This window comes from Euleptes europaea, chromosome 2, assembly GCF_029931775.1.
Source record: "Euleptes europaea isolate rEulEur1 chromosome 2, rEulEur1.hap1, whole genome shotgun sequence".
NCBI classification, from domain to species: Eukaryota; Metazoa; Chordata; class Lepidosauria; order Squamata; family Sphaerodactylidae; genus Euleptes; species Euleptes europaea.
The window spans coordinates 75,075,757-75,147,553 of NC_079313.1; the positions used below are offsets into that span (position 1 = coordinate 75,075,757).

Genomic DNA, 71,797 nt, shown 5'->3' on the forward strand with positions numbered 1-71,797 from the left:
GAGTTGCACTGTGAGTGTGCTTGCTTTATATTCACTTTATGATCAGTTTGTATGCAGAAGGTCCCAAGTGGAAGATACCAGGAGTGTTACCATGCAATAGTCACGTGACTCTATAGTAACCACAATGAGCAATTTTGTTCACTCTGAAGAATCTCCATGTGGCTTCTACATGCAGCATCTACACAGAAAACTGGCCCTGATAAAATGACAGGAGCAATCCTAAGCAAGTCTATGCAGAATCCTACTCAGGTCTATTCAGTGGGACTATCAGGAAATTGTTTTTATAATTGTATTGTATGACACAGACATTGATTCATAGGGTTGCCATGAGTTGGAGGCAACTTGATGGCATTTAACACATACACACTGTGTATACACCCAACTCCATGATCTGGTTGGTTTTTTTAACCTATATTCATTTATTTATTTTCCATACTTCTAACCCGCCCTCCCCTGGCCAGGCCGGGCTCAGGGTGGGTGACAACATTAAAATTTACAACCTTAACAATGAAACATATAAAACCATTCCTCAATTATTAAAAAAGATGGTCGCCATATGCATATAGTGCCTACTGTAGCAAAAGTTGTCAAACCCAAAACAAACCAGCTTGAAACTGGGTCAGCCATCCACCCCCAGTAAGTCTATTATAAAATAAAAGGGTGTGGGGGGTAGGGAGGCCAACATTCATCTCACCTGCGGCTGTCCTCAGTTACAGGCCTGGTGGAATAGCTCTGTCTTACAGGCCCTGCAGAACTCTCAGGTCCCCCAGGACCCTGATAGGCAGAGCATTCCACCAGGCCGGAGCCAGGGATGCGGTACCCCACACAACAGAGGGAGCTGCTGTGAAACCTTCTCCCTGAGTGCTACTCATTGTCCCCAATCCTGTAGGAAGGAATGCAGCCATTGGCAGACTGCGCCCTTGAGTTTAAACTGAGCTGCCTTAAAACACACACACACAGCCTGATGAAGAGTTCTGAAGAACAAAAATGCTTGCAGTTTTGTCATTTTGGTTAATAAGTATTAAGTGTCTTTTGTTCTTTGATTGTACTCAGCCAGGATAGCTCTCTAATTAATATGCATACTCATTTGATTAACTGGAGTTAGCAAAATGGATACATGAAAACTTGCAAACGTTGGATTGCTTAAAAGGACCAAGTAAGTGCAAGTGGTAATCTTTGTTTATAGACTCGCTCATTGTCATACATTAATCCCAAATTAAGATAATAATACTAACTATAAGTAGCTGAGTATGTGGCATTACTATTTTTATTACAGCATTTGGGGCCATGAAAAACGCTTTCATGCTCTACAGCAAACCAGACTGTCGTTATAACTATGGTCTTGCTTGGTCCCATAAAGTATGTGTTTTTGACGTTAAACAACCATTACATTAGGCTACAGTACTTAAGATTATTTAAGATTTAATTCTACGCATTTTGTGGCTAGCCTTGTTTTCAGCCAATTCCGTGTTTACTGAAACATCAGAAATAAACAAAGGCTAGTCTTGTTTGGCCTTTCAAGTCTAAATGAACCGGTTTTCCGCTAACTGGCTGTTACCGCCCTTGTATTCCCACCGATGTATTAAGAGTTTGAAAACGTTATAAAAAATACTGTTCGCACTTTGTTTGGCCCTTTGAGCTGTGAAGACGTCTTCCAACCATTGATAAGCCGCGGTATCCAAAAACCCTTTTAAAGCCATGTTTTTTTATACAATTTTCAAACTTTTAATACACCGCTGGGAATACAAAGTGCGGTCACCCATAGGCAGTTTCCACAACAGAGGCGCCCAAGGATAGAGCGGCCCTATAAAGACTCCTAGCCAATGGCGGGTTTCACGCTAGCGGAAGTTCAGGGGACAGGCTATTGTGGGCTTTTTTTTCTTCTTCAGTTTTTCTGGTTCAAAACCCGCGACCTCTGACCAAGTCACCTAAGCCGGAAGCCAGTTATTGTTCTGTGCCCCGCGAGGAGCCAACAATACCAATCAGGGCTCTGGGAGACAAGGCGGAAGTTCTTCCGTCCAATGAGAGCAGCTGACAGTGGTAGGTGAACCGCGAGGAGAAACCACGCTGCCGCCCGGCTTCCTTAGCGCTTCCATCCAATGAGAGCGGCCCGTGCTGACAGGTGGGCGGGCGCGCGGGCGGGCGAGTGCCGAGCGGGGTGAAGGCGAAGCTGGGTTCCCTGCGCTGCCATGGCTGCGGCGGGTCCGGCGGCCGGTAGGGACCCCGAGCGGCGCCAGCCCCGCCGTCTGAGGGCGCCGCGCCGGCCGCTTTGAGCTTGCAGGGCGGACCGAGACGCCCAAGCTGGCGAGGCGGCCTCCAGCGCTGGGAGCTTCTCCCGGGTTGCGAAGCTCGAGCCCAGCCCAGCCCAAGAGGATGAAGAAGCGCAAGGAGCTCAACGCCCTCATCGGGCTGGGCGGCGGCAGCGGCGAGCGGGGCAGCGGCAGCGGCGGCGGCGGCGGCGGCCGCAAGAAGAAGCACCCGCGGAAGGGCTCCGCCTCGGGCCACCGGCTCCTGCGCACCGAGTCCGCCGAGAGCAGCAGCAGCAGCTCTTCGGACCTGGGTGACGGTGACGGCTTCGGGCTGCCGGGCAGCCGCTCGCGCTTCGCCAAGTGAGAACCCGGGAAGGGGTCGGGGGGGAGTCGGGATCGTGAACAGGCCAGCGTCCCTTGGAGGGTGGCGGGAGACGAAGGCCTCTGATGCACGGGAGGGTTTGCCGCCTTGAGTTTGCCGCTCTCGAGATGCCGTTTTCCCCATCCAGATTCTCAAAACTTTGCATGGGGGCTGATGGTTGAGTTTTGAGGATTCGGATGGGAGCAATGTGCGTCTGTGTGTGTGTGAAGTGCCGTCAAGTCGCTTCCGACTCATGGCGACCCTATGAATGAAAGTCCTCCAAAAGGTCCTATCTTTGACAGCCTTTCTCAGATCTTGCAAATTGAAGGCCGTGGCTTCCTTGATTGAGTCAATCCACCTCTTGTTGGGTCTTCCTCTTTTCCTGCTGCCCTCCACTTTTCCTAGTATGACTGTCTTTTCTAGTGACTCCTGTCTTCTCATAATGTGACCAAAATACGACAGCCTCAGTTTAGGCATTTTAGCTTCTAGGGTCAGTTCAGCCTTGATTTGATCTATAACCCACTGATTTGTTTTTTTGGCAGTCCAAAATTGGCCTTAGAGAGCAGAAACGCTGGGATTCCTAGTTCATTTTGAGGAGGCGGTTTGTATCAGGGGGTTTGGCTGAAGCTGGGAAGGCATGAAGGTGTGGCTGTGATCCGGGGGATACCTGTGCAGGGATTTATACGGGACCGATGAGGAAATGGGGGTGAGAACAAGATCAGGGTTTAAAGTGGTGTCCGATGGTTTGAGGAGGTCGAGGCTGGGGTGAGATATTATGACTAGGAATAGTTTTGGAATCTGTGGCATCTGAGAGTGGAGGTTCTGTGGATGGTAGCTAAAATGACAGTGCTGAGGAGTGGGTATAGATTCCCAGCCCAAACATGAATTTTTGTTCTGGGAAAATCATATTGGGCAAATGGGTGTGCTTCTGCTATAACTTGCTAGGGCACTTAAACTAAGCTGGGCTGGCTTAATGTAGGTGTAGTGTATTAGAGTGGCATTGTTGTTTTGCAAGGACCATAGAATTCTGCTAAACGCTGCTGTTTTCTTACTACAACTTTTTAGCTTCATGCATGTGCAGCTACACAAAAATGCATGCCCTTGTTTAAATGGGGTCCCATACGTTTACAGGTAATTTGGATTAGGATTTCAGAATATGTTTGAGGTATAAATTCCTTCTTCATGTTAGATTATACCCTAATTTAATGTAATATTTACAAGAGGGCTATTCTTATACAAGCTTTACTGGATGTGGTGAATTGTTTAGATTTAATGGTTTTAAAATGTGGTTTTATTATGTATGTTTTAATTTGCTCGCCACCTTGGGGCCTTTGTGATGGCAGAAAGTGGGATGCAAATTTTGTAAAGCATAAAATAAAATATACAGACCTTGTCTTCAGGAAGCTTTATTTCCAAAAGGTTGCTAATGTAGTGAATTGTTGCTTACAATCTTAAATAAGGAAGTTGTTTAATGTAACATACAATTCATAAAATAACCTGTGGAAGTCATTGTAATTATATGTTGATAACACAGCACAGGATTGCTGTGAAATGCAATCTTGTACTTTTGGCACCCTAAACTGGTTAGCAGTGAATCAACGGAATATAAAGATAGTGCTGCTAACACTTCCTTCTTTGGAGTAAGTATTTGAAACGCAGGTAGCCCATTACTAAGGGGGGGGGTAGATCCACAGTGGCTGGGAGCAGCGCAGCTGTGCCACCTCTATAAAAGGCTTCCCGACCTCACAAAGCAAATAAAAGGAATTTTAAAAAGTAAAATGGGAAAATGCCCCCATAGAACAAAGTGAGCCTACGCCACCAAAAAAGGTGGTGCAGCAACGCCATGACATGAGGGGGCGATCGAAGAATGAAAGGGGTTAGGAAGCTGCCTTAAGGCAGCTCTGCCAACCCGCTGGCATGGGTTTTCCCTTCCAGGAATTCCCTGCCGGCTTGGTTGTATTGGTGGCGGGAGGGGGGGGCAGCACAGCTTCCCGGCTCCCCAACACCGGCGTGTTTGCCCCTGGGATGGTGTAAGTGCACATTATCCCAGGTTAAATGGGCACTTAACGCTGGTGCGGGGTCATGCTGGCTCCTAAGGAGCTTCAGCCCCCCCTTCAGGATCGCAGCCTTAATGTTGGACAGTATTGCTAGTGAAATTCTGTTACTCTTCCTTTTTCTATTTTTTAAGTAATTTGTTTCTTTTACAGATCTAAAGTTGTTTGGTATTGTTTCAGCTGGACTAGGAATTCGGAATTTGGAGAAAGTAGCTATAGTATAGTAACTATAGTATTGTAAATTTAAGTTGGATTCAATGTGTTAAATTTTTTTTAGATGGAATGGATAAAGCCCTGGAAGAAATTATTTATTAGTATTACATAGAATAAGAGAAGAGCAAGACTCTAAGCTTGTGTTACAGTTCATCTGTATAAAAGAGTGGTTTAATCATGAAGACACTGTCTGTTACTTTTCTGAGAAATCTGTTTTCTAAATTATTGGAATATTAGGAGAAGTGAAGCGGGTTGTTAACACTAATGCTTTAGAAAACAGTGTTTCCAGAATAATGTCCTTAATTTTGTTGCTATGGATTTTTTTGCTAATGCAATAAATGCTTGAAGATAAACGTCCTTAATTTGTTTAGCTGTTGTTCATTAATTCTGAAGTATTTTCAGGAGTCATTTTGCATGAGCACTCATTACAGTAACAACATGCTATATTGTGTACAGTATACTGAATCTAGTTGTACCAGTTTTATGAAATACTGAAGAATGAAGTTGAGCAAATGAAGAGTCCTTTTTTCTTTTTCTTTTTTAATTTAGGGGTGACTACCTGCGATGCTGCAAGTTTTGCTACCCATTATGTGCTTTTGTTATTCTGGCTGCTTGTGTGGTAGCTTGTGTTGGTTTGGTATGGATGCAGGTGGCTCTCAAGGAAGATCTGGATGCTTTAAAGGAAAGGTTTCGGACGAGTAAGTACTAACTTCAAATGTCTGCCTTCTTTATATAGAGGAAAGTCGACATATTTGTTTATAGCTAGTGTAAGCTAGCGAGGTTGAGGGCTCCTGTCCAAAGTTGGCAGCCTTTTAAAAGGAAAGTTATTTGTATCGTCCTTAAGCAAAGAAAGCACATACTTTTCTATCCAATATTACCCCTCCAAACTGTTCATTCACCTAGGTTTTAAGCTGCAATTCCCTGGAAGTACATAGCTGTAAGGAAAACAAATACTTGTATGTTTTCAAGGCAGAAGTTCCATTTGCCTGCATGAATCTGATTGCATATGTTTTTATTTATGAATTATTGTAAGGAAATACTTGGAGATTTTGGGGATGGTCCCTCGAGAGGGCAGGGTTTGAGGAGGGGAGGGACCTCAACAGGGTATAATGGCATAGAATCCTCTTTCCAAAGCAGCTATTTTTTCCAGGGGAACTGATCTTGATCATCAGAGATGAATTGTAATAACAGGAGATCTCCAGGGGCTACCTGGAGACTGGTAACCCTCTGTATTCAGGCCAAAACTCCCAGCTTCCTCCTGTTGCCCCCCCCCCCTGGGTGGGTGGGATCCCACTAGGCTTAAAATGAAGCCTATGCCTTGACGTTGTTGGCATAATGATGTAACTTCCGGAAGTGATGTCATCACACAGGTGACAACAGGAGAGATGCTCTGGTATTTGAGCAAACACTCTGTGGTATAATCTGTTTTTACAATAGAGTTTTGCCCAAATACCAGATCATCTCCCCTGTCGTCTCCTGTGTGATTATGTGATGTCATCACGCTGGCAACGTTGAGGCTTAGGCCTCATTTTAAGCCTGGTAAGAACCCAGCCAGCTGGATGGTGGTGGGGAGAGAGGGGTCAAAAGTGGGGTATCTCTTGCCCCCAGCGGGGGGCCGGCAACCCTATCTGTACTTAGGTTACTTTAATGCATGCTGATTGTCATTATGAAAGTGAAGGATATCGTTTTTTGCATAGTCTGGATCATAGCTGCATTCAGAGAATACTTTTGTCTGCATTGGGGAAGAGAAACTATGATACTAGAAACTGATTTTTCTAAAACAAAAGACATTAGAACTAGACTTAAAAGTGCATTTATTTCTTGAAGGTTTGAATAGTCCACCACCAGAAGTTAGAATCATATTTGTTTCATTATACAGTTTGATTGCATTTTATATAAGTCTGTACTTTCTAGATTAAGTCTGGAGGGAGCTATTCTAAAGTAAACAGTTGCAAGTAAGTGGATAAAAGAGTAATGGCACTGCTGCTCTAGGAAAAGTATATACAGTATGTAGTACTTTAGAACTTAGAATGTAAACATCTTATGCCTATCATGCTTGGATTTCCCCCCACTAACTCTCATTTCACTGAATTAAATTGATACTTAGGCATTTTTGCAAACCCAGCAATGGATTTTAGTCAATAGCTGACTTTTGCAGAATTTTCTGAAGTATGATTAACAGTTTTAGAAGCAAGTTATTTTTCGAAAGTAGGTAGTATGAATGTTCTGCTATATTGACAGGAGCTGCCATATTCTGCTTAGTCATATTTGTGTTTCCTTATTGTGTATGAGATAGAACAATGTACATTTCATGTAGAACTAGTTTGGTAATTTTGTATCAGAGGATATATGACGTGGCATAACAGTGATTGAACAAAGGTGAAATTCCTCAGACTGCTATCATCTCAGTGCTAGCATTAGCATATTATAGTCAGTTCATTAAAGTAATTCTGATATTTACGCTGCCTTCAGACTTTTTCCTTAAAAGGAATAAGATGCCTAATATAATCTGTGCCAAAAGCTGGAATGTAGGAAGGTTCTATAAAATATTTTATAGTATTTTCTGCATCTGCCATGTGTCACTGCCTAACACTTGGCTCCAACTCCCTATGTTTTTGTGTTAAGTACCATCAAGCTGCTTCTGACTTACTGTATATACTCGTGTATAAGCCGAGTTTTTCAGCCCAAAAAAAGGGCTGAAAAAGCCGGCCTCGGCTTATACACGGGTCAATACGGTAGAAGGGGGAAGGAGGGAGGGGGGAACTTGCCGCCGAGCCACCGCCATTTTCTCCTGCCGGGAGGGGTCTTGGGCAGCCTCTCTGCAGCCGCAGAGAGACTGCCCTGGCCCCCCCGGCCCCCGCCGCCATTTTCCCCCGCCGGGAGGGGCCCTGGGCAGCCTCTCTGCAGCCGCAGAGAGACTGCCCTGGCCCCCCCAGGCCCCCGCCGCCATTTTCCCCCGCCGGGAGGGGCCCTGGGCAGCCTCTCTGCAGCCGCAGGGAAGCTGCACTGGCCCCCCCGGCCCCCGCCGCCATTTCCCCCCGCCGGGAGGGGCCATGGGCAGCCTCTCTGCAGCCGCAGAGACTGCCCTGGCCCCCCCAGGCCCCCGCCGCCATTTTCCCCCGCCGGGAGGGGCCCTGGGCAGCCTCTCTGCAGCCGCAGGGAAGCTGCCCTGCCCCCCCCGGCCCCTGCCGCCATTTCCCCCCGCCGGGAGGGGCCATGGGCAGCCTCTCTGCAGGCGCAGGGAAGCTGCCCTGCCCCCCCCGGCCCCCGCTGCCATTTTCCCCCGCCGGGAGGGGCCCTGGGCAGCCTCTCTGCAGTTGCAGGAAGGCTGCCCCGGCCCTCCCCGGCCCCCGCCGCATTTTCCCCGCCGGGAGGGGCCATGGGAGGCCCCTGCCCGTCGTGCCGCTACCGCCCACGTGCCTGGGCGCCTTCCTCCGGCCGGCAGCGGCCTGGAGGGGCCTCCTGCCGGCCCAGGAAGGACGCGCCGCCGCCGCTTTGCCGCCTCTCCAGGTAAGTAGGGGGTTCAGGGGCTTTTCCCCCTCCCCCCCTTGGATGGCACTGGGGACGGGGTTGGTCGGGAGGGCCTGGGAGGGGGCGGGAGGGCAACCTGGGGCAGGGGCCCTGCGCTCTAAAATGGCGGCCGCCATTTTAGAGCGCAGCATTGCGGGAAAGGAAATTTCTTATTGCCCCTCAGCTTATACGCGGGTCAATAAGAAATTCCCTTTTCTGGCCTCTAATTTGGGGGGTCGGCTTATACTCGGGTCGGCTTATACCCTGTGAATTAATGACCTCCAAAATGGCCTATCATTAAAGCCTTGCTCAAGTCTTGCAAACTGAGGGCCGTGGCTTCCTTTATTGATTCAATCCATCTCATGTTGGGTCTTCTTTTCCTGCTTTTCCTGCTGCCTTCAACTTTTCCCAGCATTGTTGTTTTTTACAGTGACTCTTGTCTTCATAATGTGGCCAAAGTATAAGGTATTTGGGAATCTGTCTTACTGGGAAAAATCAAACATTGTTAAAAGACAATTATCAAAAAACGTGGCTGACAATACAGAATGACTTAGAAAGATGGACTAAGTTGAGTCAGTCATGGACAGGCAGAATAGCAGTAATAAAGATGAATTTGTTACCGAGATTGACTTTTCTCTTCCAAATGCTTCCAATACAAATAGAAGAAAAAACACTGACTGAATGGCAAAGACAAATTAATAAATTGGTGTGGGCGGGTAAAAAACCAAGGATTAATTTTAAAGTCATTCAAGTTGAGAAGAAAAGAGGAGGACTGGCATTACCGAATATCAAATTATATCATCAAGCGGCAGGATTGTCTTGGATTGCCGAATGGATCAGAGACCCAAATCAAAAAATGTTGAAGATAGAAAAGGGAACATGGGATCATGGTCTTCGTTATTATCTGTGGAAAGCAAAAAAATCAGAGATATTTGCACAGAAGCACATTATAAAAGATGGACTGATGAAGACATGGATCAGGAACAAAAATAGATTAAGTCCTTTACCACCTTTAATGATGTCTCCTACAGATACATACTTAAGTAAGGGAGAGAGAAAACGTACAGATTTTATAAGATATCAGGACATGTTAAATGGACAAGAGGAAATAAAATCTTGGGATGAGATGAAGCGGAGTAAAAAAGTAGATTGGCTAACCTACAATCAAATGATTATGAAATTATGACAAGACTGTTACCAACAGGCTAAACTAAAAAAAAATACAGAATTTGAAAAACTAGTCAGTAAAGAGACAGAACATATTTTGGGAAAATCTACAAATTATTGCTTAAATTTGAAACAGAACGAGAGCAAGTTAAAGTATGCATGAATAAGTGGATGGAAAATTTTAAGAAAGAGATAACAATGCAGCAATGGGAAAGACTATGGACTAAGTCAATTAAATTTACTGCCAGTAATAATCAGTGAGAAAACTGGTATAAACAATTCTTCAGATGGTATATAACACCAATGGATATTAAAAAGATAGACAAAACATATGATTGCCGCTGCTGGAAATGCAAAGCTAAAGACAGAACCTATTTTCATTTGTGGTGGACTTGTAAAAAGGTAAAAAGAAAATATTGGATACAGATTCATCAAGAAATGCAAAAGATTCTTAAGATCAAATTTTCAATGAATCCAGAAATTATGTTACTGGGGATAGAACCAGAGAATTCGGAAAACAATCATAGAGAACTTTTTGGATATCTCACGACTGCGGTAAGGATAGTATTGGCAGCATCATGGAAACAAGAGTTCCAGACTTAGAAAAGAGGCAACAAAAAATGGAAGAATTTGTGGTGATGGCCAGACTAACCAACATCCTGAAAGAAAGAACGGTTGATGACTCACAGAAGAAATGGGAATGCTATTTTGAATATGCTAACTGGAAAGTGTAGAATAAAAATTTAACAGCGATAGAAAATAATAGTAATATATTTTGAACAAGTTATAGATAAAGATAAATTTAGAGCATAAACATAGATAAGTTCAGTAATGTTTAAGTAAATATCATAACAATAGAACAATGTTTATGTAAACTGATTCCTGAAGTAAGCACAAAATGTATGAATGGAAGTGTATGTATATGTTTGTTTGTTATCTTTTCTTTTGAAAAATGTTAATAAAATATCTTTTTTAAAAAATAATGTGGCCAAAGTATGATAGCGTCAGTTTAGCTTCTAGGAGGAGTTCAGGCTTGATTTGATCTAGAACCCATTTATATGTGTTTTTGGTAGTCTACAGTATGTAAAAACTCTTCTCTAAAGCCATACATCAAATAAATCAACTTGCATCCTTATAGCTTTCTTCATTGTCCAACTTTCACATCCCTGCATAGTAATTGGTAATCCTATGGTATAAATTATCTTGATCTTCGTTACCAGTGACACATCATTACACTTAAGAATCTTTTCTAGTTCCTTAATGGCTGCTCTTCAATCTCCTTCTTAAAGTTGTGTAATTCCCCAGTAGACATTATTTTTGTCTTTTTGATGTTCACCTGATGTTCAGCTACTTTGGCACAATCTACTTTAACCTTCATTGGTAATCATTTCAAGTCTTCATTATTTTCTGCCAATAATTTGGTGTCATGTGCATATCTCAAATTGTTAATGTTCCTTCCACTGATTTTCATGTCACCTTCATCGAAATCTAATCCAGCTTTCCTTATGATATGTTCTGCATATAGATTGAACAGATAGGGAGATAAAAAGCATCCTTGTCTGACACCTTTGTCTATGTTTAGGAACTTTTTTATTTTTCCACTAATGACAGTCTCTTCTGCTAGCACAGTATGACATATTTAACAGAACAGAATCATAGTGTGCACACATAATGTGTTTTGGGGGAAACATATTATCGGCTCAAAAGCTTTTGAAGAAGCTGATAAACTTCAATAAGAATAGTAATAAACTTTCAAACATCACAAGCAGTCAGAATAGTTAAGAAAAATAAAGCCAGTGGCAAGAAAGACTCAATAAAAAATGAAGGATCAATATTTTTTTCATCTGGAGTTATCAAATCTATGTACTTGGAGAACAGCGGTGGGCAGTAGTTAGGAAGACCATCACTGAGGCAGCCCTTTATCTGGCTATTTCGTTTCTAAAGATGTCAGCGCACACTGTAGGGCCTGTGTTGAAAATTGTAGTTGGCAATCGGGTACATGTGGGAGCAAGGTTTAATTACTTCGATGCAATGCTTCAACAATCAAATGTAAGATTGAACTCCGGTTATGAAAACAGTGTACATACACGTGCAAGAAACAGGCACTGTATGTGTTTCCAAATGTTAGTGTTGGTGACTAACTAGTGCCTTTGTATTCTAGTGGAATCTAATCAAAAATCATCAATCCAAGAAATCCCTAGATTGTCTGAAGATCTGCTCAGTAAACAAAAGCACCTGGAAAAGATTGAAACTGGAGATAAGGGGTTAAACAAAATATGGGTAAACATCACTGAAATAAGCAAACAGGTAAAGTGAGTGAACACCTGTTCAGGGGAAGTTGTGTGAGAAACAATTGTAAAATGAACTACGGTTGTTTCATGTAACCAGCTACTATTAATAGTAAAACCATAGGTATTAATGCTATCAGATTACTGCTTCCCTGTGTAATAAGGCAAGCTTATGTTTAATGAAATTCTTGAGGCATGTTCTTAAATTAACTAAGTATAAGGTTGAATGTTACCATGCACAAGTGAAACAAGTTTGCTCAAGCAAAATTTCCCTAGCTTTGTATACCCTGAAAAACTTCTGTTAATGGGACCCTCCTGAACAGAATACAGATTTGTCCCCTCTCCCTTCCTGCTGAGCCAGTGGAGCAATAGAGCAAGGGTGGATGATGTCTAATTCTCCCTTATTGCAGTCTATTGTGGTGCAGAGACTATTTGTTGTTGTTTTGTTGTGAGTTGTTGCTGCTGTAAATTATCTCAGTAGCATATAGTTCTGAGTATGCAGGATATAAATAGCTTAATTACAAAGTTTTAATAGGCAATATATAGTCTTGCTCAATTTAATAATCTCTTTATTCCTCTTAAATCAGATTTATTTATTCATTCGATGTGTCTTTATTTTTATAGTCACATTTCTATCCCATCTAGGAAAGTCAAAGTATCCTACATGGTTTTTCCTGCGTGCCCCCTTCCCCTGACTTTATCCTTGCCAACCCCTGTGAAGTAGGCTAGGGTGAGAAATAACTACTTGCCCAAGTTTACTGAATGAGCTCCATGGCAAAGCAGGGATTTAAATATAAATCTTGCCAATCTGAATCCATGACACTAACCATTGCACCACACTGGCCAGGATGCAATTGTCCCCCACAAAATATCTGCTTCATTTCTTCTGTGGTGCCTTCAGAATTGGGCTGTACTAGGTAAATCCATGCATGTGGCCCTAGTGCCACAGCTGTCTCAAACAGCTTAATTTTCCTGAGGGATGTTGGGTGCTAGTCTTTATTTAGCCCTGGGTTATATTAATGAGTATAAGACCAGGAGAACTTCTTCATCACATCTGTTTCTTTCAGGTTAAATAAATATGTAGGAACTTATAGTGGTCATTGAACTGACCTAAGAGCTTATACCAGCAGAATATGCTAGGAAATTGCAAACTGCAATGCACTACTTTTTCGATTGCATAAATAGCCTATTTTTATCCTTATTGGACTAGTTCACCCTGTTAACAATGTATGAAGTAACTACTGATGTCATTAATCAACTACTGATGTCATTGATCAATGTGAAACCGTGCAGACTTTGTAATAGGAAGTTCACAGATGGTCTGGGCATTCACCATAATCAGAACCAAATCTAAGGACTTAACACTGTGTTGTGTAGTTAAAGTAATGCTCTACTATTTAAAACAGTATTTTGAAATGCAATTATTGGGTGGGAGCTTCTTATTAAATGGTAGCTATATAATTTGGTACTGTCTAAAAATCTCAATACATAAAACTATTTTTGTTAGTTACTTTAAAATAGCAGTGTTTAAAAAAACTGAGCCTGGTAGGGATAAGTGTACCCTCCAGAAGCTAACTTACCACTTTACTACAAGCAACATATGTTTAAATATGTGTATCCACAGCATCCACTGAGAAATGGTGAATTAAAAGCATCCTTATGGTCATTAATATGTGTGTTCCTTTGTGGTTTCAGATATCTTTCTTGGTTTCAGCAGTAAATCATCTCAAAGCAAACATTAAATCTGCTTCTGATTTGATTAATCTTCCTGTCACAGTAGAAGAGCTTCAGAAAGTATGTACTATATTTGTCTTGTTAATCTAAAGTAAAGACTCTTAAAGCCATAGTTAACAGGCAAGAAATGAGGGGCATGTATGACAGATTCTGTTGCATGGCTTTGGTTTCAGATGTCAATAGGCTACTTCCAGTACGTGTCTGCGTTCCACAATGTAGTGAGAAATATATAAATGCGCACCTTCCAGTAGCATAAGCCACTTGTAGGGAAGCATGAGTGGTGGTGCAATGCAGGGCTCAGTTATGTTTCACAATGTGTATAACTGGTTAGCAAAAGTGAGTACATCTGAACTGATTGATTTAGTCTTCCCCCCACCTCAGTGTGATACTGTGAGGCTGCATGGCAATGCAAATCGTATTGTAGCCACAGTGGCATCAGACCACTGTGGCTGAAAATTCCCATGCTCTGTAATGCTTCATACAAAAAATTCTTGTTACTGAAGTATTTTCAGGAATTTAGTAACTTGACCAGGAATTTTATCTGTATTATTTTAAAGATAGTCTAGGTGTGCATTCTGCTTTTAGTTTAAAATCTACTTCCTCTGGTATTACTTGGAGAACATTATTATTAATACTTTCAGCCTTTAATTTGCTGTACTTGCAAGGGAACTTCTAATTCATATCAAATGAAATGGAACAAAATCAGAAGATGGGGATCTATAATCTAGTCTGCAAACTAGTCTATCTGCTGTCCCAATAAAGTAGATGGTTGGCTGGATCCAGCCAGTTTTTCTCACTTGGTCTCACCTAACTCTGCTCCTTACAATAGCCCCCATCCCACATGGCTTTTGTCCATGCAGGTCCCATGATCCCCAGCATAGCCTTTTTTGGCGGTCAAAGGGGACCCCTCCCGCTTTCACCAGCGGATGACCTGGTTGGAACCAAGTATGCATCTCTAAGGACTACTTATATTGCATCTTGGCAAGTATGCATCTCTAAGGGCTACTTTCATGTGCAGCAGTTTGAATACTTTTATGTGGAAATTTGTATACAGCAGAGCATGTGTCTCATGGCACACTTATGTGTGGAGAGATAATGTAGTTGATTCTTAATTATCCTACTTCTGTGACAAAACAATGCATGTGTGCTCTTGCATGTGATTGTGTAAATACAGTATACATGCGGCTTTTCCTATAGCAGTTCTGACTGAGTTGATTGTGGATCTCATATACAGAAAATGTGACTGTCTTTGTACATTATCAGGACCTCACATTTGATAATAGCACATTGTTACTTCTGATTAAATAGATCCTTGCCAACAAAAGCTCTCACAAAAATGTAGTTTAAATTGCTACAGTGCATTAATATAGCATCTGTTCTGGAATTAACACAATATTTGAATATCACATTCTTGAATTTTTGCCATTATGTGTCTGGAGCGACAAAAGTACTATTTGATTGTTTTTTTTCCTAGAGTGTTGCTACTATAGGTAGCACTGTAACCAGTGTTCATCACGATGTTGAGACTCTGCAGGCAGCAATTGAAGAACATAAGAAAATCATAGGAACACTTCAAAGTGATATGGTAAGGACATGTACAGAGAGAATATATACTGAGCAGCAGACTTCAGGTGCAATCAGGTTTATAGTAAGGAGTCCTGAAAGTTTCCCTTAATGATAAACTGTTATCAGGAAGGGGGAAAATATTTCAGTTTCTAACCCTTAAAGTATTAGTTATTTTAAGATGAATGGTATATGCTGAGACCTTTTTGTAGGTAGTTACCTAGGTAACTAATTTTATAAAAAGTGTTGCATTCTGCTGCTGAATGGACTGTGGGCTGTAATAAAAACTGAACTGATATTTCGAATCCCAATACACTAATCAAAAGGTTAAGATAACCGCCTGTAATGGTACAAAAATTAGTCAAAGTCAAGAGTTTTTTTCTCCTGTTGGGCAGATGGGTGTCCAGGCATTTGGGATTTTTCTAACTTTTCTTAATATAGAATGAAAACTCACTATGCAAGGTTCAGGAAAGTCTTTAACACTAATACTAAAAATCAAGCGAGGCAATTACATATGACTTTCATTAAAGTATAAATTTCTTCAATATTTATCATTGAGGGAACAATAGGTATATAGTATGTGACTACATTATGGTTATACATATGGGTATACATATTGGCTGCATTCAGACATGAAAAAGCCCTGCTTTTTGTATTACAAACTTACATAGTTTATCCTTGGGCTCGTGCACTCCTTCCTTTTTTCATGTGTGCAGGTGAGATTGAAGATTTCCTGGTTTAAAAGAAATTGCAGTTTATTATAATGTCTAAATTGAAGGAGTAAACAAAGACTACTTTGTGTCTGGGCTGCAAACCACACTTTTGAACTATAGCCCAAGCCTGAATGCATTCAGACATCATAGGCTGTGGTTTGTAGAAACTGTAGACAGTCTATCAGATATAAGCAACAAGATCCTATTTTCTTCCCTATATTCCTGTTTCTATAGCCACATGGTAAGGAGGGGCAGTGCAATTCACCAAAGTTTGGTTTGTCAATTCAGACTTTGCAACAAACCACAAGTAGTATAGGCTGGTTAAGAAATGTGCTATAACTATAGCTTGACATTTTTGTATGGTTTGTTGATTGGCATTCAGATGTATTTATTTATTTTATTTAACTTATACCCTGCACCCTCTCCCCACAGGGGACTCGGGGCAGCTCACAGCATTTAAAAATACAATAAACAGATACAATATGAATACAAACAAATAAAACCCGTTAAAACATCAACTTAATAACAAACCACTCTGAAGAATCAAAACGACTGCCCAGCTCCCCGGTTCGTAATGCTAACCAAAAGGCCACGTGAAACAAAGCACATGCAGAAAGCTGGGCTCTATCAAGTGCAGGTAAAGCAAGCCACCCCTGAGTCCTGGACCTGCACAACCACATGATCTCTTTTTGAAGGATTTAACTTCAGCCAGCTCTCACCTAACAAGTCCATTATGGCTTCCAGGCAAAGGCCAGGGCCAAGATCTTGGCAGCCTGCTGCTTTTCAAGCAGGAGGTAGAGCTGGGTGTCATAAGCATATTGGTGGCACCCAACTCCAGACCTCTTGACGATCTCCGCCAGAGGGCACATATTGATACTAAACAACATTGGGGGAAGATCAACCCCTGCGGGACCCCACAGGTTACAGCCCAGAGAACCAACCTCTCTCCGCCAACAAATTGGATCCATAAATCTTCGCACATTGCCCCTGCAGGAGGGAGGGGAAAACTCAAACCAACCTTCACAAGGAAGTGATGTGACCGTGGCACTGGTTCACAAAGAGCCCCGGAACTCAGATCAAAGCCTGCACAAAAGATCACATCTGGCATGGGGGCCAAAACAACCTGGGAGAGTCTCAATGTTGCCATGGCAGCCATGAAGTTCTGAGGCAGCCCCTGATGAGGTGGATTCCACATGGACATTGAAATCCCCCAAGATTAATAGCCTGGAAAAGCTCGATGCCCACCTAGCTGCCATCTCTGTAAGCCTCAGCAGGGTGTCAGACATCACAATTAAATGGGAACTGATTGACCATGGTTTATCGTGATGTCCATATGCAGCATGCTGAAGAATCCCAGTTTCTAGATAAACTGGTTTCATTCTTAAGTGCCCCAGTTTAGATGTCAGTCAACTGCCATTTATTTCAGGCTGGAAATTCTTCAATTTCAGCTCTGTTAAGAGTAATGGGGAAGGAGCTCCCAATCCAATTATTGAAGGAACAGGGGAAAAGGTTTCAGTCCAAGAACAAACTAAATCATTCTCTCACAAACAAATCGGAGTTTGATATTAGAATACAGGGACTGCTACTTTTTTGTGCCATTAACAAAGAGAACTAATACATTGATTTGTCAAATTCTGCTTGGCTTTAGTTGTCGTCTTAGGTGAGTGTATTTGAACGCTTAATCACAGTGCTCCAAGATGAATAATCAGTGTGAAAAGTATGTTAACTTTTTTCAGAGTGAAAACGCAAAAGGTGTTAGAGGAAAGCAGATACCTTCAGCTTCCACTTCTTTTGCTCCTCAAATAAGTGAAAAGAATCTGACAGACAGCTGTAAACAGGTACTTCTTGCTTACCAATTTGAAATGCATTTAAGAGGTATTGATTTTTTTAAAAAAATACTTCAACCAATGAGTGTGTGTGTGTGCGCAAAGTGCCTTCAAGTCAGAGCCGACTTATGGCGACCCCTTTTTTGGGGGGGTTTCATGGCAAAAGTCTAACAGAGGTGGTTTGCCAGTGCCTTCCTCTGCACAGCAACCCTGGTATTCCTTGGTGGTCTCCCATCCAAATACTAACCAGGGCTGACCCTGCTTAGCTTCTGAGATCTGACGCCATCAGGCTAGCCTGGCCCATCCAGGTCAGCACTGAAAAACCTTCATAGTTAATGTTACTACTTGGAATATAGAGGTGTTCAATAAGAGTGAAAGTTAGTTTAGATGTGTTCAAACCAGTAAGTGTCAGTGTTTGAAAGTAGACATAGCAAGGAAATAGTTAAATTTTAACACAGAAAGAATTAATGTTCACTGTGTTCTGAATTGTAATATATATCTTGAATGTTTCAATGGTAAAGTCCATGGCAGTACCCTAAGTAGCTCTTATATTTTATTGCATGAGTGAATAATTATTCATTCCAAGATAGTAACTTATCAGACTGTTGTAAAGCTCCTGGGTATAGGCATATAAGATAGAAAATTATTTTGTATCATCTGCAAACGAAGTATTCTCTGAAGGTAGTCTGCATTAATAATTGTGCTTTAAATTAGCCTTTACATTCATTCTTAGCATAGTACATTTGTTGAAACCTTAGTTCAAATTTCAAGCAATTAGAATTAACCTTCTTATAATATAAGATGTTGTTGGGCAATTTGGCCGTAGATATAAGCCATCTATCTCATGCTGCATGGAAATAAGCCATACTGGTCTCAATAAACTTATTTCTGTGTAAACTTAGATAGGATCAGAGATCAGTGGAATGAAATGTACCTACGGTAATGAAGATGCTTTCTCCAAGTGCTAATTGTTCTTCTTGATGTTTCACTGCTTCCACAGTTGAGCAATGAAAACTGATTTTTTTGTTTAAACAGGATAACCAGTATCTGCATACCTCTCTAGAGGAGGTAAACTCAACTTTAATATTATACCAGAAACAGAATGATTTAAAACTTTTCAGTATGGATTCCACAGTCAACAATTTAAGCTGGAGAGTTGCTTCGTTAGAAAATCATATGAAGGGTTTGAGTAAACTGGAGAAAAAAGAAAACCTGACCCTCGCTGTGGTAAGTGTCAAGCAATTATTACACCAAGCAGCGGGGTCTCCTTTTATTGGGGGGAATTAGCTGGAGACTGGTAGAGCTTTGCAAGAGGTTTGCGTGGGGAATCTTTAAAACCAATTTTTACGCAGATGAGACCACCGGTGGAAAAGGACCCTAATAAAGTGTTTTGTGAATTTTAAGGTTTTTTTAAAATGGTCAAATTTGTTACACATACAGAGCTAAGAAAGTAATGGTATGAGAGGGTGGACACAAGGATTGAAGATTCACAGGGGAAATTATATTTACCTTCTGGGGAGTGAGGCAGCTGCTTGGAGACAAGTAACGACCAGTTATACTCACGAGGAAAGAAAATGATACACGCATCTACCGTGGCTCATGCTTTGGATCCAGGAAAAGTGCTAGCAATTTGCTATGGTGAATGAAGATATATTTATACCCAGGTTAGGAGTAGGAGTTAGGGTCTCACCACAGTTGGCAATGTTTGGGAATGGCTTGACATTGCCAGTGACAAAGGCTTGATTGCTCTAGATTGGATTAAGAATAGGAAGGAGAATAGAATCCGGAGGTGAGGCAGATCAGAAACAATATCTCGGTAGTTGTGGCTAAGTATCTGAGCACTGGGCTATAGAATTGGAAATGAAGGGAGGTTTGGAAAGGTTCTAGTAGGGTGAGTCAGAGGGTTTGGCGAGCAACTTGATGAGATTAATCATTTCCATCCTGGATTCTCTTAATGGAGTTTTGCTGTTGTTGAGATTTAGCAAGGTGTGTTTTAATCTGCTGCAGGAGAACTAAATAAATGCTAAAGAGGCTTGTCTTCATTTCTTTTGTCTGCAAGGAACAGGAGATGTTCTCCCAAGGGGAAGAAGGGTAAACAAGTCTGAACTTTGCCCAGTCGGCTTCTGTACCATGGCACAAACAAGATGGATGCCAGGAGACCCCTGTTTGCCTCTGGCTAGACAGCAGTGTTCCATCCTTGCACACTCGCTCCTGTCCTGAACACCTTGCCTGGGTGTACCAGGGTAGCCTAGGGCTATTATCATACCACAACACAATAGAGTTCTTGAGAGATGAATCTTTCCAAAACCATGACTCCTGTCACAGGCTTAATATACAAGTTTTGCTATACAAATATGAACAAACATTTAAAAAGCCACTTTCTGAAAGAAGTTAAAAGGTACATCTTTCTTGGCATGTGAAACTCTTAAAAAAAATAGCCAGAATTTTTATTACCTGGAGATCTCTCTACTGTTAATGGTTGCACTTGGAATTAATGAACTTATGCAACAACTAGATCTGTCACGCAATAGACTGCTGTTGCCTCACCCTGAATTGTACAGTAATCTCCGATGTCTCACTTGAGCTTTTTAGGGTTATGATAATTATAGGGAGGTGTACTTTGAACGTCCATGAAGCTGTACTGCAATTTTAACAAGTAACTAAGCTGTAATACCGCATGAGGACAAAGTAATGATCATGTTGGAAAGAAGCTTCATTAGTGAATTTGTGCAGCTTCTGACCTGAATACATAAAGATCCTGCATCTAGAAAAACCTACAGAGTCGGTTGCTAGTGTGAGATTTATTCAAAGTCAGTTTCTATCTGTTTTATCTTTTTTCAGTTGGAGACTTCTTTTCCTGACACTTTGTTTGTTCTTGGGCATTTGAGGATTGAAAGCAAGAGACGAGTAAACCTTAGGCTAGAATGGAGGTTTGCATGGCCACTACACCCACAAGAATAAGGATCCATTTCATGTTTGTTTTTTAATTTAACATGGCAATGATCGGACTTCAGAGAAAAACAAAGGAGACACTGAGTATGGTTGCTATGGCAGGAAGAAATCTTAGTTATATAGACATCTATATGGTAACCTGTGTATCTAGCTGTAATTCTTAGCTAAACCTATTAAACTTTCATTACACTTTAAAAATTGTTAGGCTTTGCCTAATCTTAAAGTGCTGCAGGACTCTTGTTGTTTTTAAGTATTTGTTCCCCATGTTCAGTCTTGTTTCTCCCTTCACAACATTGTAAAAATTGGCTGCTTCCTCTCTTCCATCATCACATACTGTAGTTCACGCTAGTCATCTATTTCAGCCTCCCCTCCGGGCTTCCATTATCACATATTGGACCTGTTGTGCCTGTTCAGAATTCTGCCATCAGAATAATTCACTTTTGTCTTTTTGATGATGTGATGTCTTTTTGATTAACGTTAAATAAGTCGTAGTAGAACTTTTACTATTAGGATCCCATATGTATACAGACGACAAAGCATTTGTGGTCTTATTGGCATGGCTACATTGTGTTCTTGCCAGAATTTGGCATACACAATTCTTGTGTTGTAGGCAACCCAGAAATTATGGAATAGGGGAATGCAGAGTCATTCTCAGATGAGAAGAAAGTGAGTGAGGCAGAACCAGGGGTGCAAGTACCAATGAGCACTCCACCAGAGGAGGTAGGCCCTTCGAACTCAGAAGGAGACCTCCAGCCCAAGGCTGAAGTACCACTGGTGGAGCCCTTGGGTTTGAGATCAACAGCTGAAGAAAGGCAACAGGTAGCATCACTTCTGTCTTCACCAGACCCTGCAGAACGCCAGAGGAACTGGGTTCAGAGGAATGTACAGGCCAGGTGCCAGAGTGCCCGGCTGGCAGCTTGACGACATGCAATTCCAGCTAATACAGACGAGTTGTCACAGGATCCAGACTAGGGAGTAAGTGGTCAGTCAGGTACTGGGTGTGCAATCATGGGTTGCACCTGGAGCAAGATGACTCAGCAAAGGCTGTGGATTGTAAAAGGGATATAAGCAACAGACAAGGGGCAGGTGGGTGTGGAAGCAACGCGACTGTTTGTCTGCTGCGTACACCATTGCTGTGCCAACCAGTCTGCTGTCAACTCCATGATTCCTTTGACTTATTTATTTTAATTTATTTTATTTATACCTTGGCCTTTCCCAACCAAGCCAGGCTCAGGGTAGCTTCCAACAGTGTTACATTACAATATAAAATATAATAGAAGAAGAAGAGTTGGTTTTTATATGCCAGCTTTCTCTACCACTTAAGGAAGAATCAAACCGGCTTACAATCACATTCCCTTCCCCTCCCCACAACAGACACTCTGTGAGGTAGGTGGGGCTGAGAGAGTGACTAGCCCAAGGTCACCCATCTGGCTTCATGTGTAGGAGTGGGGAAACAAATCCAGTTCACTAGATTAGCATCCACCACTCGTGGAGGAGTGGAGAATCAAACCCGGTTCTCCAGATCAGAGTCCACCACTCCAAACCACTGCTCTTAACCACTACACCACGCTGGCTCCCACACAATTTAAAACTATAAATATCAGTTTAGCTTAAAAGATGGCTTATTATGTCTGTGACCTCTGGACTGCGTCTGGACTTGGTCATTACTCTCCTGTGATTTATTATGACTGTCTGCTCCCCGGTGAACTCTGAACTGTATCTGGACTTGCTGCTTACTCTGTTGGAATGTGCTGCCAAGCTGGACTAAAGTAAACTGCTTAACATTGGATTGTAGTCTGCCTCTCATTGAATAAGCCCTTGCAGAGACGCCTGGCGTGCTCTGTGGGGAAGTTGGCATGCCAGCCAGAATTGAACACCCTGCTCCCTGGTGGTACCTCTTATTTTTATTACTACCGTTGCAGTGATTTGAATGCTATGCCTTTGTGTTTATATGCTGTTTAAGATCTGGCACAACATAGCCTACTTGTAGTGGCATTAATCTCCAGCCTGTCTTCATTTCCTCTGATCAATTAAATGTCCAACTTGTCTGCTGCTGCTGCTCAGAGCTTCCTGTGGGCTGCCAGTAATCTCAGGATGCTCAAAGAAGCCTCTGTGCTATTATCTGCTTTCTTCAATGTAGATTTTTGTATTAGTTTTTGGAAAAGTTTGCTCTTGCAAGTACAAGGAATACAAAATACCTAGTACTTAAAGTGCATTTTAATGTTTATGAAATTGGATCTGTCTTATTAGGATTTCTGTAATCTTTGAAGAATAAAAACTGTTCAGTAACCGTTTACACACTAGAACTTTCATGTGTCTTTCAGGTGGGTGACTTAACTACCTCTGTGAATGCAGAAAATGAACCAAGAAATGAAACTACTACTGAAAATGTACAAAATATAGAGGTAACTCTAAGAAAACTAGTTTCTTAAATAAGTTCCCGTTGTATTAAGAAATGTTTTGAAAATTTGGTACTGTATTTGCCCCCAACCAGCTCAAATTGAGGAGAGACAGTAGGGAATCACATTATTGAAGTACTTAATCTCTGTCATCTGCACTTTGTCATTGCTACATGAACTCTAGATTAATCTTACCTGGGTTTTTGCAACAGAAAGATATGTGGGGTAGTTTAGAGAGCCTTCAATGAGAAACCTCTGACTAATGGATATAAAACCTTTCATGTATAACTTTACATCAGAGGATATATAGCTTTTTGATAGCAAACACAGTGTGTATTTTACATGTTACTACTTCTCTAGCTGAAAAGAGTTTGTTGGAGTGGTATTTCTCACAAATCAGCACTTGTACAGTAATACTATTGAATATGGATTCCTGAAACAGTGTAACACCTTCCCATGGTAGACTTTGGGAAACTGAGCTGTGATGAGTTTTTACACTTCTATATTCTTTCTCCTGCAACAGGGTCCTCTTTTTGTATAGCTAATTCAGTAGATTCAGTAATTCAGAGCCCTGACCTGGATGGCCCAGGCTAGCCTGATCTCGTCAAATCTCAGAAGCTAAGCAGGGTCAGCCCTGGTTAGTATTTGGATGGGAGACCGCCAAGGAATACCAGGGTTGCTGTGTAGAGGAAGGCACTGGCAAACCACCTCTGTTAGTCTCTTGCCATGAAAACCCCATAAGGGGTCGCCATAAGTCGGCTGCGACTTGAAGGCACTTTACACACACACAACTCAGTAGAACAGTAAATTGAAGCTGTTTTAGCCACCTTAGTATTATAAAACAAACATTTTGTATGATAATACATAGGCAGTATAATCGGAGGCAGGCAATGGCAAACCACCTCTCAATATTGCCTTGAAAACCCTACGGGGTCGCCATAAGTCAGCTGTGACTTGATGGGCTCTTTCCACCATCACGTAATCTCTATGTGCATAAGGTACTTTGATGTAGGATTTTTGAAATATATTTTGAAGAAGTTGTGCAGCTCATTTATGGTAAAAGAAGCAGGAGTTGTTAATGAAAGTTTCTGGTGGTGGTATACAGAAAATAGAAAATGGTGAATCCCAGGTATCCAAACTGAGAGAGAAGCTGCAGCTGATCAATGCTCTGACAAGCAAGCCTGAGAGTGACACATCTGAAGCCACTAAAAAAGGTAATTTATTCCATATGAACTGTATGTTAAATCATGAGATGCTAGATTACTTGATACCTACTACTTCTAACCCAGAATAGTAATTTTAGACTCTTGGACCAAGACGGTGTAGGAAATAGTAGGAATACATCTGGTAGCTTTTCTTCACAGTGCAGGCAAATGTCTTAAGCTTTCTTAGGGTTCAGTCTTCATTGAAACAGACAGGCAAGAAGCCTGCAAGTGTTGTAAAGTCCAGCTCATAAGGTCGTGATGGATAGCCTAATGAAAACATCAGCTCAGTCTTCATTCATAAGAGGCATGTTCTGTGGAAAAATTTTCAGAATGCCTTTATATACATCTGTGCTGTGACTGCATTTCAAATATTGTGCACAATTCTGTCCATCTCAAAAAGAACATTATAGAACTGGAAGAGGTGCAGGAAAGGGCAGTCAGAATAAGGAGGTCACATCCTTATGAGGAGCTGTTTCCCCCAGCGGCCAACAACATACTCTAGGGAAGGGGGGGAGGGAGCTCTACCACTGACCCATGGCCTTTTTCCGGGGATTTGGGAACCATTGTGGACCAGCTGGTGGCTACAGTAAGGAGGAAGCAGTTGAAATTGCCCATGTTGCACCAGTAGCTCCTCTGCTGCAGGCAGACGTCTTCTTTACATAGAAAGGAGGTGTAGACTTTACCTTGAGATAAATTGTTTCTCTCTAGAAGAACTGTGCTGCCTATGTAACAACTCAGGAACAACTAAAGGTTTTGTGTATTCATCCTGACACAGAATTAACATGTTTCCCTCTATGAAAAGAATTGGTTGTGTTTCTATAAAAAGCCATTTTGCTGAGATTTCCCACCTTTTATTAAGTCTTTTCAGTTGCATCACAGTATCTACATGTAGATACTAAGTTATGTGTAACTTAATTAATGTGTAACTTAATTGCTATGAAAAATGCATTGGAGCATATCATGGTAGCTAAGAGACACTGTCTTGTTTTTGCTTGTACTGCACCTGGGGGTATTCCTCTACTGCAGAGCACATTCCTCACACTAGACCAGCATCTTTCAGTGATTCAGAACACCTAGTGCCAGAGGAACAGCTTTACAACAGATGGAAGTACAAACGGAAACCAAGTTTAGGATTCAAGCATAAGCTGTGAACCAGGAAATCTCATTTTTTCCACAAAGTCACTAACCAAGCAATCCTATATACAGACTCCTGTCTAAGCCCATAGAAGTCAGTGGGTTTAGACTGTGGGATTCCACAATCAATTGCTTCATTAGAACCCGCAAGTCTCAACTCTCAGCTTGCCATGTGCTATAGGGGAATAATGCTGATCTATCTTACAAGCTTATTACAAAGTTAACTGAGATAAAATGCATGCTGCTCTTTGAACACTTGAAAAGGTGGCATATTTGGTCTCTGCTGAGTACTCCTTAGGCCGCAGTCTGAACCCTGTTTTTCAGTTGACCTGATATTGCTTAACTTTGTGCTCTGCAATGGGCTCTCATCTTTACATGGAACTTTAACGCACATGAAATGAGCTTTTCTTTTTGAATTCATATAAGCAGTAAGATGACATCCTAATATTGCTTCTTCTTACTCCAAAGAAGCCAGAAAATCTCATGAGAATGCTATATGCAAAGTGTTTAAAGTAATTTCTTAAATAGTACATTAATAAGATTTGTTGGTTACTGTGCTGATAGTTCCGTCTTCTGCTGTATGCCATCTGAATGCAGTCCCGTGGGCCATTGTATATTTTACAGCTATTGTTACTTCCCTCTTGATAAAGTTCTAACTACTCTAAAATTATTTGGCAGTAGGAAAACTCCAGAGTGCCACATCAAAGCCTACAAAACTTCCAAGACTTTCTTCAAGATCAGTTGGCAACAGTTTTGAGAAAATTAGATACCCAAGAGGATTGTCCTTACCGGGAGTATCCAACATACACGGCAAGTCTGTTTAGTTTTGTTGGAGGTGGAATGTGTCTCCACAGTAATGTGGATGTTTTGCTAATTTCATTACGTGTGTGTGGTTTATTACCTTTACATTAAATCTTCTTTTCCTTCTTGTTAGACCTTCAGGAATTATTCAGGGTCACCAACCAAGGCACTGATGGCAAGCTCACATTCACGGATCTGCAAAACCTGGTTGGGGTTACGCTGCATGATTCTCAGAGCTTTAAGGAATTTGATACAGATGGGGATGAGAAGTATTCATTACCAGAACTGAGAGCTGCATTAGGTGTATAGTCTCTCTATTTAGAAATTCAGTATTGAAGGACTAAAGTAGCTACTGAAAAAAACCCTGATAATTAAAAGCTACACCTGGCACTTTCCCCAGTGGCATATTAACATTTGGAACTAACTTAGCGTACATGTTGACACCTCTTAATTTGTGTTCTTTGAAAATATTGAATGTTTTTTTTTTAAAGTTTTATTTGTAACATGAGATGTTGATTGCTGACTGTCAGTTCTCAGGCCGTGTTCCAGAGAAAGTTAGTTGTGCTCAAAACCTGGGGAAACCAGCGGACCACATTAATTGCAAATTACTTATATCCTCTTGAAATGCATGTAACTTAAGGACAACTAATTTTTGTTTGGGTCAGGGCCCCAGAATGACATCCTGTCATTGTGTTGAATGACTGGGAGTTGTGGGGTAATTGCACCTTAAGCAATGCTAACTCAGAGTTTTTATTTCCCTTATAAGGGAAGCTCTTGTCTTCAAATTTAGAATGTGTGTGTATATATTGACAGACCTGTATTTTATATTTCTAATAAATTTGCCTTAAAATAGCTGCACTTTAGAATATGAACAAAAAAGAATCTGCCTTTGTAGGATGGAGCTTTCCCTGTGTAAATACTTAATAGAGAATAAATTATGCATATTTTGGGGATTTGGCACTGAAGGTAATAACATGCTTAAATATTGTGTAGACAGATATTACCAAGAAGCTAAAGGATACATCTTTCTTCTAGAGATTTTACTTCAAAAATACTCATCCCATTGTTGCTTGTAGATTCGAATACAGCTTTGGCATATTTAAGGTCAAAGATTTAGGATGGACCCTAAAGAAGATTAAAACAGAAGTCCACTGGCACCTTAAGACTTTCCCCTTAAAACTCAGATGAAAGAAGTTCATATTTATTTTATATTCCTGAAAGAATGTAAGAATACCATTTCCTTAGTTCTTTTAAATTTAGTATATATTGTTTGGTATTGTAACTTTAGGGAGACAGGTAATCATTACTGTAACACCAATGTTTACTGTTCTGAATATGCATTTGCAGTTGTTTCCCTTATTTTGGCTGATGCCTTGTTGGAATTTTTCGTCTTCATCCTCAATGTACATCTCACAGGAACATGAGTTGCACTAATGGTTGTCATAATTACTATTGTATTTTAATTCTTTTTTGTTTCAGCTTTTATCAGAAACAGAACAGGGAGATTTACTGTTTCCTTGTTTATAAACTTGGAAGGTTTGGTATTTGAAAGCAATTCTGCTATTGAGGGAAGGTAAACAACGTATTAAGTGCTCTGATATACTGATCAAAAAATAAATCTCAGCAAGGTTTCAAATATGCTATTTTGTGAATCTAAATTTGAAAATACATCCAAAACTTTATCGAGCATTTTATCAAGTCTCTAGCCTTTTACATTTAGCATGATAGATTATTGGCAATGTAATTTATGTGCAAGAAAATTAATCCTTTCGGTATTTGAAATATAGAGGTAATAGATAATAACCATGGTAATGGTCAAGAGGATGCAGGAGATCTGAGAGGCCTGATATAGCAGTGTGTGTGATTCCTGAGTGGGTAGAACAGACCTCTAAAGATTACAATAAAAGGAGTTCGAAAAACTAAATTTCCCTCATCAGCAATCTAGTGTTTCCCCAACTGTTTCCTAGACCTAGGCGTGTTGACATTACCTAGTAAAGTTCTGAAATGCAATATACTGAGTGAAGACTGAAAAACAATCACTTTTATGATTTCTGTATAAAATATTGACCAATTTAAATAAAGCAATAAAAACCCATACTAGTATTTTTATTTGTACTTAGGTTATACAGTTAGTCTGGACTACTGAAAGTATATATAAACAGTTTAGGTAATATGAAAGGAAGCTTACGTCTAATCATAGTATTAAGTTAATCTAAGTTGATCATAGTATTAAGTTAATAGTTTGGTGTACTTTTGGTTTGTGAGTATGCTTTTGCAACGATAGAAAATTTTAATGAAAAGTTATGCCAGATTCTTTGTCGATTCAGATCCTCAGTGATTAATGTAGTCCTCCACCAAAACATGAATACAATCTACAGAGTTCTATTTGTTTATTTCGGAAGCTGATATGCTGCCACTCCTGACACCAGCTTGAGGCATCTCAGAAAATAAAATTGTGCTTAGCCCAGCTTAGCAAAGAAACCAGGGTGGTCTGGTAACTTCTGTAAGAAGTTATGGAGGTTGTTTCAGCCACTCAAGGTATGTGCATGCCATGTGTCTGAAAGATAAACATAATCCAGCAGACCCAAAAGGGTCCATCGTTTATACCAGTGGTGTCGAACTCAATTGTTACAAGGGCCGGATATAACATAAATGTCACTTGGTCGGGCCAGGCCATGCTTCGCCAGCCCAGATTGAGGCAGGAGCTCCCTCGGCGGGCTCACAGGCCAGATAAGAACTCTCAAGGGACCAGATCTGGTCCTCAGGCCTTGTGTTTGACACCCCTAGTTTATACTATGGTAAAGACGGTCCCAGATATGTTAAGTTTTATTTCTTTGGTTTGAAATAGTTAGTTTCAATGTGTCACATGATTTTTACTGGGCGTTTGTGTCCAACAAAAGCAGATCCCATCTAAAGAGCTGAAGTTGCTGAGGCTGTAATTTGTAGTGTTCAGTGTGCAGTATTTCATTTGGCTTGTGGACTGAACTGTAAATCCTTAATAATTGCATAACAAATTGGGCTAAAGACCAGTTTGTTGCTGGTAATTGTGTTTTTGCTACTGCCACATTACTGCTTCTGGTCCACTTCTGGTAATGTATGCAACTTCTGCCAGTGCAGTTCTGTACCACTCTGGCCATGTCTACCCTACTTTGGGTGACACTACCTGGTACACCTGGGACAATATGTTGCTCCTCTGTAACTAGGGCAGAAATTGTATATGTTGTTTGGGCAGGCAAGTATTGCCTTGCTGCCTGTAACATGCGGAGAGCTGAACTAATGAACTCTGGAAGCTAGTTTTTCAGTGCACATGGTTCATTGGCTCTATCAGTTTGCTATTATAAAATAGACGAGGCCCTGAAACAAAACAATAAGGTGTGGGTAGTAGCATAACCGCTCTGACCTGGGAAGCTCCATGCTATCCCGATCTCATTAGATCTCAGAAGCTAAGCAGGGTCGGCCCTTGTTAGTATTTGGATGGGCAAATTCCAAGGAACACCAGAGTCGTGATGTGGAGGCAGGCAATGGCGAACCACCTCCTAATGTCTCCTGCCTTGAAAACCCTACGGGGTTGCCATAAGTCAGCTGTGACTTGACTGCACATACAAAAAGTAGCATAACCACTACATTGCTCAGGTTCGGGTCAAGCTGTGCAGCATACTAAGCCCCAATTGGGAGTGTTGCAGCACTGGCTGTAATACTCAAGTGCACTGAGAGCCAGCGCAGTGTAGTGGTTAAGAGCGATGGTTTGGCGCGGAGGACTCTGACCTGGAGAACTGGGTTTGATTCCCCACTCCTCCACATGAACAGCAGATGCTAATCTGGTGAACTGGATTTGTTTCCCCACTCCTACACATGAAGTCGGCTGGGTGACCTTGGGCTAGTCACTCTCTCTCAGCCCCACCTACCTCACAGGGTGTCTGTTGTGGGGAGGGGAAGGTGTTGTAAGCCAATCTGATTCTTAAGTGGTAGAAGACAATCGGCATATAAAAACCAACTCTTCTTCTATAGCTCTGTACCGCTCAGGTTCAGGGCTGTGAGGCTGAATGCTAAGCACTATGGAATCTATATATTCTATAGAATAAGCAGTATAGTATACTACTTTAATGATATTGTTCAAATGGCCAGTTTGGCCCTGAACAATGTCACACTGAGATCAAAATAAAAAGGAAGAAAAAAGGAACTATCTGAATAACCCATAAGGAGATTATAGTATACTACTGAAATCTAGTGCTAGCTACAGATCCCTAAGGCTGGGTACTGTAGCGCAACAGCACAGTAGCATTTCTATTCTGTGCTCAGTTTGTTGCAGAACTGTGCAGCCAGACTTCGGTGCATAGAACTCTTAATGGCTAGATGTGGGAGAGGGGTGGTTTTAGCCTTTTTCCCTCCCCGATGTATGGGAGAATTAAGGAGACCACCCAAAATCATTGGTTAAAAATCCATGCTAGTATCTTCAACGCTATCTGTGGCCTTCGGTGAAGGTGCTCAGGTTTCAGCCATTTAAGGTTTCTTGCAGAAGGCTTGGTGTGAATTCTGTATTATGTACTGCCATTGGAATGCTTCCAATGAAGGTGACAAACTCTCTTTAAGCTAGTTATTCCTGTTTTTCAACAAATACAACTGAGATCAAAGATAACTGCGAAGACGGGTTGAATTAATTTAAAGTTGGTAAGAGAGTAATATGCAACAGTATACAGGTAGATTTCATCTGATGGTGGTATAGGGCCAAAATATAGCCGCAAAATAGGAATGGCTTGAACCCACAGACCTGTTCAGTTAATGTGTTATACAGAAGGAGTTACTGAGATCTGTATAACTGAGAGTCAGTGTATTTCTCTGTAGGAAGAGCCCCCTATGAGCTGTGAGAGCACAAGCTCTTAATGTGGGCTTTGAGGCATTAAAACCTGGTTTCTTTCCTGCTTTCTCTTGTAGCAACATCTCTAGAAAAATAAAATGCAGAGCTACTGAACTATCTTTGAAAGCAAAAGTTGGAGATTACTTTTGAAGAATCTGGTCCACAGTGATACTGAGTTAGTCAGGTTTTAAGAATCTTAAGTGCTAGCCTGCTCTGCATGTGAATCCTAGTTTTGAACTATATAACTTGTTTTAAAATCTTTAGCTTTACTTTGTATAGATAATTTATTTGATGGTGTCCTTCCATATAGAATAACTGAAATGCTAGCTTTAAAAAAATTGGACTACTTCTAAGAATGTACAAATGCTTTTAACATCTGTATATGAATTAGTTTTGACTACTGAGTTTTGCACATATCATGCACTGTGAATGTCAAATTTAAATAAAACATCTTGTTTTGGGTGTATTTGCCTTTTATTTTATAGTGGATGTTTATGAGAAGCACTTGTTTAGCTTATGCTGCAAACCATGTTTATTCTCTTTATACTTCTGTTCCACTTGTGGGATTCGTAATTTAATATTGTTATAAACATGATTATTTTGCTTGCACAGCCACATTTTATGGTAGAAAGAAAATTTGTCGAAAACCAGCTGTGTTAAGAAATGGGCTGCAAGTAGTTTATTTTAAATGCTTTAATTCCATGGATTAATACATTTCAATTCAAGTTTAGTGAATTTCTTTTTAGCAGATAGGCATTCCTTTAAAGGGATATGCTGCTTTTAGAGATTGGAAAAGGCAGGACTATAAAAGTCACTTCCTGTGCTGGAGCAGAGTCCAAAGATGGACCATAATCAATGTTCACATTAATGGTAATCATAGCTAGTTCTATTGAAGCCAAATTCTTGGTCATTGGAGAGCAGGGTGGAGGTTGAGCCCATCTACCCTTCCTGTATGCCTGTATGCTTCTGCCTGCTGTTTGATCTCATAGTGCTGTTGTTGATGGTTAACTATTTTGTATCTCGCTATTGGATACAATATTGGCTAGGAGGCCCTGTACTGTATTTACTATACTTCTTATAGCTTTCCCTCACATCAGTTCTCTATTTCAAAGTGCCCCCTAGAGGAGAATGGTTGAAGGAAGAAATTTTGGACAATTTGCCATTGAAGATTTACCCGTCATACCTGATTATCACTTAACCAATATGTCTTCTGTGATCCTTTGCCTCACCCCCACAATAAGATAGCAATAGCTGTGGCAGAAGTCATAGGCATGCTTATTAGTCAGTGTAGTGTTTATAATGTTCGACTCAGATCTGGGAAATCCCCAGGTTTGAATCCCGACTCTTCCAGTCTCACATTCTTAGCCTAACTTACTTCACAGGGTTCTTGAGTGTTAAAATGGAGAAGATAATGATATAAGCTGTTTTGGGTCCCCAATGGGAAGAAAGACAGGGTATAAATAAAGTTTTAAAAATCTCAACGGAACAGTATGATTTGTTTCTAAGTAAATAGTAATACAATTGAGCTGTGTATTTTGTTTTTGTACATATACACTGGTAATTGTTAACATTTACTTAAACGTGGTGGATACCTTGGTATGATTAGTGTCACTTTAACAACTTAATTGCCAGGCTGTGGTTGCATACATACTTACAGATTTGTACTCACGAATACAGCACCATGCAAGGCAAAGTCATGTAAATAAAAATGAGATTATTTTAAACAACTACAGAAGTATTGTTGTTTTTTAACTGCGGATCCTCAGAATTGTAGGATGCGATGATGCCCACACAGGCATGCCACTTGAGTAATGCTCCTATCACCTCAAATAATGTGCTACGAAAACAGAGCCTCACTGATAGTGGATGGATGGGGAAAACGGAATATGCAAGGCCCTGAGGACATTATCAATTGCTTCATCTTCTTCCCTAGAGATTTGCTTATCCTGGGAAAATTTATGACCTCCACCCCCAAAGCCTCCAGGTGTTCCCTAACCTGGAGTTGGTAACCCATCTCCTTCCCACCCAACAACCAGCCTATTTTTATCTGCCCCGCTGTCTTAAACTCCCCGCCCCCCCAGTGTCTCTTGCCTAGGAAAACTATGGCCCAGATGTGTGGTGCTGGTTACTGGGCCAGGCCCACTTGCATAGTAGGAGACACTAAAGGACTTTCCCCTGTACCCCCCTCCTCACACTATTTCCTCTTTCTGTCCTTATGGTAACCCATTCTCTCCCCTTTCCCTGCCTTATTGTCGCTTCAGCCATTAATCAACCTGCCTTTTATCTGCCTCCCATGTTCAGCTATATTATTTATTTACTTCATTTATACCCCATCTTTCTCCACAGTGGGGACCAAAGCAGCTTACATTATTCTCCTTTCCTCCTTTTTATCCGCATAACAACCCTGCACGGTAGGCTAGGCTAAAAGTATATGACTGGCTCAAAATCACCCAGTGAGCTTCCACAGCAAGATAGGGATTTGAACCTGGGTCTCCCAGAACCTACTTTGAAGCTCTAATGGCTTCACCACACTGGCTTTCATAGGGTGGCTGCTGTTGAACAGTAGCAAGCAGCCATGCCTAGTTGAGTCATGCAGGTCAGGTGGTATCAAGTCACTGAGAGGTTGATTCTATCCCTAGGGCTGCCAACCTCTAGAATTTCCCAGAATTGCAACTGAACTGCAGACAACAGAGGTATGTCCCCATGGACAAAACAACTGGTTTCAGGGTGGACTCTGTGGCATCATATTCAGCTGAGGCCTCTCCCTTGCCTTCCTCAGACTCTACCACAAAATCTCCAAGAATTTACCAACCTGCAGCTGGCAATCCTAATCAGGCCTAGCCCCAAAAATAGGCCTAGAAAGGACCCTGCCGTCTCCCCTTGCCTTTCTGCTCACAGAAACGGTCTGGAATACTGTGGTTGCCTGATGGAATCCATTGCTTAAAGCAACAGTTGCTCCTTTTATCATTTTTGGGATTTTTAAAACCGGAATGTATTTGTTTAGGTGGCACTTTTTTTTTTTTTTTGCAAACCTAGGGCCCTTTTCAGGTTTGTAGAAAGGTCTGTCTTGCCCATTCACAGCTCCAATCACCTGATTTCAGTGTCCTGATATTTGGCTGACTTCACTATTAGAAGTCTTACAAGTGGGGGCTCCCATAAGGACTTCTGGGGATAATGTAATTTCCCCCTTCCCCACTATTTCTTTCCCTTCCCTGAAAACCCCCATAGCCTCTCCTTTTCTGCTTCATTCTCTCCTTCCCACTCACCAGCCAATCTAGCGTTATGTGCTCCTGTCTTCAACTTTCCCTCCTTCCTTTCCCCTGGCAGCCTCTCCTTGGGAAAACTCTGGCCAGGTTACACAGTGCTGGCTGAGCCAGGTGTGGTAGGGAACTCACAAGGCCTTGTGGGGAAGCCTCACTTTCCCCTATATCTCCATCCCCACATTATTTCCTCTATCTCCACCTTCTCTTTCCCATCTACTTACCTACCTTTTATCTGCCCTCCATCTTCAGCTATATTTGTTAGTGTATTACATTTATATCCCATTCTTCTTCGCAATGGGGACCAAAGCAGCTTACATCATTCTCCTCTTCTCCATTTTATCCTCACAACAGCCCAGTGATATAAGTTGGGCTGAACATGTGACTTACGCAGTTACCCGGTGAGCTTCCACAGCAGAGAGGAGATTCAAACCTGGGTCTCCCAGATTCTAATATGAAACTTTAACCACCACACTGGCTTTTGTGAGGTGGGTACTGTTGAACAGGTGAATTACGCAAATTGCCAAGTGGCTGCTGCTGGGCCTGGCCCCAATGAGTTCCCCTCGAAAGCAGAAACAGCCCTGGAAAGGGCCCCTCCCTGTCCCCGTAGAAGGTTTGAATACTGTTGTATTTGCCTAGCAAAGGCTACAGAGGACATCTGTATCTTAAAACTACAGGAACCCCTTTTTATCATTTTGGAAACCCCCCATGTAGTTTTTTTAAAAAAGATTTCAGATTTTTCTGCAAACCTTGGGCTGTCAAGTTTGCAGACAGATCGGTCTTTTCTGGATTTAAGTATGCACAGATGGGGCTGTGTTGATAATGATATATATTGATTTAAACCAAATATTGCAAGTGTGAGCCACGTTTAAGTTAAGGTTTGATATACTAGCCTTTCCTATCTTTGCAAACCAATCCTATGCCTATTTAGAAGTCATACTATATTAATCGATGACTGACTTCATATAAGTGGCTAGACCTCCCTGCTTATTCTCTGTCCTATTTGTATAGCACCTTTCCTCCAAGGAACTCAGACCAGAATACGTTACCTCCCCTTTTTTTCACAAGCCTTTAGATTGATAGAGTGATTGGCCTAAGTTGTTCAGGGAACCATGGAGATGTGTACTCTGATCTTAGCAAACTTATCATTGTGTCACATTCGATTTTATTTCTACTCTTACTTCATACTCTGAATTGAATGGAGAAAATCGTACATACAGTGCTAGGAGTACATTATGTGCCTAATCCCAGGACTGCCCAAGTCCTGCTGACTAGCTATAAAACTCTCTATGTAACTTTTCAGTCTGCTCAACAATCATTTTGCAACCCTGAATGCTAGGCATTTGTTAAAATACGAGTTTCTAGTATTCTTCATATTTTACCATGTGGTTTTTAGACCAGCCCTTTAGAATGAACTAGAAGACAAATACTGTAACTACACATCTCAAGGAAAGCATATCTGTTCCAGTTAATGAGTTAAATGAAAACTTAGAACTGAGATTTCAGTTTTGATGTCTAAAGATCCTTGCTGCCCTCCAAGTACAACCCTGAATTTCACAAGCATTCTGAAGCCAATCTTTAATCGAAATGCTCGTAAACATGTAGAGTTGCTTTGTACTGTACGGCTGTCTGCTAAACTGGCTGTTAAGCGGAGATGTTGCTACCAACATGGTGTGACTCATTTTTCAACATAGCAAATTTCAGAGGTGAGTTGAATGGAGTGCTTGTGGCTGAAACATTAGAGCAAGGGTAGGAGGCTGAATGCTCAAGCAATGGTGGCAAGTGAGCAAGAGCACTGGCGCAAGAGACTTCGTGAAATACTGGTTTGTATGGATCTACATCTGAAAGGGAAAGGAAGGAATCGCTCATATTATCTTGGGTAGCCTCACTGGACAAGTTGATTTCTCTTTGCTTTGAGCTGCTTTTAGGTTCTGGAAGAGACACTTCTGTTTTAATTCCAGTGTGGGTTTCCTTATCAGCACTGTAAGCCAATGGGCAATGGAAAAACCGGTCTGTTTTCATCCGCTCCACCCATACTGTTGCACGTCGTTCTCGTTGGATTCCTTTCCTCCACTGAAGGACTAACATGCAACTAAACACCAGGATATAACAAAGTCCTAGGCCTCCAAAATAGATAGGCAGCCAATCTGAAAATAAGACCAGATTGTATGAGTATGTATTCAGTCCATTAGAGATGAGAGCTGTAGTGGAGCAGGATGATTCTGTTGAATACATTTGTAAGTACATGTCTAATATTAATCACCTGGGGAAAAATGTTCCAAAGCTCTGTTGTAAGATCTTGGTTTTCAAAAACTTGCCTGATTTGTAACTTACACAAGAGAATGGTGTGTGTATTATTAAAGGGTTAGATTTCCCACTTGAGTCTTTTTAGCACACGTTTCCGTAAGGGTGCTGGAAGAGCTGGTCTACACATAAAGCAGAATGAGGTAGACAAACGGGTTGTCACACCTCAGACTGCAAGGAGGAACAGACACATTTTAAATCCTCTATGTAAAAACTTCCTGCACATAAAATAATTGACACACCAGGCAGGGCTAGTTTACTGCCCAAGTAACTCCAACACCAAAGCAGCTGGGGGTATCACCTAGTAGGCAGTACCAGGCATGACTGGTTCCTGTTGTTGCCTCCCAGACCAGGTTCAAGGCAGGCTGAGTCCATCCTCAATCTGCCTTTAAGTGGCACAAAATGTGATATGCACACCCTCTGTACTAGGACCACTGCCCCAAGCTGCAGAGAATCTCCATGGCTCCTTGGCACTAGAACAGCACCAGAGAGGGAGCACACAATTCCTCTGGCCTTAGAGACTCTCCACAACCTGCCCTGGAACCAGCCGCAGTACAGCATGGGAGGAGGCATGCCCCCCCACATCCATGCTGCTGCCAGCCAGTTCTAACACATGTCATCTTGGAGCCAGGTAACGGAGGAATACGTTTTCAAGGCAAGAGACAGACAGAGATGGTTTGCCATTGCCTCCCTCCGCATGGCAACCCTGGGCTTCTTTGGTTGTCTTTCATCCAAGTACTCTGGCCAAAGGAGACAACCCTGCTTGGCTTCCATAATTTGAAGAGATTGGGCTAGCCTGGGCCATCCAGGTCAGGACTGATAGATTGCTGGAGGAAAGTGCCATCAAATCACAGCTGAGTTATGGTGACCCCATAGAGTTTCCAGGCCAGAGAGGAGCAGAGTTGGTTTGCATTGCCTGCTTCTGCATTGTGGCCCTGGACTTTCTTGGTGGTCTCCCATCCAAGTACTAACCAGGGCCAAGGCCAGACTTACTTGGTGGTTTCCCATCGAAGTACTAACCCAGGCTGGCCCTGCTTAGCTTCTGAGATCTGACGGTGGTGGTTTGCCATTGTCTGCTTCTGCATAGTAACCCTGGACTTCCTTGGTGGTCTCCAGACCATGTACTAACCAGGGCCGACTCTGCTTAGCTTCCAAGCTCTGATGAGATCACGTTAGCCTGATCCAGGTCAGGGCTGTTCACATGGTAACCCCATAGGATGTCCCCATAGGGCCATTCATGGTGACCCCTCATGGGGTTTACAAGGCAAGAGACAGTCAGAGGTGGTTTGCCATTGTCTGCCTCTGTGTAGCCACCCTGGACTTCCTTCGTCGTCTCCTATCCAAATACTTAGGTCGACCCTGCTTAGCTTCAAGTTCAGGCTAGCCTCAGCCACCCAGGTCAAGGTGTAATGACGTTCAAAATTCAAAATAGAAATTCATCCATCTGCCCTGTGGGAAGATACATGCACACCAGATGCAGGTATAGACCATGTGTCTGCCACCCTCACACACTGCTCATCTAAATCATTCCTATAGCTACTTAGTATAATATTAGACACAATATCTAAAAACACTCTTAGAATAACTTAATAATTTAAAATGTGTGTTTATGACACTTACCATTTGATATAAGCATTATTTATATCCAGAAAGACTTTGGAAGGTTCCAAATCTCTCTCTTCTTGGGTTTAGGCTTCTTATGTTTCCTGTTCTATGGAAAGAAAGGCAACTGAAATATGAAAGACAGAAGACTGAAGTTATAAGTGTCATTGGAATAGAATGACCAAGAGGTGAACATTCTAAAGTTACCAGTTAAACAATGGGATTCCTAGAGTTACCATAGAGAAATAGAGTTACCATATAGAAGTTTCTCAAGTCTGGATAACCAAATCCAGTTTGCTAATTTTGCAAATCAAGCACATTAGTTGTTGTGTCATCTACCAGCTGTTTCACATTTCCTGTTAACTACCACAAAAATGCCATAGAGAAGACATGTTTACCTTTGTTCATGCCAAAAAATTTCAGGCTCTCATCTGGGACGGCAAAGTTTTTCTGGGAGAGCGAAAGATAGTGCAAGGGACTTTCTTGCTCTAGCTGTACATAGCTCTGCATCTGTTCAGTTAACGTGCAAGGAGAAATTCAAATGTAGGATGATCTTGATTGTTTTTCAACCAAACCTTGAACCCTTGACAATCAAATACGAAACACACACACACACACTTAACTTGTAGTGTTTAGCCATAGTAGAAATAGAAGGTTCTCAGTCAGCTAAAGTAAGATTTGGGCTACTGTTCTGGGCACACGTACTTCCTGTGGTTTCCATGTCACACTGCCAATGAAGTGCGAATAAAATAGCATCCTTAAAATCCAGTCCTAATTTATTCAAAAGCAAATCCTGTCCATTTAAACAGGACTACCATCTAAACATGAGTGCATAGTATTGCAGGTTTAAACATTTCAAATGTCTTCCAAGAACATGCAGTATAATCCTGAGTTTTAACAGTTTGTCTGCCCAAATAAAATAATGCTGTCCACAAAATTCAGGATTAATGTATCTGTCCATAACTTCAGGCAGTAAACTGGATCCCAAGAGGTGCTGTCATAGATCCCTTGTCAAGAGCTGGCTATACTGCTGCTCCACCCCAAGTTTGCAGAATCTAAATATGTTTTCTGTTTTAGCATATGATGAATGATGCTTCATGTATGGATGATCATAAAGTATGTAACTAAAAGGAGGGAAATTCTATTGTAGCAGAAAGGTCAGCCTAGACCATAAAGTTTTTGTGAGCATTCACAATGTTGCTGAGCCCTGGTTATAACGAAAACTTTATAACTGGCTGTATTAAAAAACAAACAAACTAAAAACCAAGTCACCTTTTAGATTTTTAAATAAGACTATTTCCCCTCCATCTCCACAGGAAATGGATTCTCCAAGTTGCCCTTGCAGAGGTGGGTCTAATTTATATTACACACACTCACACAAGCATGAAGATATCTTATACTGAGTCACACCATTACTTTGTCAAGGTCAGTACTGACTGCTTTGGCAAAAGCTTTCCATAATCTTGGCCTGAGTTCTTCCACATCACCTACTACTGGATACTTTTATCTAGAGATATTTGGGACTGTATGTGAGACCTTCTGCATGCAAAATAGATGTTCTACCACTGAGCCATGGCTTTCCCCCCCTCCCATATCCTCTATCCCTAGGGTTGCCAACCTCCAGGTGGGGCCAGGAGATTTCCTGCTATTACAACTGATCTCCAAGCGACAAAGATCAGTTCCCCTGGAGAAAATGGCTGCTTCGGAGGGTGGACTCTATGGCATTGTACCATGCTGAGGTCCCCAAATTTCCAGGTATTTCCCAACCCAGAGCTGGCAACCCTATCTATAGGGTTGCCAACCTCCAGGTGGTGGCTGGAGATCTCCCACTATTACAACTGATCTCCCACTGATAGAGATCAGTTCACCTGGAGAAAATGGCTGCTTTGGCTATTGGACTCTATGGCATTGAAATTCCTCCCCTCTCCAAATCCCGCCCTCCTCAGGCTCCGCTCCCAAAATCTCCAGATATTTCCCAACCCAGAGCTGGCATCTCTACCTATCTATCCACTAGGCAATGCCACCTAATTTGGTTTCTTTTTACTTTCTACTAAATGTATAATTTCCATTTTTAAAAATATAAACATTTGTTTGTTTTTCTTCTGTTCTCACAGATAGAGGTGGGGAAGGGATTGATAAACACGGTCCTTTAAATATTTTTTAATGAGGGTCAGTCCATTTTTATTACATTAATGTTGGGAGCGCATGATACGTGGGAAAGCCCCCAGAGGGCATGAGCTGTTTTTCCTTAAACTTACTTTTTGAAGTCATTTAAAAAGTCTAAAAATCACAAAATACAAACAGAACTATTATTTATTTGAAAATAATTGTGCAATCTCTTCACCCAATTAGGATCCAAAAGGCCCCAAACATTAAAAGCATTAAAACATTTAAAGAATTAAAATACTGTTACAATTATAAAATAATTCAATTTAAATAAATAAATAATGGGTTCTGCAAGTCCTATCAAGCACAACCATGACTTCCCTCATAGAACCAAGGGAAGGTAGAACGGATCTATTTCCATTATATAAATTAAGCAGAAAACAGAATTCACATTTTGGCCTGTCTCTCCATCTAGGCTGCCTAGAGGCATGTTTAAAAATATATATATAAAGCTGGGGATCTGGGCAGCTAATGGCCAAAGGGGTTCTGCCAGCATGCCCAGATTCCAGGTAACAATTGGCCAGCCAACAATAGGACAACCCAGGGGATTCCACAAAGGACTTTCTTAGCTATTTCGCCATTAATAGCTTTCTCTCTTCTAAGAAAAAGTCATCGCTTCAACACCTGTTGGAAAACTTATCTCAGACATACACTAATATGTACTAAAATAAGCCAGAGCATTGAAAACAGGTATGCAACTTTAAAAAAGCACAGCTATTGAGTTTGATGACGTCTTGATCTTACACTGCAGTGATATTTATTTTGAAAAAAGGTTAGGATACAAAGGTTTTCATGAGCATCCTTTTCCCTTTCTAGTAATTGTGCTAATAGAAGCAATGCGAACCTTAATTTATTTCCGGCATTGTTCTACCGGTTTTAATGGGAACCGTGACGTTGAACGAGTAAAGTCCATGCCACAGCGTGAGCCACGTAAGAGCGCAGCCACTTTGAAAACAGTCAAGAGAGCTTTGAAAACAGGCGGTTCTTATGCCCCTGCGACACTTCTATTCTGGCCTTTGCTCAAAGTGCATGCACGGGAGGTGTTGCCTGGGATTTGCCGCTCTCTAGGTGGACATTTTCCCCATCCGAATTCTCCAAACTCAACAAGAAGCGCCCCCCCCCCCCCCAATGCAGAGTTTGGAGAATTCAGATGGGGGAAATGTCCATCCAGGGAGCGGCAAATCCCAGGCAAAACCTCCCGTGCATCAATGGCAAAACGTCGGCTCCGTGTCAACTGCGCGCTCGTCCCCCGTCTCCCTGGCCGTTTATGCACGGGAGGTTTTGCCTGGGATTTGCTGCGGTGGAGATGCACATTTTCCCCATCTGCATTCTCAAAACTCTGCATGGGGGGCTTATTTTTGAGTTCTGAGGATTTGGATGGGGAAAAAACGTGCGCCTAGAGAGCAACAAACCCAAGGCAAAACCTCCCGTGCAGAAATGGGCCCTCGGAGCAGCGCGAAGCGACCCCCTCCTCCCGTGACAGTTCCGCTGACGTCTCTTCGGCCGGAACCTTTGTGCAGGGCTGTGCGGAAGGGACGGCCGGTGTTGGGTGTTGCACTGGGTCGAGGCGGGCTGGCCGGGAAGGCATGGCCGCGGGGTCTGTGCAGCAGTTTTGGGGGGCGTCGGCGCTGGGCCTTTCCCGAGGGGTCTTGATGAGCCGCTTCGCCGCCCTTCGGCCTCTGAGCATGCTGCTGCCCCCGCAGCCGCGGCCGCTGGTGCTGAGGGCCCAGGGGCTGGGAGGCGACAGAGCCGTGGAGGAGAACCCCTTCTACGCAAAATACCTACGCAAGATCCAGGAGCTGCGCAAGTAAGGGGGGCGGGGTTGCGCGGGAAGTCATTTCTGAGGCCGGCAGCGCACGACGACGACGCCCCTCCCCGTGAGCGGCTTCGGAGAGGCAGGAGCCTGGCAGGAACCCTTCCGCCCCCGGCCCGGCCCTTCCCTTCCCCCCCCTTCCGGCCGTTGGCTGCACCTGTTCCCGCCATGGAGCCGTTTTAGATCCCTTCTAGCCCCACTTAATCCGGTATGGTTTGAAAGGCTGTAACTGTGTTTAGGATTGCACTGTGCAAATCCTCTGGTGCAGCAGAGACAAGCAGGAGTTTTGTGGCGCTTTAAAAGACGTCTTAGGGGGTGGCCGCACTTTGTATTCCCAGCGATGTATTAAGAGTTTGAACATGTTATAAAAAAAACATCGCTTTGAAAGGGTTTTTGGATACCCCGGCTTATAAATGGTTGGAAGACGTCTTCACAGCGAAAGGGGGCCAAACAAAATGCGAACAGTATTTTTTATAACGTTTTCAAACTCTTAATACATCGGTGGGAATACAAGTGCGGTAACAGCCTTACTTTAAAGATATCGGGTGAGAGAGACCGTATCCTTCCGAAGCTTATGCCACAGTAAATCTGTGAGCCTTTAAAGTGCTATAAGATTCTTTTGTAGGGTGTAGAACATGCTTTAAAGCTGGTTGTAGCCACACCTTTTCTGTTATGATCACTGGTGAAATACGTCTTCACCTGGTTTATTCTATATTGCACATTTTTTTGCTGTCAAGTCACAGCTGACTTATGGCGATCCCGTAGGGTTTCAAGGCAAACAACGTTCAGAGGTGGTTTGGACAGCTCCTTTGATTGGATTTTTGTTAATTCTGTTGAATGAATCATATTTTGGGAAAGTAGAATATAATTTTAACTATATTAAGATATTCTTTATGATTGCTGATTTCTGGTTCCTCCGGTTTTGAATGCTTGCTTTGAAGAAGAGTGTGTTGATTGCAGTTTTGTTTGCATAACATTTTTCACTTGGTGTTTTTCACCCGTGAAGGTTACTGGATAAACCTGGCCAAGTCGCTCCCACTTGTCTTAATTTCTTTTCCAGGATAATTTTGGAGAGAAATTGGGATAAGGAGTGACTGTTGTTCACTCTTAGCTTTTAGGAGAGGATGGGAATAAAATGTAAATAAATAACAGCAATTGCTTTAGTAGTAATAAACAGTTTTAACTTTGATTCAGATCTAATCCTGATATTTTTGCAACTCGAATGGAGAAAAGCAGCGATGAGAAAAAGCAGCCAGTGGGATACTCAAAGCAAGCAGAGTTTGTCAGATTCATGGAGGAAAAGGCAAGACCAATATCCAAATCTAATTCATCAGATATTTTATTAACAGTCGGAATTCTGGATTAGAAAATGCCTGCTATGTTAAACTTCTGACTGATTGTTGTGTTTAATTTATTTTTGGGGGAGTGGGGGTTGTTTTGTTCTTTTGCAACTCTGCAAAGATAGATCCCTGTCAAGTGTTTTGCATTTTTAAAAATGAAATGCTAACTTACGTATGTAAAACATGAAATGTTTCGGCAATTCAGTGATAAAAGTTTGTTTACTGTTTATTGCTGAAATCATTTACCCATTTTCCAAGGCTTGAAAAACTGGCCAAGAATTACTTGTGCATTTAGTACTGTTGGTGCCAAGGTGGATTAGATTTAAATCAAATCAATTTAAATCACTAGTCAGTAAGACTAGATTTTCATGAGGCCTTGCAGTTCTTTGTTGCAGTGTTTGCATTTTGCACGCATGCCTGCCTTACCCATAGGTAGAGGAACTTCATTAAAATATTCCCAAACTGAGTCTCTTTTACAGCCTGCTACCATTATACGTTTTCTCCTCCAGGGAGAGAATAATATGATAGCTGCTATTAATGTTCAATGTTAGGCCAATGGTTTGCACACATGCCTGACTATAGGTTGGTTGGTGCCCATGGAAAGTATGTTTTCCAATGCTGGACTTTCTGTTAATTATCTGCACATAAGTCTGCCAGTGGTGCACTTTAGCACATTAATTATTTTAAACAAAAATCAGCAGCAGAGTTGATAATATGTAAGAATATGTATGTGGGCTAGACTGTGAACTTGTTGCTGTTTAAACAATACTGTTTTTGATAGTTGAAACTATTGCCTTATTAAATGAAATTTACTTCTGTATGCTAACTTTGGAATTTAATCAAAGCCCTGGTGACCATTGCTAGATCTCATCCTCCAGTTTAATAATTAGTTCCAAAAAGATGATTTTATTTTACAGTTAGGACCGATCATCAAGGCAAGTTCTGTTTATTTAAAATATATCCTACCATATCTACTGAAACTTGAGGTGTCTAACAATGCAACAACAGGTTTACAAGGACACAAAACAGAACAGTCCATTAGCAAGTTAAAATGGCACAAATTAAAAATGCAGCCAAATCTGCCAAAATAATTTACCCTCCACCAAACGCCCTCTGAAATAAACCCATTGTATGCACCTTCCTAAATGCAGCCAATGCAGATGGCCTCTGCACTTACTCTGGTAAGCCGTTCCAGAGGACTAGACCACCAAGAAAGCCTGTGAACTAGCTGTTGCTGTACAGACAGTCCTAAGAGAGGGAACTACAAGGTGAAGGCTGTTTGAGGAGCATAACTGGCAAGTGGAAGTATACTGGGAGATGCGGTTCTTTATGTAGGAGGGTCCTAGGCTGTGCTTAAAAGGTAGTAAACAACACTTTGAATTGGGCCCCAAACCAAATGCGATCAATATTTTATTTTTATTTATTTTATTTATTTACTTCATTTATATCCCACCTTTCTCCCCAATGGAGACCCAAAGCAGCTTACATTATTCTCCTTTCATCCATTTTGTTTTCACAAAAACCCTGTAAGGTAGGTTCAACTGACAGTGTGTGACTGGCCCAAGGTCACCCAGTGAGCATCCATGGCAGAGCAGGAATTCGAACGTGGGTCTCCTAGAACCTCATCCAACACCCTAGTGACTCCTTTGTACTGGCTATGTACAATACTGGATATATATTGTCCGAGTGGCTGACCTCAAATAATAGTCTTGGTACCACATTTTGTATCAACTGAAGCTTCTGAGACATCTTCAAATGCAGCCTTATGTAGAGCATGTTATAGTACGATCTGGAGGTTACAGTAGCATGGATCAGTGCAGCTTATGAGCCAGATGTAATTGAAAGAAAGCAATAACACTGACCTGTTTATCCATAACGAGGCTTCGTCAGAGAACACCCTCAAGCTCTTAACTTGATCTGCTAAAGAGAGTTTATTGCCATCTAGGTCTGATTAACACCAGCCAAAAACTCTTTGTCTCTGTCTTGTCTGTCATTCAGGAACTCCACATAAATTTCACATCACTTCAACTATTAGATTTTGTATACACATGAAATTTTGTACATGAAAATGTAACACACCTAACAAATGTGCATTATTTAGATGCGGGGGTGGGATCAGTTGAACTTCACTTAAAAATTATAAAATTATACTTCAAAATTTTATTTTGTCTAAAAGCCCATGAACTGTATAGACAAACCAGTTAATAAATGGGAAAGTGTGCTGGTATAGGGGGTGGGGAGAGAGACCAGGCTCGCCACTCCCTGGGAATCTGATTGATAATAAGCCCTCAACAAGCAAAACAGACCAATATCTTCAAACATGCAGAGATATTCTTATTTCCTAGACATTTGTAGGAAAACCATAGTGCAAAGTAGCTCTAAGAGAGTCTCTCCCCACCCCCACCCCCAAGTCTAAACTGGCATTTTCATCTCTGGTTTTATTTCATCAAGAAAGTTGTATTTCACACGGACACCCTTCCATTTTCAGCTCTTTGCGCATCTCCCTGTGACTTTCACAGGAACGGACAGTGTCCTCCATTTCAGCTTCCTGAGGCAATCAGTGTTGCTCATATAGAGATGCTCTGAAGTAAAAGATATCCAGGGCATATTTTCTTACATTTTAAATATTATACGCATTGATTGTTATAAAGTTAATGGTTGTATGAATAAGCCTTAACTGCAGTGCTATAAAAGACAGTTCCTTTTCCTGCACATCCGCAATAGACGTATTACACACAGTCTCTTGCAGCTTGACGAAAAAGTACAGCTCCCCATCCATCAACAACCAGGAGTCTGACCATGGCAAGGAGACTAGAAGTCTCAGGCAGGCATTTGCTTTATAAAGCAAACTCAAACTTCTTTAATTCTGACTAAGGCTTTAAGGTTCATTCTACATATTCCTTCTCTCCTGGCAGATGCCATTAATAATACTGATGTCTGTGGACAGTTAAATGTTGAGGTTTTCATGAAAAGTCCAAATACAAGTGAATATGCTGTGCTGTTTTATTTATTTCATTTGTTGTCTACCTTTCTCCTTGATTCTAGGCATATTGCAGCATTACAAAAACAATACAACAGAGATGAGTACAATATATCCAAGTATAGAACACCTAACAGTGTAATAAAACTGGGTTAGGTAATTGTAGAATAATAGAATAAAGTGTAATATATCCAGTAACAATGCAGCATGAAGGGGATAAAAAATAAAAACTGTCTGAAATTTTCATAGACAATGAAGCTTACAAACTTGTTACTTTTATGCAGAGTGCCGTCTTGGACTCCTATTTTGCCACATCTCTATGAACTTTTTTCAAAGACTGCATGATGTTTTTGCCCAAGCTATGGTGGAATATTATTAATTCATAGAAAGAATATATGTCTATCATCCTGACAGCTGAGCAGCTTTGTCATCAAGTAGGTTATAATGGTATGGAGTAGCAATTAAAGCCGCTATTAATGTTCCATTTTAGGCCAATGGCTTGGGCAGTAAAGCATCAAAAGGAGGATTCACAAAAAACAAGGTAAGGTTAATATTTTCGATTAAGCAGCTGTGTTTTAACCTTGTTCTTATTTATGTTGTTTTGCTCCTGCTTTGTGTGGTGGAGCTCCAAGTTTCAGTTCAGGCATTGACTTTTGAGTACACTTGGATTGCGATCAGAATAGGACTGGCTACAGAAGATCATGTGACCGTGGCATAGTCTACTCTAACCCATGATACAGTAGACTGCCTGCCCCCATCTTGATAGAAGTCTTATTCTGCTTCACTGCTCCTCCTTCCTCCTATTACTGAAACTTGCTTTGCTCAGTTGAACTTATTTATTTTACTTCATTTATGCCCCACCTTTTTCCCCAGTGGGGACACAAAGCAGCCTACATCTCCTCCCCTCCATTTTATCCACTCAATAACCTTGTGAGGTAGAAGGCTTTCATGGTCAGAGTTCATTGGTTCTTGTAGGTTATCCGGGCTGTGTGACCGTGGTCTTGGTATTTTCTTTCCTGACGTTTCGCCAGCAGCTGTGGCAGGCACCTTCAGAGGAGTAACACTGAAGGACAGTGGACTACAGTCCACAATAGTAATGCGGATTAGCTTTGGATTTCACACATTAACAGATCACTTCAGGATACAATGGTTCCATATTAACATACCACACCCTCATTAGCACATTATCTTGATACTTACAGGACAATGATTAGCACATTATCTTTGATACTTTTTGCAGGACAATGATTCAGCTCAAACCCAACCCCTTTCTGACTATATATTACTCTTCCTACACACTTGACACTGAGAGACACTGTCCTTCAGTGTTACTCCTCTGAAGATGCCTGCCACAGCTGCTGGCGAAACGTCAGGAAAGAAAATACCAAGACCACGGTCACATAGCCCGGATAACCTACAAGAACCAACTTGTGAGGTAAGTTAGGTTGAGTGTGTGTGACTGGCCTAAGATCACCAAACCTAAGGTTACCCAGCAAGTTTCCATGGCAAAGGGAGGGGGGATTCAAACCTGGGTCTCCTAAATCCCCATCTGACACTCTAATCACTACACTATGCTGGCTTTCTAATGATGAATTAGTTTAATGATTGGTAAATCAGCACTATTGGAACTGTGTTTGTGAATCTTGTGTGTTGTAACTCACAGGTGTTGGGGTGTGTGAAAAAGAATGCAACCTTCTGTTTTATCTAGCAATAAACTTTATTATTTTTTTTTGTTGCAGACGCTTGATTCTATACTTAATGTTGAGATGGTGAAACGGAAAAAGCCTGAAGAAATAAAACAGGTTAAAAAAAAACAGATGGTATAAATGTTTACAAAAACATTAACATCTATGTAAACCTTTTACTGCACAGAACTTTTATAATTTGTATAACCTTGTGAAACAAAGCCAATATAAGCAGAGGGCCTTATAATTCCCCTCACTGGCAGTCTTTAAGCAAGGGCTTGGCAAACACTTGTCAGGGATGCTCTAGGCTGATCCTGAATTGAGCAGGGGGTTGGACTAAATGGCCTGTATGGCCCCTTCCAACTCTATGATTCATAACCTAACAGTCAAAGCTGCTTCATTCATTACTGTTTCTTAGGCAATGAGATTTTTCATGAGCATTAGTATGTGTGAAGTGTGGTAAACCTGTCTTATGTTACAAGACTAGGCAGTTGATGTGCCCGTTGGTTTGCCCAGTCGGCACACTTGCAGTCTGAAAACTGCACTTGTGCAACCCTTCACGTAGCACAGTAAGCACAGTTAGGCACAGATGGTTACCATATAAGCAACAGCTATGTGTTGAAGTCCTGCTCAGCTGGTTCTTGTACTTTATCCGGGCTGTGTGACCGTGGTCTTGGTATTTTCTTTCCTGACGTTTCGCCAGCAACTGTGGCAGGCATCTTCAGAAAAGTAACACTGAAGGACAGTGTCTCTCAGTGTCAAGTGTGTAGGAAGAGTAATATATAGTCAGAAAAGGGTTGGGTTTGAGCTGAATCATTGTCCTGCAAAAAGTATCAAAGGTAATGTGCTAATCATTGTCCTGTAAGTATCAAGATAATGTGCTAATGAGGGTGTGGTATGTTACGATAAACATCAGCACAACTTTAACAGAAAAGAAGAGAGTTTAAGAATGAATAAGGCTTGGCTTCCTGTCCTGAAAACCTCCAGACTAACAAAGACTACAGTCCACAATAGCCATGCAGATTAGCTTCGGATTTCACACATTAACAGATCACTTCAGGATACAATGGTTCCATATTAACATACCACACCCTCATTAGCACATTATCTTGATACTTACAGGACAATGATTAGCACATTACCTTTGATACTTTTTGCAGGACAATGATTCAGCTCAAACCCAACCCTTTTCTGACTATATATTACTCTTCCTACACACTTGACACTGAGAGACACTGTCCTTCAGTGTTACTCCTCTGAAGATGCCTGCTACAGCTGTTGGCGAAACGTCAGGAAAGAAAATACCAAGACCACGGTCCCACAGCCCGGATAACCTACAAGAACCAATGAACTCTGACCGTGAAAGCCTTCGACAATATCCTGCTCAGCTCTTCTGAGGGACTGCCATATGGCAGTCATCAAACGGAATAATGCTTCAGTCAAAGCCATGCTGAAGTTTGGAATGTCTTCCCCCTTGAGGTTCGCCTGAAGCCTAGTCTCTTGGGCACCAGGCCAAAACATTTCTTTCTTCCCAGGCTTTTAAGTAAGGGATTTTATGTTTTTAATTGTTTATTGTGTGAGGTCTATTTTATGGATATTTTAGGGTGTTCAGAAGTTGGTTTGTGCTGATGGCTTGTTTTGCCTTTGTGCTGATAATTTGTGATGTTTTATGATTTTATAGTATTGTTTTTATTCATAAGCTACTGGGAACAGGATTATGGAGAGATACCTTATAAATTCACTGAATAAGTAAGTAAGTAAGTTTCTCTGTGGAGAAATCATTCAGTGCTTTCCAGACATATATGCAGTGTGGGGACCATTACAGTATGATGTTTACTGCATTCACTTGAGGTTACATCTGTGTTCTGTGATGGCCTGTGAAGTTAATGTAGTCCTTTCTTTCATACAGATATGGAAGCAATATTTCTCTGGAGAAGATACAGTTTATGCCGTTATTCCTGTAAGTGGTGGCTCATACTGCTTTGCTGCACCTCCTTCCTCATACGCCTTCACTGCACCTCCTTCATACTCCACAGTGTGAGAATATTTGAGATTAGGGCTGAAAGATCTGTTGAGTAGGCTTAGTTTTGTTCTAGCGAAACAAGTGCTTCTGTTAAATGGAGTAAATTGAGGGTGTTTTTAAAACTAGTCCCTTAACATACGTAATGAAACTGATAACAGGTGAACTAAAGCGAGAGGGATAGATAAAACACTGAATGTAATGTCCTAAGAGCAGATGCCTCATTGTTAGTTTTTCCTAGGATTCAGCTTAGGGACTGAAGAGGCTACAGGAACTGGCAGTTGCTTATTGGTAGAGCTTCTCCATTTGATGGAATTGAAGGACCTTATCTACAAATGTTTGTGTATGTGAACTAGGTCTCATCAGTGAATAAAATAATGGTACTGTGCGCATATACAGAATTTGGGTCAGGGTGTTCACATATACCACAGTATCCAATATCTGTTTATTTACTCATTTAAATTACTTATTAACAACTTTTCTACCTTATAGGAACTCAAGAGGGCTTACAATGTAAATAATAACAAGACACAATAAAAATATAAAACACATAAAAACCACTAGTTAAAATAAATACTTTAAAACTGGTGGTAAGCAGAAGAACTGATCAGCTACCAGCATAAATAAAACTGTCTTCAGCTGCCTCCTAAAGATGGGGAGGATGTTCCATAATCGTGGGACTGCCACTGAAAAGCCCTCTCTCGTGTGCCCACCAGACAAGCTTCTTTGTTCGATGGGACAGTCAAGAGAGCCTCTCTGTGACCTTAGTTCTTGAGCAGGAATGTATGGGAGAAGATGGTCCTTCATATACTTTTTTATATACACATAGCTTTCCAACCACAAAATAAAGAAAGAAGTAATCAATTGTTTCTAGAAAGACACACGTCTGGAGTTCTGTACAATACTGTCTGTGCAGACCTTTTGCAAAAAGTAAAGTCCTATCTTTTTCTAGGCCATCAAAACTTAACTCAAGGTGTTTATCACTGGATTAGCACTTTAGCTTGATGATGTGGCTTTATACTTTTATACGGATTTTTTGACTTGTTCCCGTGTTTAGTGTCTTATTGATGATGTAAGCAATATCAAGTGATAGGAAAGGCAGGATGTACATGTTTTCTGTAAACCACGACTCTGCCTGTTATTGTACTGTGGTTAGAACTATTTTTCTTTTCTTTCTGAAGGGGGAGATTTTTGATTTGATATGGAAACGAGCTCAGAACTGCCCATCTGTAAGTGTGGCATGTTATTTCTAGATACATGTCTTCTCTCCAATTCTTGCAGCATATGTTTTGTTTCTTGCACTATTTCTGTTGTAGGAATTTGATTATTAATGGCCTGATGTTCAAATGTTGTTGGTTTGAATGAATTTTCAGAAAAGATTTTGACCCGGGTATACAAGGTTTGAAATACAGCCACTGTACTCACTGACCAAGAATCCTTACATTCCAACCATAACAGTTCTTCAGCCCAGCACACAGGGTACTCCAAGGAACAAGAGAAAGATCCCATCTGCACATTTAATAGCTGCATAGAAGAAAGTCATTAAGAGCCGGTGAATCCCCCCACTGGAACCCTATAATAGGAGATGCTTCATTGCAATACATCTCTACGTGGGGCTGTCCTTAAACTACGGTTTGTACAGAATGCTACGGCTAGAACACTAGCCTCAGTGGGTTGTAGGTGCCACTCCAGTCTTGTTCTATCTAAACTGGCTCCCAGTTTGCTTCTGCAACCAATTCAAGGTGCTGGTATTAAGCTTTAAAGCCCTAGGTGGCTTGGGACCAGTATACCTGAAGCATATTCCCTTTTGGACTTACCCAGCCCTTGTCATCTTCCAAGGTCCAGCTTCAGAGGCTTCTGCCTTCCGAGATTAGGTTGGTGGCAACTTTGGAGAGGGCCTTCTCAATACTCTGGAACACTCTTTCCAGGGAGGCTGATCCGCCTCCTTCTATTGCTATCTTCTGCCAGCAGGGGAAGATTGTTTTGTTCTGTTTTTCTCAGTGTTCTCTCAGTGATCTTTCTGCCCTGTATTTTTAATTGTTTTGTTTTTACGTGTATTTTAGTTTTTGTTTTAATGGGAGGGGGGGTTAATAGTTTTTAAGATATCATTTTATTATATAAGTTTTTAACCTGCTAGCCTTTTTGATGGTCTTGATGAGAGCAGAAAGGTAGCATTATAAATTTTGTAAGTAAATATCTCTTTCTGCAGCTGTTAAGAGGTGCTGACAATGTTGTCCTGGAGAAAATCCATAAATCGTACTACAGAGTCATTGTGTAAGATTAGCACTACTGGTGGATGGGTATGGATAATTGCTCTTAATAAATCTGGTGCGATAATATGCCCTTCCATTTTCCAACTGCCATGTTGGACTAATTAGCACTTGTTTAGTGCAGCCTTGCATAGAATTATTTAGAGGTCTGACTCTTGACTCACTCTGAAAATGTGGGCAAAGAAAAGGCACCTTATGGATATCCAGCCTAATGAAAATAATCCACTTATTGTGGTCTCTCTCCCCCCACCCCCGTTTTGGAGGAGTAGCAGGATGCTGAAAACCTTACCTGATCTCTAGCTAAAAATAACTCTTATGCATGTCAGAGACAAAGATTGATCACGATGGCATGTCAGAGAAAAGATTGTGATGGTAATTAAACTTATATTCATTTTTCTGTATTGCCATTGAAAACCCTTATGAGGGTGGCTGAAGTTAGGATGTGTAATTTTTAAACCATTTATCCAGCCAGCCATTCTGCCCATGAGCTAATAATGTGTATTGGATAGCTTGTTGAAACTGGGCCAGGCAGCCCTGAGTTTAAATTCCATTTGGCCTGGAGGCTCAACTGATGATCTTAGGCCAGGCATTCTCTCTCTTAGCCTAAGCTTCACAGAGCAGTTTTTGAGGATAACATGGGGTAATTCCAAATAAACGATTCCAAGCTTTAGGAGGAAAATAAGAATACAGATTCAGTAACTGATTACATCCCATCCAATCTTAAGCTCTTCATGCTTGTCAAACATAATGCCTGAGATGCAGTTCAGAAAGGTCATTTCAGAAAGGTCAGTGAGATCTAAGGCCAAATGACTGCTTTTCAGACCCAGTAATTCTGACACTGGGGATGTGCCTGCCTGTCAGTTCCTTTACATAAAAGTCCATGGGCAAAAGAAACCTGAAACTCTCCTTTCGGGGATGTGTTTTGAAAGGCACAAAAGGAATCAGTCTCTGTAATGTATTCAGTGTTTTTGTGATGGCAAAGATTTTTTCACGAGGTTTGTATTTTTCTGATTTCATCCCAGACTGAACTTTGTTAATAAATATATCTGTTGTCTTTTCTCCCACCCCCTTTCACCAGTTTCTGTTTGCATTGCCAAGGAAAGAAGGCTACGAGTTTTTTGTGGGTCAGTGGTCAGAAGCAGAACTTCATTTCACTTCTCTTATCAACATTCAGGTGATTTTAATTGGAAATTGATTATGAGTGGTGGGATTACGATTTCATACAGAAGCTACTGTTTTTGCGGCCTTTAAAACATTCCATAAAATATGTGATTGTTTATTGTTTCATGTGGGCACAATTCATGCACCATTCCTTTTACAGTGGGGCTTAAGGAGATTTTTTTTCTTTCCAGCAATTGTCATTTTCCTCTGTATCAGGGGTCCCCAACATGGTGCCTGTGGGCACCATAGCATCCTCTGGAATCTTCTGTGGTGCCTGCCAAGTATTTTTGAAAGTGGGCAGGGCTAGGCAGCCCTGACCTGGATGGCCCAGGCTAGCCTGATCTCGTCAGATCTCAGAAGCTAAGCAGGGTCAGCCCTGGTTAGTATTTGGATGGGAGACCACCAAGGAATACCTGGGTTGCTGTGCAGAGGAAGGCACTGGCAAACCACCTCTGTTAGTCTCTTGCCATGAAAACCCCAAAAAGGGGTCGCCATAAGTCGGCTGCGACCTAACGGCACTTCACACACACAGGGCTAGGCATGGTTTTTTCCCAGCAAGGCTTCAGATTGACCATTGTAGATTTGATTGGCTGTACAGATTTTTTTAAAATGTTGCTTTGGCAGGAACTGCCACCACAGCACAACGATCTACACCATGTTACTGAAGTTAAGCTGTTGCAATCATTTTTATGGCTGGGTCCACCTCCTGTGGCAGCCTTTTTGTTGCTGTGCCCACCTTGTCTTGTCAGAATTCCAAATGTGCCCTCAGGCTCAAAAACTTTGGGGACCCCTTCTCTTTATGTTAGCATCTTTTGTTGTTCCTTAGCATTTTATTCACGAATGTTTCCATATATATCAGGCCACTCATCTGTGTGTTCTTTTACCATCAGACTCATAAAACTGTGTTCGTTTACCATCAGTCCTCCATGGTAGTTAGAGAGGACATTCTTCAAAATGGCTAATCATTCACACTTGATAATTTTTGTCTTAGTTGGGAAGCCACTGTGTGAATTTTTTGAGAAACTGAACCCAATCTGGATGCTTTAATAATATGGAGAGCTACAGGGTTTAAACTGGAGAATGGATGCTGTTCTCTGAGTCACCACAATACTCTCATGAAACATCACTCAGTTCTGTAAACTGGAGACACTGAACTGTGCTTCAGTGTTTCCTCAAGTGGGTGTCTTTGCTTTTGTTGTTGTTAATGGGCTTTCTTGAGTTTCCTTTACCTGCGTATAGTCTGTGCTCCAGGTTTTTTTAAAATAAATTATTGACTGACTTTACTTATAGCTTGACTTTCTCACTGAGACTCAAGGCAGATTACGCAGTGTGAAACCGAGCATGAGGTGAGAGACCTAATGAGCAATGTTAAATGTTTTTAATTTTGACAGGCTGGTAGTTGAGAGGATTGTGTTCTTCCCCAGTGAGGGTTTGATTTGGGAGCTGACAGGAACAATTACAATCCCCTAAATAATATAAACATTTTAATTTTACCTATCTAGTGAAAACAAATCGTGCACTGTCTATCCAGAACATTTCATATGGGCTAAGTGAAGCAGTTCAAAGATTCTCCATTTTTTGTTCTACATTATTGTGTGAAGTTATTGTTCTGTAAGTGTGCTTATATTCTTAATACCTGTATAGTATTTTGCATCCATACACAGGACATGCATTAGGACTTTCTCAGTTTATCTCTTATGAGTGCCTCTGTGTGTGTGTGAGAGAGAGTTCCTTGATGCATCAACTGCAGTATTGAAATGGCTGGCTTTTTAATCAAAATTTCTCTTTTGATCTTTGTTAGAGGGCCATAGTGTGTATACTATTGGACTGTCATGAGCTACTTGGTACATCTGGGTTCTTCCTGTGGCCCTAGCACTTGACATCTTTTTATTTTCTGCAGACCAAAGGTGAAGCTGCAACTAGCCAGCTGATCCTGTACCATTTCCCCGAGCTTCAAGAGGACAAGGGGATTGTACTGATGACTGCAGAAATAAATTCTAATTTCCTGGTAAAGGAAGCTGAGTCATAAATGGCTTTTTTTAATATAAGTAATACCAATGGAAAAAATTGCCAGTGTTTCATGCTCCAATCGCACGATCCAATTGCTTGAAATTGTAGCAATTTCCTGTTCTAAATATTAGTAGAGATTAGGAAGACAGACGTTTGCCACTGGTTCTGTTGTTTTATTTGGAGGGCCTTAGAGCTGATTAATATGACGCTTTAGCAGGATGATGATTGGGGCTTTGTTATTTTTCCCATGTGCTCAGAGTTAACCTCATCACACCACTGTAACTCTTTCTGAGGTAGACTGAGCAATGACACAGGAACTCACAGCATGCATTTTACTTGTGCATTATTTCTATATCCATTTTCTTGGCAACAGCAGTTGTTAGTGGCATTGCCATAAGCGTGGCATTGCAGTGAGAAAATGGATCACTAGTACAAATGCAAGATTTAGTGCAGTGTTAAATGGCTGAAGTTATATTTCCCTCCTCACCCGCCCCACGCTCTGTCTTTAATTTTTGCCTGACATGTGGTAAGAATAATATCCCCATTAATACTAAACCATTCTCCTTGATAGCTTTTTTATGGTCTGAGAGTTACTTTGTACATGGGGGAGCTTTCAGTCTTAAGGTTCTCCCATCTAGAGTCTGGAGAGCATATTGATCTTGGGAGAGCAGTTCTACGGAAGTGGCTAATTTAGTTTTCTCACTTTGGCATTGGGGTCAGGAACCTGATTACCGTGCCACAGCAAGGGGGCTCACCTTTGTAGACATCTAATCCCACTTTAACAAAAACACGGAACAGGAGAGTTGAAGTGGACCAGTGGCTCAGCCCAAAGCTCTGGCTTAATAAAGGAAGCTGGAAGACAGCTGATGGGATAGGGGAGGGGGTGGGGTGGGGATTGAACGGACAAGGAAATGTATTGTGACAACTTGCCTTGTGTGTTTAAATCTGCAGAACGTGCCAGAGGCTCAGTGCCTAGCCAGCCAGGTGCAGCTCTTTTATGCAACAGACCGACAGGAGACCTACGGTTTAGTGGAAACATTTAACCACCAGCCTGATCAGTTTAAGTACATGTCTGTAATCACCGAGCTTGAGCAGAGCAGGCTCGGGCAAGAACTGAGACCCGAGCAGGACCCACCAGCGCCTACTGCTTGAGGAGTGCAGTAGCCTCAAGCAGACGCAAAAGACATGGACGAGAGATGGTGTCTTGGCACAGGCATTTCTCTGCTGTGGGAAGGGTCGTCCATGGAATCTGATTGGGAGAAGAATGCCACCTGGCAGCGTGGGCCCCTCAGGCTGTGGGCCTGGTGGAAAGTTTAAGCAGCCTCTCCTGGCTGACTTATGTACTGCTCCCATAACATATTTCTGAATGGCAGAAGAAGTGGAGAAAGGAAAAACATGCATTCAGCCATTATCATATATCATTGTTCACTGTGTGTTTGAAATTGCTTTCCCCCACTGCACAGATCAGTGAATTTCCACTTTTGTGAAGGCTCTAAGTATCTCCTATTAAATCAGCAACAACAAGAGAAAGAGAGAGTGAGCTGAAAGAAAAAGGACAGTTCCCTACCCTATGTAGAAAAGTAAAATTAATTTTTTTTAAAATGGCAAGGGGAGGAGAAATACAAAATGCATGTCTTTTGGAAATCTGTAAAGCTTCAGCCAAAATACCAGCCATCTTACATCATGCAGGACTGAAAACATTAACTGATCTTTTGTTTTTAAATTACAGTTTAGTTAAGTTTTGAGTGCCTGCCATGTTGTGGTAAATAGATTATTTTAATAATAGCTGTGATGTAGTGCTTTCAACCTTTAAAGTGCCTTTATGAGATACTATCAAATTCTCATTAAAACAACAAAGACTTCATAGCTTATTCTCAGCTTTGTGAACATTAGAACTTTTCTTATCATTCATTTGTGAAATTAGCTAGACCTCTTCCTTTCCTGTTCCATTTTGCTTTTCTTTAGGCCCAGATTTGCATTTGGGAACCAAGAATGTGAGCGGGGGGACAAGCATTAGGTTCAGAAAATTCCAGGTACAGTTCATTCTGCTATTCTGTAGGTCAGATATTAGTTTCTGTCTATAGGGAACTAAATGAGAAGAAGGAGGAGCCCATATGAGCTCAAGATTGGCTCCTTTCTCAAGCTAAGTTAAAAAATGGATGCCTGATCCATTCCTTAGATCCATAGGAAAGGGCCAGTGGCATTAATAAGCTTACTCTGGCCCAAGGAGGAGAGCAGGAAAGGAAATGTTCTTTTGATTTGGGGAATATGTTTTTTTAATCAGTTTGAGTTTGAATCATGCACTCTTGTGTCCAGGTGTTTTTTTAGTCTATGGTCTGTGGCTCATTCTGCAAAATCTAAATTCTATGTCTTAAGATATGTTAATCAGAACATAATGCTGTCTTGTACTTTGAAATAACTTGCTTAAATTCTTATTTTTGTTTCTTTGAAAACCAAAGTATTACAATACCTTGATGAAAACTAGACATGAAAAAGTAAGAAAAGAGAAGACCCAATTAAAAGGGATCTCACTTGATTGATCATATATGATTTGATTTAAATATGCATGTATTTGTGTATGAATAAATATAGAAATTGTGGAAAAAATGTTTGTTTTTGAATGGTGCATATAATGGATGGGCTACCAGGGTCGTGATGCGAAGGCAGGCAATGGTATATCACCTCCAAACATCTGTTGCCTTGAAAACTCTATGGGGTCGCCATAAGTCAGCTGTGACTTGACGGCACACACACACACACACACACACACACACATGTAGACTCAGCAAGCAATGTCTTAGAAGAGGTCAGAGGTCTCCTCGCTCTCCTTGCACATACCTGCATGTTTCCTGGATTCATGTTTAGCCAACATCCAGAAAGCGTGGGGAGAACAACGTGACCTCTAATGGTCAGAAAATGTAAGCATAGTCAAAACAAAGCCCTGAAGTAGTCAGCAGGGTGACCGTGAGGAAACAGCCATGCATAAATGGCCACAGAGAATCAAAGGGAAATGAGTCTTTTAAGATGGCACCTGCCACCTTCAGCTTTTCTGAGAAACAGCCATGCATAAATGGCCACAGAGATTCAAAGGGAAATGAGTCTTTTAAGATGGCACCTGCCACCTTCAGCTTTTCTGAGTATTTGCATTAAAAGCAATTGAGTTATCAATATGAAGCTGCTTAGCAGAGTTAGTCGGAGAACGTGTATCTGAATGGGTTCCTTGTATGCTTTTTCTTTCCCATGGTTGATAATTGATAATAGCTATAAACTGCAAGTTGCTAGAGAGTAAGTTCAAAAACTCCAAAAGGATATGCCAAAATGAAAGCAGGCAATATATGTTTCAGGAGGAACAGTCGGAAGATCTCTTCAACTTGGGAAAATTTAAAGACATCTTTGCAGAATTTACAATCTAGTGCTGGATCCCTTAACCTCTCCCTTTGAAAGAAGGGAGCGGATAGGACTCAAACACTACTGTCCTCTCCAGGCCCAGACGGCAGGGGTTCTACAAATACCCTTGAAACGGCAATAAGACTTCATCAACTCGCTGATCTGAACACCACCTTTCTTCATCAGAGTGTGTTGCCCCAAACGGTAATGCCTACTGCCCAAGGGAAGCCTTTAGATGGCAGGGCCCCTATGGTCACCTCAGAACTTTGTTTGACAGTTACGGGGCCTGTGTTATTTTACGAGCATGTGTAGATCAGTTTGGAAATGCACATTCAAAGGTAAAACATCAAGAAACGAGAATCCCAGTTTCTGTTTCTATTAGTGTAGCAAGGCTTTTGTGAACAGACAGTCTTGTGCAAGCTATGTTCACTGCTGTCCCCTTCTCCCAGCAGCAGACTGCACTCTGCCTAAAAGTTCTGCTGAGGATAAGAGGACTCTCCATACAGTGCGACATTGGGGGGGCTGCAGCAGAAAGGCGGATCAACTGAAATAATTGTCCCCTTAATCTTGCTTTAGTAGGATGGAGGAGCAATTTCAAATGATTTCCCCCTTCTTGCAACAGCCCACTATGCAGCCGGCCCTGTGGTTTGGTCTCCTGACCCTTGGCAGTAGCAGTGCAGGGGGCTGCGGGGGGGGGGAGAAAAAATTGCTAAACAGTGGCTCTGTTACTGGATCTAGTCTGCAATTTTTAAACGCATTTAAAGTCTTGTTTCAGTACTTCTTACAGTAGGGTTATTAATTACAGAATAAGGTACATGCATTCTCCTGCTGTAACTCAGCCTCTACCATGTCATTGCAGAATTCAGATAATTCCAGCACTTGGAAACTGGAAGAAACTTTAAAAAACACGCAGCCCAAGAACTAACACCAGAGGGCAGGATTGCTCACCATTTAATATATGTTCTTCCTCACTACGTTTCCCTCTTTGGTTTAGTTTGTTTCCAATCTTCCATTCATCCCTCTGTTTTAGGGGTGCTCTTTATGCATTTACAAGAAGAAAAAGGAAAAGAGATCCAAATAATGATGGCTATTTAGAAAGTTGTGGTACATCCTTGCAAGTAGATCTGCAAAGATCTGCCCACACGATAGTGCTTATGCTTGTTATTTGACATGAAGAACACAACAGAGCAATTAGTACCTTTCAGTGTAAAGATGTTCACAGCTTGCTTTGTGATGAGATGTAATCTAGATAGGCATCTGGAAATTGCACATCCTACTGCAGGGGAAAGCACCAGTAATGTGGAGAGCAAACTAGTTAGTTGCTCAGCAGTCACCCTGACTTCCCCATAACAAAAGCAGGAGCCCAAATTAGAGACAATGCTTTAGTGCAAGTATGGACAGCATCAGCTGCATCCTCTAGCATATCATGTGGAAAAACAGTTCTGTCAATGTAAAGGGGGGAGGTGCTAATTATAAACATAGTAGATTGTTAATGTGCTTCTCAGTATGCTAGTCTCTCTTAACCATGGCAAACTAGCAGGAGAACACACCGCCACAGTGTTCCCTGCCCTGTCTTCCTCCAGTTTATCTGCTTAGCCTTCTCCCTGTCTGCTGTGAACTAAGTGTAGAGCATTGCATGGTGCAACAGGGAAGAGAAAAAGGCGAGGAAGCAAGAGACGGTCCGACAATTTCAGTCTTCAAATACTTTGGAATGCAGCAGGTGTGACATCTGGGTTGTGACCTGGCAAACCTAAGGCCACTGGAGCCGTGCCCCTTTCCAGGGCAACTAAATACCCCAACCTCCCTTAACTCAAACACACCCAGTTAACCCAACAGTAAAATAGAAACAAAACCTGTTGTAATTGTGTAGAAAAGCCAGTTGAATGAAGAGCAACTTTTGAATTTGTGGTAACTACACTTGCCCAGCTGCCCTTCAGTGTTTTGCCACAGAGTTGAGTAAGCAGGGCAGATTTGTGCTTTATGGAGTTAGCTCTGTGAGGTTTTGGTTTTGTTTGTAACCTGGGTGATTTTTACTCTCTTCTGGTTTTTTTAATGGCATGTTGCCATGTGTTTTGGGTTTAGTCATTTGTAAACCACCTTGAGTAGCATATGGCAAAAAGATTCTATAAATAAATATACTTTTGCTACCGATAAATGCCCCCAAATATCAGGAGATAAAACTATCCCTAGTGCTATACGTCTGGCTTTCTTGATAGCAATTCCCAGTTCAGCCAGCTATATTGAATTCAAGAGATGACATGTTTCTTTCCCTTGGGGTGAAGAAAAAAATGTTCTCATTTGAATGAAAATGAATGAAGGAGAGTCCTGGCTGGATCTGAAAACAATGCTGCCAAGTGGAGAGGTTCATTCATTTTGATTGTTCTTGAAGAGCAATATGAAGCAAATTAGCTCAATTTTGCAGCAGTGGGACTTGGTTGTCAATAAAAGCCACAGCATTTGAGTTTGTAAGCTGGCAAAGTCATATGACTGGACTTCAATCCTACATTTTTCTAGTCCAGCAGGAAAGTTAATTTTATCCAGTCTTAGAAATAATGAGCTTGCAAGTTTATTAACACCCAGCTTTCCAAATTAGGAAAATATTCCCCTGCCCTCCCTCCTGAAACATAAAAACTGCATGTGCCTTGCTAGTTATTGTGAACTGCTGAGAAGGTGGTAAAGTTATCTGTTGGCTGTGTGATGCCATACTGCAAGTAGAGGCAGACACTAATGGGATGTTTCCTTGGGTTGCCAATAGTCCTGGAGAAAGACATCCTGTTCCTTTAATAGAGGCTTATTGTGTGGAAATGAGAAGCTCATTAGCAGAGCCAGTGTAGTGTAATGGATAGAGTGTCAGACTAGGATGCAGGAGGCATGGATTTGAATCCCCTGTCTGCCATGACCAACTTTGAACCAGTCAACCACACACAGCCTAACCTACCTTGAGTGGGGTCTGGTGTTCTCCTGGAATTACAGTTGATTTCCAGACTACAGAGATTAGTTCCCCTGGAGAAAATGGCACTATCAGAGAGTGGACTGTATGATATCACATCCTTGCTGAGCGCCTTCCCCTTCCCAGACTCTACCCCCAAATTCCAGGAATTTTCCAACCTAGAGCTGGCAACCCTACAGAGGGGTTTTGTAAGGATCAAATGGAGTAGAGAAGAACAACGTAACCTGCTTCAGGTCCCTGTTGGAAGAATGATGGGGTATAAATGGAGTAAATAAATAAATCACACTTGCCTTTACTATTACTTCACTTACTCAAGGACTAACCCTGGCATTGTGAATGAATTTTGGGGCTGGTGCCTCATACAAACGTTCTTTCTGACCATTAAAAAAAATTAACATATAACACAATTAACCTCCCTGCCCTGACCTAGATAGCCCAGGCTCCCCCGATGCCATCTGATCTCAGAGGCTAAGCAGGGTTGAGCCTAGTTAGCATTTGAATGGGAGACCACCAAGGAATACCAGTGTTGCTATGTGGAGGCAGGCAATGGCAAACCACCTCTAAACATCTCTTGCCTTGAAAACTCTATGGGGTTGTGATAAGTTGGCTGTGACTTAATGGCAACCCTCCCCCTCTTCGCCAGGTCCCTCTTCACCACCAGCGGGAGGTTTTTGAGGTGGAGCCTGAGGAGGGTGGGGTTTGGGGAGGGGAGGGACTTCAATGCCAGAGTCCAATTGCCAAAGCGGCCATTTTCTCCAGGTGAACTGAGCTCAATTGGCTGGAGATCAGTTATAATAGCAGATCTCCAGCTAGTACCTGGAGGCTGGCAACCCTACTTTCCCCCCAAAAGCCCTTCTCCCCATGTACTTTAGTAACCTTTCCTGACATATTTGCAAAATGCTGTTTTATTCCTCTCTCTGGTTTTGCTTTGTTTTAGTTTTTTGAGGCACAAGCTCGTTCAGCCTCTTCTCATATCTTGTTGCATAAGATGGGGCCATCAGGAAATAAGCATTTTTGCTATCTCCAGGAAATGACAGACATGTAAGGGAAAAGGGAAAAGGGGGGTTAATTATGAATGACAACAGTGACCAGCCTTTCGGAAGACAAATGCAACAGCTCAGTCCCATGTACTTTTTCTGAGAAATAAATGCTTCTGGGTTCATTGGGTCTGATTTTGCAATAATTAGGACTGCAGTAGCCCTTGTACTGGGCTAGGATTTCCATTAGAGAGATCAAAATATGAACAGTGATGTACAGTGGTACACAATTGTTTGGTTTTATTTAAAATATGTCTAGACTGCTTTTCCCCACCGTGTGGGCTCAAGGATGTTTCCATATACGCTCAAAGCATAAGCAATGAAAGCAACACTACATCAACACTATAACTAACAACAGCTTAAAATCATATATATCACCCACAAACAGCTTCATGAAATCAACCATATGAAAGAAAACCCCTTTACACGCTCTCCTGAATAAAGGCAAGAAAGCAGCAGCTCCTACTGTTACTCAAATTAGGCAGTCTCCACCTTAGTTGGAGGAATTAGCTGTGGAAACTAAGTTTAGTGAGAGGTTGGTAACTAGGATCAGTAATCTGTGTATACCAGGACTGATTCTTGGGGAAACTCTCAAATAATCAGGCAGTAGTAGAAAAGAGCAAGAGTCCAATAGCACTTTACAGCCTATTCCTGACCTCCAAGGACAAAAGTCCTTTGGAGGGCAAAAAGAGGCTGTGTTGACGTAAATGGGACGGCTGCCAGCGGCCGTCCCACTTACGCTGTCCAGGTGGGATCTGACGCCGGCGAGGGGACCCAGACACTGGTCTCCTGGCGCTGCCGTGGGAGTGCCACCTAGGGACGCCAGCTGGGTCTTCTGCCAGCGTCCTACTGGCACAAAGCCCTGTGCCAGGATCCTGGGGGGGGGCGTTCCCGGGTCATGCCAGGAAGGAAGAGCTGCCAGTAGGCAACTTACTGTCCCCTTTTGGCCCAGCATGCCGGCAGGGGAAACAGTGTTGCTGCGCCTGCTTTTTTGCTGGCACAGCCTTGCTGTTCTCAATGGGGCAAAATGCCCCATTAAAAAAAATTAAAAGCCTCCAAAAGGCTTTTTAAAGCCTTTCAGCTGCTGGGAAAGGGCTTTGGAGGCGCGTGGCAGCACTGGCCCCAGCCATCGAAAGCTCAGGAATGGGCTGTTAAACACTAAGAAAATTTCTGGCAAGGTATGAGCTTTTGTGAGTCACATCTCATGTCTTCAAATACAGAAGAGGTGAGCTGTGACTCACAAAAGCTCATACTCTGCTAGCAATTTCTTGGTCTTTAAGGTGTTAGTGGACTCTTGCTCTTTTCTATTGCTACAGACAGTCTAACACTGCTATCCATTATGACCAATCAGTTAGTAGTTCAAGAAAGGGTTTTTTATTACAGAATAAAATAATAAATAATGCACCTTTCAAGCAATGGTAAAATACACATGCACAATCCATACAAGAACTAAGAAAGTAGGGGAGGAAAGTTGAGTAGATAACATTAAGAATGGGTGATATTTACCAGTCTAGAAAAGAAGTCGTCCAGGGAAAGCAGCACTGAAGAGGGAAACAGCCAGCGTTTCTGGGAGCGAAAAAGAAGGAGCCCACACACAAGTGGGAGAGTATGCTCAGATCCAGGACACACACGCACTATGAATGTCAGCTGGACTAGTATTTATACCCCAAATTAGTCCTGAGGCAGTATGAGGTAAGCTGGCAGTGGAAACCCACCAGAGACAAATAATTGATTGCTTTTCCGGGGTCCGAACAAAGACAGGAGAGGTTTGATGAGTTGTCAGGATACAAGAGAATACTTGGGCTATTCTCCTGAATACTTATTAATTACCTAGATGGGTGCAGCTGAGATAATTAATGGTCCGCTTGGAGTGCTGATTAAATCATCTAAAAGTGAGACAGTGGAGATTAGGTAGCACCTTGGCACACCTTTGGCCATGGGAACATTCATTGCTGCCAACCACCCTCCTGCCTATGTCTTGCACACAAAATGGTTTCCAAACTTCCAAAATGGTTCCATTTTGCGTGGAGCAGTTTCTTGCTCTTTGTCAGCCTTTTGGCCCCATGCCTTTATGGCACTCTTTTGCAGGAGAGGTCTGGCTGCTGACACTATTATCTTTGGCAGCCCATTCCAGAGCATTGAAGCATCCGCATAAAACATGTGGAAATCAGGGGATAAACCAAAGCAATAAGGGGCTAGAACCAACTGGGGGGGGGCATGCAGAAAAGCCCTTTGATAGGATAGTGTAACTGGCCTATGGTAGAAGGGTCATTTGAATATATATAGGAAATATCCCTTGGATAGGTAAGAATATTTACAAAGAATTGCTGACAGTAGTCAGAGGACGAGCAAATAGCCCTTCCTGGGTTTAAATAAGGATCACATTAATGAATCATTGATGTCTATCATGAATCAAGCCATGTACTCCAGCCTCAAGCCATGTAGGTTCTTAGATATAAGAACCAGAACTTTGAATTATGTTGGGCAGTACTGATCTTTCATCACAGGCAAGATAAAAAGCCCTGTATCCAGCACATGACTGTAGACTGGCTGCTGCATTCTGGATCAATTAAAAGTTCTGGGTAGTTTTCAAACTCATCCCCACTAAAAGCACATTATGGTAATCTAACCTGGATGTGATCAGAGCATGGATCATTATAGTCAGATCATGCTTGTCAAGGCTGTAGCTGGTATATCAGCCAACACCAATAAAAAGCACTGCCTACCTTGGAGAAACATGAACCTTTACGTCCAGCAGCACCTCCAAGCTGTGTCTTCAAGGGAAGGACATCCCCTCCAAGACCAGCTGACTCCTGCATCCCTGAGTGACTTTGGGGGGTGTTTTCACCGTGCTTATGTAAAGCATTTTGGCTGCCTGTTGTTAACAGGTTTTTTTTTACCCATTTCACTGAAGCCGTTTGTGTCCCTTTTGCAATGCAGGGTTGACCCATTTTTTATAAAAACCCTGATCTCCCATTCTGTGTGTTTCCAATTCACTGCACTGTTTGAAATGTCTGCAGCGTACCTGTATGTGCCACCTTTGTCATTTTCCTGTCCATTCCCATCACATTCTTTGTCATAGACCAACAGGTATTCAGCCTTGTCTGGTTTTAACTTCAAGTTTATTGGCCCTAAACCATTCTCTTCTCTTCTCTTCTCCAGGCACTGGTTTGGGCCTTCCACAGCTTGGTATTATCTCTTCAGTTCAGGTAAACCTGTTGGATTCACAGGCTTACTTTATGATTTATCGCTGTCCCCTGTAGTAATTCCTGTAACTTGCCATTAGAATCTTGTTGCAGGAACCTATGAGTAATACTTCACACAGTTTGCTCAATCTTTGCCAAGTGGGAGAGGAACATTAGTACTTGTGAGATTGAGTGGCTTCTCATCAGTTTACAGGGGAAGCAAAAACTTTTTCAGGGGCCTCCAGGGCAAATAATATTGCCTCAGCTCACTGGGATGACAGAGAGATGCCTGTTCTCTTTCAACAGGCATCTTCAGCCTCAAAGCAGAGGCAGAATATATTGGCTCAGGGAAAGGAAAGCTAGCATTCTGACTATGTATTTATTTCATTGTGCATTTGTACTCTGGGAATCTGTTGGATGGGTTGGGGGGGGGGGGAAACCCAGGATTAAATATGTAGCTATCGGCATGTTCTGATGGAGGTTACAGAGAAATATTGCTGCTTAATTTGTTAGCTCCAAAGAGATTCAGACTAAATGCCCAGATTCTTTGATAGAGTTAAAGATCTTCAGTGAAGCAGCACTAGTTTGCAGCCCCCCTGGGGATCTATCCCAAAGAAGTGAGGAGACATTCTGCAGAAGGGAACAGGTCTCTCGAGAGAACTACAAACTAGCCAAGTGAGTTTTTCAACATTCCTGCCCCTGCAAGCTCATTGTTAATAGAGCCAAAACATAGTTTGGAATCACAGACCTTCCTTCTATCCCTTCTTCCTCTTTCAGCCACCTCTAAAACCGCTGGGTCTGCAGCTCAGAAGTCAGGCTACTTACTGTGCTGGAATGCAATGGGGAAAGTGTGGGGACCTTTGACTGGTAGGTGTATAGTTTCTGCTCTCTTCTGATTTTTATGGTTTGTGAGATAACATAAGGTAAACAGCCAAAGTTCAGCTTGACTGTAATGAGCAAAAGGAAGCAAAATTATAACAGTGTACTCTTTCTTATTCCACACTGCAGGTGTCAAGAGGTGGCAAACCTTTCTTGGTTCTAATACAGTATTTGCAAAGGAAGGCAGAAAAATGAATTTATTCAGACATGTAATATTTCTGATTTCAGTGAGAAAATAATTGGCAATGAGACAAGAAACTTGAATTTTTTTAACTCTGTAAAAAACAACAGGATTTGCCCATCTGCTTATACAATCCAATGGTCTCTTTAAAGATATCATTTTTCTTGTTTGGGTTTACTGAAAACTAGATATGAGACATGTACATCATCATGAGAATGAGGCAAATGTCTAGATATTTACAACAAATAAAAACAGAAATCCCGTGGCACCTTAATGACTAGTAACATTTATTCCATTTGGCATTTTCTTATAAAGGTCCAGCTTTAAGGCACACATAAATGGGGGCATGGGGGGGAATCTTCGAAACAAAATGTGCTAAACTATTGCATAACAAGATAAATATCTATATATCTAATTCCCACATGCGCCCCCTGCCTGTGAATACTTAAATCCACAGATAGGGGGCACACTCACCCCAAACTGATGTTTCTGCAGACTTGGGGGACCCTCTAGGTCTGCAGAAAAATCGGAAAACTTAACACAAATGGGGGGTTTAAATCCCCTCTTTAAAAAAAAAGAAAGCATTGTCTGCGCTTACCTGCTAAACAATGCACTTACCTGCTAAACTGGCAGCTGGGCCTGGGAGTGCAGCTGCTGTGCTGTGCCAGCAAGGGACAGAGGCAGCTGCTCTGGGCCTGGGTGCACTGCCTCTGTCCCCCACCTGCCTGGTCCAGCCCACAGCAGTTGCTTCTGACCCATGGTGGCTGCACACCCCGGGCCTGGCTGTGCTGGTGAGGCATGGCTGCAGCTGCTCTGGACTTAGGTGCACCGGCAGGGAATGGAGGCAGCCTCTCCAAGCCTGGGTGCACCGCCTCCATCCCCCACAGGCCCAGTCGAACCCACAGAAGCTGCCTTTGTACCTTGTCGGCACAGCAACTGCACACCCCAGGCCCAGCTGGGCCAGTGAGGGGAGGTGGCTACTCCCAAGGAGGATGCCAGCTAGGGTTGCCAGGTCCCTCTTTGCCACCAGTGCGAGGTTTTGGGGCTGGAGTCTGAGGAGGGGGTTGGGAAGGGGCTTCAATGCCATAGAGCCCAATTTCAAAAGCAGCCATTTTCTCCAGGGGAACTGATCTCTGTTGGCTGGAGATCAGTTGTAATAGCAAGAGATCTCCAGCTAGTTCCTGGAGGTTGTCAACCCTAATGCCAGCAGTTGTTGGTGGGTAAGTGGGGAGATGGGGATTCATTGGGGAGAGCTTCAAAGGTGAGGAGAGAAGGGATGAACCAAGGGGGGGAAGGGATGCACCCTCTCTGCAAGTTTCTTGCAGGTCCCCTATTGTTAATAAATATTTTTAATCTCTTCTGATTTCTTTTTAATATTATCTTGTTGGTTTCTGGTAGCAGCATATGTCTTATCTTTTGTTTATGCCAATGGCAATCTTTATATCCAGATATTCCAGAGATGGAATATGCTGTTGATATGTGCTATTGTATATGCTACCATGGCTGTTGATTGAATGTCATCTCATAATTTGTCTAGTCCTTTATATAGCCATCTAAGTATTTTAAAAAGCATTAGCCAAAAACACTGGGGGAGTTGGATTAATAGCTATTATACTTAAATGGAACCTCCATGTACAGCAGCAGCATACTCAAAGTACCCAAAGCTAAGGACCAAGAAAAGTCATAGCTTTCACGTCCTGCTCCTCAGCTCCTTGTGGTAGTTTGCTTGTTGGCATTGAAAACAGATTGCTGGACTAGATGGGCTTTGAACTGATCCAGAAAGATACTTTCTATGTTTTCTGTGCAAGGTTACAAGGTCAGAATGACCCTTTGTAAGAGCAACAGTTTTTGATTTGAATGACACTGTAAAACTATTTATATTATTGTCTCTCGTAAACGTTTGAGCTGGTTTGCATCATTTTGGATTATTCTGCTTTGCTTATTCACCTTTGCACGTGTGTGTGCCTTGCCTCCATTAAAAGCACAGTATTGGAGGTGATATGACAGTTCTGTTTGTGATTGTCACAGAAATCCTAAAACTTGTTACGGCTCAGGCATGCCACCTAGAGACATTTTGTTTAATCTCTTCTCCGTGTGCTAGACTGCATGGGTGCTATCAGGTTGGTTATAAGTTGTTTTGTTATTGCTCTAGTACTGTGCTAAAAGAGTGCCTTCTCAGTGGGTCAGTCTGGATCAGGGGTGTCCAAACTTTTTTCAAAGAGAGCCAGATTTGATGAAGTGAACATGCGTGAGGGCCGACCATTTTGCCTGACATTCTTAATTAAATTAATTAAATGCAAATTAACTATTTTATGCAAAGTTTATTGCAAACGGCATACTTATTATGCCCATAACCACAGACTGCACCACAAAAACCATGGCTACATTCCTTCCTTTCCCCAAAACCCCTTTAAGCTCACCGGACGCCCCCCAGCTTCTAAATCTCCAACCTTCCTTCTGTAGGGAGGTAGCAGGAACTCTTCCTCCCCCCGCCCCCGCTCATGTGCCTCTCTGGGACTGTCGACTCTCTCCCTTCAACCATAAAGACAGATGGATTCACATTCTAGCTGTATCTGAAGAAGTGAGCTGTGGCTCACGAAAGCTCATACCCTGCCAGAAAATATTTTTGTTAGTCTTTAAGGTGCTACTGGACTCTTGCTCTTTTCTATCCCTTCACCCACGCCGGGGGTATTCTGTCCTCCCCTCATCTGAGCCAGGAAATAAACTGGTTTTCATTCTCATTGAGTCCAAGATTCAAACACTCTGACATCTCCCGTGCAGGGAGGAAGGTGGAGTTTTTCTCCCCATGAGAGCCAGCATGGTGTAGTGGTTAAGAGCAGTCGTTTGGAGCGGTGGAGTCTGATCTGGAGAACCGGGTCTGATTCCCCCACTCCTCCTCCACATGAGCGGCAGAGGCTAATTTGGTGAGCTGGATTTGTTTCTCCCTTTCCCACACATGAAGCCAGCTGGGTGACCTTGGGCTAGTCACAGCTCTCTTAGCCTTACCTACCTCACAGGGTATCTGTTGTGGGGAGGGGAAGGGGAGGGCAATTGTAAGCCAACCTTAAGTGGTAGAGAAAGTGGGCACATAAAAACCAACTCTTCTCTTCTTCTTTCCTTCTGACCTCTTTGCTCTCTGCTCGGGGCTTTGACCTCCGGAATGAACACGGGTATCCTCTGCAGACTCGGCCCCGTCTGAACGCACCTCGTTTCCAAACACGATACATGCCAGGAGTCATTTATTTCTTCCACCCCATCCCTTCTTTCGAAGCAGCCACTTGCCTTGGAGAGAACCTGCTGGGGGGGGGGTCTAACTCCAAACACTTCCCGTCCCCAAATCCAGCCCCCTCTCCCCCTGCCTTTCCTTGACTCACAATCCCCCCACTCAAGACCCATCCAGTCTCTCCCCTCCTCCCTCCCACCCACCCTGCAAATCTGGATCCCTCGCGAGGCCTCCGCAATGCAGGGAAGGGGCTGCATCTCCCCCCCACCCCAGCCTTCTGCAGAGAGGAAGGAGGAAAAAGGAGAGCCAGACGGAGCAGCCCCCCCACTCCCAGGCTTTTCACACAGTGTGTGTGTGTGTGTGGGGGGTGTTTCCTCTCCCGGATTGGGGCCAGCCTCTGACCTCCCTTGCATTTCCCTTCCCCACGTGCCCCCTTTTCTCTCTCTGCAAAACAGGCTGGGGGGCCGTATTAAACCGGCCCAGGGGCCGCAATTGGCCCCCGGGCCAGACTTTGGACATGACTGGTCTAGATGTTTTCAGGAGGCCCTGAGTGTTAGTTACCAGGGCACTTTCCAGGGAACCCTTGGCCTAAGGGAGTTTCCCAGCAAGGAAAGGCATCATTTCCCTTTCCTTCTGTAACAGTAGTGTTTTGAGCTATGATGTATCCAGGCAGAAAGAGAGTAATGTGATGATGTGGTGTGCCTCTCCATGCCATCTGCCTCTGATCATTGGTTGGCAGGGTCCTGGTTAGGGCTGCCAGCTCTGGGTTGGGAAATTCCTGGAGATTTTGGGAGCAGAGCCTGAGGAGGGTGGGTTTTGGGGAGGGGAGGGACTTCAACGCCATAGAATCCAATTGCCAAAGCAGCTATTTTCTCCAGGTGAACTCATCTCTATTGGCTGGAGATCAGTTGTAATAGCAGGAGATCTCTAGCTGCTACCTGGAGGTTGGCAACCCTAGTCCTGGTGCTATGCAAGGTTATAAGAGAAAGCAAAGACAACGACTAATGGTGGCGCCACATAGTTTATAATGCCTAGTTCTGTCCTCATTCACACATGCAAATCACCAACAGGCTTCAGCAGTCATGAGATGCTGAAATGCATGTATAAAATTAATCTGCATATCAACCATCTGCAGACTTCAAGGAGTGGGGCTTTCCCACTTCCTCCTCCCACTGAAACTCACTGAGCTCCCCCAAATTCTGTACCTGGGGGGGTCAGCAGACCCTCAGGCACACCATAGTGGCCAAAGGGGGAATCTGGACTGGGGGGGTGGGGGGAACTGGCAGAAGTCTCAGCTTCCTTTTCTGCAAATGGAAATTT

General features: G+C 42.2%; 3 protein-coding genes across 3 annotated transcripts; 2 read left to right on the forward strand and 1 right to left on the reverse strand.

Moving 5' to 3' along the window:
* The first annotated feature begins 2,331 nt into the window (after positions 1 to 2,331).
* EFCAB14 (EF-hand calcium binding domain 14) lies at positions 2,332 to 26,571 on the forward strand. The gene is made up of 11 exons (XM_056867676.1): positions 2,332 to 2,609; positions 5,427 to 5,575; positions 11,716 to 11,861; positions 13,538 to 13,636; positions 15,051 to 15,161; positions 17,589 to 17,690; positions 18,714 to 18,905; positions 22,955 to 23,035; positions 24,135 to 24,243; positions 26,050 to 26,178; positions 26,303 to 26,571. Exons 1-11 carry the CDS (start codon positions 2,374 to 2,376, stop codon positions 26,476 to 26,478), a joined length of 1,530 nt encoding a protein of 509 aa, XP_056723654.1. The 5' UTR covers positions 2,332 to 2,373; the 3' UTR covers positions 26,479 to 26,571.
* Positions 26,572 to 31,819: 5,248 nt separating this feature from the next.
* ATPAF1 (ATP synthase mitochondrial F1 complex assembly factor 1) lies at positions 31,820 to 56,843 on the forward strand. Its single transcript, XM_056844729.1, has 8 exons — positions 31,820 to 31,824; positions 46,984 to 47,030; positions 48,229 to 48,291; positions 50,084 to 50,134; positions 51,376 to 51,423; positions 53,543 to 53,638; positions 55,526 to 55,633; positions 56,587 to 56,843. Exons 3-8 carry the CDS (start codon positions 48,256 to 48,258, stop codon positions 56,785 to 56,787), a joined length of 540 nt encoding a protein of 179 aa, XP_056700707.1. The 5' UTR covers positions 31,820 to 31,824; positions 46,984 to 47,030; positions 48,229 to 48,255; the 3' UTR covers positions 56,788 to 56,843.
* TEX38 (testis expressed 38) lies at positions 35,929 to 36,531 on the reverse strand. The gene has a single exon (XM_056844782.1). It carries the CDS (start codon positions 36,529 to 36,531, stop codon positions 35,929 to 35,931), a length of 603 nt encoding a protein of 200 aa, XP_056700760.1.
* Positions 56,844 to 71,797: the final 14,954 nt, after the last annotated feature.

Coding starts and splice junctions, on each gene's coding strand:
- EFCAB14 (XM_056867676.1), top strand. CDS start 2,374: ATGAAGAAGCGCAAGGAGCTCAACGCCCTCATCGGGCTGGGCGGCGGC. Junction 15,162..17,588: donor GAACACTTCAAAGTGATATG/GTAAGGACATGT, acceptor AACTTTTTTCAG/AGTGAAAACGCAAAAGGTGT. Junction 24,244..26,049: donor ATCTGAAGCCACTAAAAAAG/GTAATTTATTCC, acceptor ATTTGGCAGTAG/GAAAACTCCAGAGTGCCACA.
- TEX38 (XM_056844782.1), bottom strand. CDS start 36,531: ATGTACTTACAAATGTATTCAACAGAATCATCCTGCTCCACTACAGCT.
- ATPAF1 (XM_056844729.1), top strand. CDS start 48,256: ATGGTGAAACGGAAAAAGCCTGAAGAAATAAAACAG. Junction 50,135..51,375: donor CAGTTTATGCCGTTATTCCT/GTAAGTGGTGGC, acceptor TTCTTTCTGAAG/GGGGAGATTTTTGATTTGAT. Junction 53,639..55,525: donor CTTCTCTTATCAACATTCAG/GTGATTTTAATT, acceptor TATTTTCTGCAG/ACCAAAGGTGAAGCTGCAAC.